The 72,089-nt window shown below is 35.7% G+C and overlaps 1 protein-coding gene and 1 long non-coding RNA gene across 4 annotated transcripts; one reads left to right on the top strand and one right to left on the bottom strand.

The window, feature by feature from the left end:
• The first annotated feature begins 30,292 nt into the window (after positions 1–30,292).
• On the top strand, positions 30,293–38,755 carry LOC114276508 (WD repeat-containing protein 55). Of its 3 annotated transcripts, none has more exons than XR_014341890.1 (12): positions 30,293–30,414; positions 30,507–30,630; positions 30,747–30,779; positions 30,920–30,984; positions 31,393–31,480; positions 31,675–31,747; positions 32,610–32,716; positions 36,200–36,438; positions 36,525–36,571; positions 36,725–36,798; positions 38,218–38,274; positions 38,369–38,755. XR_014341890.1 is itself a non-coding variant. In XM_028218280.2 (12 exons), coding segments are annotated over exons 1-12 (792 nt in total). In that variant the 5' UTR covers positions 30,293–30,413; the 3' UTR covers positions 38,443–38,755. The 3 variants fall into 3 exon arrangements, 2 of the variants coding, with proteins under 2 accessions (XP_028074081.1, XP_082747345.1); XM_028218280.2 differs by having other exon boundaries at positions 36,390–36,438; XM_082891219.1 differs by having other exon boundaries at positions 30,327–30,414; positions 30,486–30,630; positions 36,390–36,438.
• A 14,268-nt stretch (positions 38,756–53,023) lies between these two features.
• LOC114289331 (uncharacterized) lies at positions 53,024–54,901 on the bottom strand. The gene is made up of 3 exons (XR_003638559.2): positions 54,793–54,901; positions 54,384–54,424; positions 53,024–54,268 (listed from the first exon to the last, which is right to left on the bottom strand). It is a non-coding gene; the product is annotated as an uncharacterized LOC114289331 (long non-coding RNA).
• Between the last annotated feature and the right edge of the window lie 17,188 nt (positions 54,902–72,089).

Raw genomic sequence — 72,089 nt, 5'->3', positions numbered from 1 at the left:
TTTAGTAATTTGATAAATAAGAAATTTACTCAATACACATCACAATTTTTCACCTTTATCCTTACTCACACATCTCACCCCGCAATCTTCTATCTTTACCTTTATTCACTCACACACTGCACCCACAATCTTCAATCTTCCATATTCTATACCTCCATTATCTGTTTTATCAAAGACGCTTATGGTGATCGTTGTTTATCATCACAGTTGAAAACAACTCTACATTGGAGATATAATAGGTGCGAATTCTCATTTGGCTTAGATTTTAGGGATTTACGTACGTTTTTTCATTGTCCTGAGTATTGTATTTGAAAATTTCATTTTGTGAATCAGTCGACACACTAGTCTTTCAAAGGTATGTGGACTATGGTTGACCCTATGAAATCGAACAATTAGAACTTGTTTAGTTGTAGATAGTCGAATATGAGTATATTGTTCAAATCTAGATATCCAAACAAATACAAATGGTTTACTATTCAGCTAGTACACGATAACAAAAAAAAATAAAAAATTAACTTTTTCCTTACTCCATTGTTCTAAACCAATATTGCCAGATGCATCCATCATTCAGTTCTATCAAAATCTTCAATAATATGTATATTTTTTGTTATTTATTTAAGAGTTTTTTATTTTGCTTAAGGATTTTTTTGTTCTTGAGAGAGAAGATATGTAAATAACGTTTCAGAAGAGAGGTGTGTATATTCATTATTATTTTTTTATGGTAATTTTACTTAAGGTGTATATCATAACTCTTTATCCTTTGTAGTCATTTTATATTAAGTTAATATTGTAATAAAAAATAAATTAATTAATGATTTGTCTAGAGATGAAATGTAATGTGTAAATAGGAACACTTAATAATAATGTTATAGACCTTAAAAATTTTACTAAATTTTTTATCAAATATTTCACATGAATATAAAACATATAGTCTATAAATCTTATATGAAATTCATATCGATATAAAATATTTAATAATTTTTTTTGCTCAAAATATAATCCAAGCTTGACAATAAATGCTAGGAGGAGGAGGAGGAGTAAATGAGATAAATCCAGATGTCCAAGGTTTGGTAGGAGGGACACGTGTGATGTTCGGGAAGGAGCCAGCCAAAAGCCATTGTCCAGCGCCAATCCAACCGTATCCAGCTGGCACTGCTCCCTCATCATCCTGTCTCACTCCTAGCACTCTGATCTGCATGCTCTGTCCACAGCTCTCACGCCGCTCCATAACCGTTTTAGATATTCTCTTTGCCTTTTTGGGATTTGTGTTAGCAACGAGTAATTATTCAGACGTTTTAGACCATTTCCAACATTAATCGCTGAAGTTAGGTTAGGTTTTTAACTTTTTAATTTTTTGACATTTTAATTTAGGTGAAAAAGTTTGTTTAAATTGATTTTTTTAATTTTTATAAAAAAATAAAATAATTATGATTTAAATATAATATAATATTTTATTTTATTTTATTTCTTTTTTTTAACTCATTTTATTTTTTCATGACTAAAAAAAGTCACCAACTTCAAAAAAATTAAGATCTCGTTTGGGAATAGATTTTTTAGTAATTTTTTAGTTTTTTAATTAAAATATAATGTAAAAAAAATTGATATATTTGGGATGACTTTTTGATTTTTTACAAAAAGACATGTAAAAGGTAGAGAGAAAAGATAATCTTTGACTTTTTGGTATAAATTATTGATTTTTTGATTTTTTTAGTAACTTTTTGACTAAAATCACTACTTACCAAACGATGCCTAAATGCCGAACGAGAGCTACGTTTCATCAAATTTAATTTAATGAAAAACGTAAAAATTATCAATTTTAACGTTGTCATTAAACTGATATCAGATTAAAACGTTTATCGTTTATCAATTTTGTAGGTGACTGTTAGGTCATGCATCCTCTCGCATGTCTTTACGAACAACTGAGCTTTCTTTATCTAAACCTAATTTTTGCCCATGTTTAGATGTCCTCTCGGATAATTGGACATTTGATGAAAATTTTGAATTTAATATTAGAGTGCACGACATTAAATCAAACTTTTTACAAAATTTTTACTTAAATTCAAAATGTGATGTAACGTTTGAAATGCTCTTACAAGTTGGGAAATGTTATTTATATGCAATTTATGTAATTTATGGATTTGATTATTATAAATGACAGAACTCAACATTATGAAAGTCATGGGAAATTTTACTATATACCTCCCCTGAAAGGAGTGTCGCATTTGCACCTCTAATTATGTAATTTTATTTTTAGTTATAACTAATTTTCTTCTTTAGTAATGATAATATTTTAGTTATCACTCATGAAATTTTCTATTATATTTTTTGTAATGTTTGGTTGTTACTTTTTATTTTTTATTTTTATTGTTATAATTCATAAAATATGGGGTTAGGTTATTATTTTTATCTAATTATAAGGTGCATATTGTATACATCTTTTAAAGGATATGCGTCTTTCCCATGGAAGTCATAATTAAAAAAAAAATTACATAACATCAAAATATAAATCATAACTAACAATATATAAGTCATAATTAAATACACAAAAATTATAATGAGTACATAGAATTTCCCTTAGAAGTTTTACATCGACTATAATCCATAGTAGGAAATTAGATATTGTTGACCGAACATAGGGGTGTGATGTTCCTGATTTACTAAGGTAGTGTTTGGTACCGTTTATGTTTTTAATTTATGTTTATAAAAATTTTACAAATTAATTTTTATTTATTTTTGAAAAAACATAAACTACAAACGTGTTTAGTTTGAAAAAAATGTTTGAAAAATTTTAAAAACATAAATTAAAAAATATGTCTATTCAGGCCTAAAATATTTATATTTATCTTTTATAATTTATAACAATGGGATCATACACGTTATAATTGAAAAAAAAATTAATTGAAAAAAAAGTATTTGAAAAAAAAATTAATTGAAAAAAATTTTTGTTAGTCAAGTTTTTAAATTTCTGTTTAAAAATCAACAAAAACTCATTTTTTGAGTTTATTTTTTTTCCTCAAATTTACAAACTAAGACAACTATTTATAAACCAAAAAAATTATCAAACAAGTTTTTATGACAATTTTTAAAATTTTTGTAAATATAAACTGAAAATTAAAAATGAAATGGTTACCAAATAGGTCCTAAATAATTTATACAGTATTTAGCTATAATTAAGGTCTAATATTGACCCAAAACAAAAAACAAAAAAACTTACTAATAGATGGAAGTTTAATATGAATGTGGATCTCTTTACAATTATATTGAGAGATAATTAGTTTAAGGTCTTTCTCTCATTTTTAGTAATGAAAGAGATCAACAATATTATTTTATGATATCTATGATCCCTCAACCTTACACCTATATATCACAAAGAATTTTGACTATCTCAAATCAAACCTCATTTCTCTCTCTCTCTCTCTCTTTCTCTCTCTCTCTCTCTCTCTCTCCTCTTTGTCATTGTAAAAATGGCAGATTTCGTATCCCTACCCGACAATCCTCCGATGATTTCCCCCCCATCGTCATCCGGAGCTACCGTTGTTGATCATGACGATGATTTCGAAGACGCATATAGCATCTATCTCAAGCCTTTCAACTCCCAAGATCCTCTCACTGTATGTTTTTAATTTTTATATTTAAAAGAGTCGAATGTTAAATTTGTGATTTTAGGTTGAATTGAATTGAATTGAGATTTGAAGCTTCGAACTTGAACAACTCGAGATAGGTCTTTGAACTAGTTGGAATGAGTTTATTTGTGAAATAAAATAGCTTAATTTTTGCTCTCACTTTCGAAATCTTGTCACTGATTATAGTCGTTTGGTTTGTATATGTTTCAAAATTCTCTGCGAATAAAGTCAGAGAAATTTTAATTTTTTTTTAACAAAGTTAGAGAAATTTGTGAACAAAACTAGAGAAATTTCATTTTTCTCTAGTTTGAACCCATAATAATTTTATGCACGTAATGAGGCAAATTTCTCTAGTTTGTAGAGAATTTCTCTGTAGAAAAATTTTCTGGATCGATTTGAGGGACCTTAAACATTAAGAAAATATTGAATATCCTTTATATTATAAAATCTCAATATCAGGATCCCTAAAAAAAATCTCCATTATTTAATATCAAAATTTTATTAAATTTTTTTTTTTGTAAATTATTTTATAATTCATTATAGTTTCGTTTGGGATGTGGATTGGTTTTTCTACTTTTTGACTTTATGGTTATTTTAGCCTAAGGTTAAAAAGTCTCGTTTGAGATAGACTTTTTGGCTTTTTAAACTTTTATGAGAGAAAAAATGAAATGATTATAATTTGGATGTGACATTTTATCTTATTGGATTAAAAAATTAATTTTGTCTTTTTGTAATTAAAATAACCAAAAAATTAAAAAGTTGGACATGCCAAATGAATGCTATATATTCTTAGCATTGTTATCTATGCGGTGTTTGGGAAGTTTGGGACTTGGGTTTTGTAGACGTCCCCGAACGCCCCGGGAGGATGAGTCCCGTTCTGTTCATCTTGGGGTTCACTACAGTTCGGACTCAAATCGTCACGATTCTTAATCTGAACCAAAGAGTCCAAATCCGGCAAATCGTTTTGAGAAGACAAATTTTTTGAAAGAAGTGCCAAACATGGACTGCTTTGCCAGATACAGAGTCGCCACCTAAATGTTTTATTTTGGAAAAATTTAGGAAACCCTGGCTCGTTGCCTAAGGCCATGTGTCCGTCATCACCAAAATTGCCTCGGCTCGGGAACTTGGGTACGATTGGAGAAGGTCACTTCGTGAGCACCCCCGCTTGCCCGATCAAAGATCGGCCTTTACTAACCATGATATCTAGTTTTGAAAACTTTATGCGTTCTTATTCCGGTTATTAGCCTAGATTTACTATGTGATGCGCACAGCATACAAGTATAGACTGGATCGTTTGAATTGGAACAAAACATTTCATGTTTATTTTTTAAAGTGGTTTGATGGTGCTACTCGCAAGTAGGCTAAGATGTGGATTTGCCACCCTCGAGTGGGCTTAGAAAAACATGATTTTGCCACTTATCTAGTGGGCTTAAAACTCACAGTCAATGCATTTATTCCAATTCAAATAATCCAACCTTCACCCACAGGCATTCAGGCAGTTATATCACATAAGCATATAGCCTCATGGTAAGCATGCTATCATGGCAGTCACTCACACACATGCAAGGATGCTAAAGCATAAACACTTACTGAGTACTCCAAGCCAAAACAAAAGCTATGTTAGAAATCCATGCATGATCCTAACTATACAGAAATGCCTAATGCAACACATGCAAAATGCAACTAAAATAGGCTCGGCTACTCTAAAGATGGCATATGAAATGCTACAACTAACATGTATTCAACTTGGAATTGAGATACAAATGCAGTTAGTATGATGCGCCGAGCCCGGTGCATGCAAGACAGATGAATGAATGCAAACATGCTATCATACTGTATGCTAATTGAAACATGTCCTAATCTAACCATCATAAGCTGATAAATAAAAGGGAGAAAGACGTGGGGTTGGAAGACATACATCACACACACGCACACTTATTACAACATTGCCCTCGCGCAGAGGGTCCGAATAAATAATACAGTCCCAAATGAATAAATAATACAGTCCCGAATAAATACAGAATCCTAATTAATTAACAAATTAATCTAGGAAAGTAGTAAATTGGCACGTAAATCCATGGAACGCCTCAGCTCTGTTCCAAATGATAAATGATGCATGCTCGGGTTACCTTGTGCGGAGAATCCCTTGCGATGTCCCGGTTTGCCTCTGTTTACAATTATTCTTGGGATGCGTGCCAGGCTCAGGAAGGTTGCTGATTTCTGATTTGCTGCAACAGAGAGCAACAAAGGGGCATGGCAAAGTATTTTCACATGTGTATGCATGTCTACTCTTCAGGGAGTGTAGTCCTCGATCCTCGTGCCACCAATCACGCATCTCGATTCATGATGACCGAGAAGTCGAATTGCATGACTCAATATGAAATGAATGCACATATGGACACAACAAGGCCTAGACTCCATCATGGATAATCCGGAGTGTCGGCGACCGGGAATTGAGACACGTTCCGTCATTCGGAGTACAAAACGTCCCTCGTTTCCTGTGCTTGGGCTAACTCCTATCCCAAGCACAATGCAATATGTATGACATGCATGAATGCAATCTTAACATGCAACCTAGCATACGCAATGCTATGAAATGGCACACACAATGCACGATGTAACGAGGTATACACAATGCTCTAACATACAACCTTGCATACGCAATGCTATGAAATGAAATGGCATACACAATGCATAATGGACTTACACTAACATGAGTGGACCTCAGCCACACTCACATCAGTAGCCATTAGGTGAAAATGAGACTCTCGAAATGCGTGCACGCATGCACGCAAACCGAGAACCGAACCTAAGGCATAACATGTAACTCTAACAAGGCATGGCAAGGGATGCAAGATGGCATGCAAACTCATAAATTCCAGCACTGAAATATGATGCTAAACAGCCCCGAAACATGGAAAAATGCCACCCGATGCATGAGATGAAACCCGAAACTCGAAGCTAGGTACATGGAATGACTTATAGCTATACAAAGCATGCATTATTTGATCATGAAGCATGAAGACAGAGCCAAGGCAGTCCCAAAACATGAACATTTCCAGTTCAAAGCATGGCCAAAAGATGCTAGCATGGTGGAGAAAATAGAATGCAATCTTGACTAGCAATCATGGTTTACATGGCAAGTATATGAAGAAAATGTAATCTCACCAAACTAGAAAAAATCAGTGAATAAATCATGTGAAAATAGGCCCAAATAACCACTGATATGCAACCATGGTATGCAAAAATAATAAGTTACTTTGGAGGGCCATGCAAGGAGTTATTAAGCACATGCAAGGTAGACATTTAGCATGGCATAAACAACTATGAAAATCAAATATGGTAGTCCTAAAACTCACCAAAGTGACCCTGGAAAGTGACTTCGAAGCATGCAAGGTAGGGTCTCTTTGGAAGGCCAAAAAGGCCATCAAACAAGAGAAGGAGGGAGGGGGTCACCCCCCTCTAATCTTGGCTCTCAAAACAGTGTTCTAGCCATTGAAAATCCATTGGATTTCAGTGGCTAGAAGGCCAAACAAAGCGTGCAATTGGGGCTTAGGTGTAAGGCTCAAAACAAGGGACAATCAAGCATACAAGGAAGCATGTGACCTCAAATAAAATAATGCCTTAATAAAACATTAAGATGATGTCAAAACAAGCTTTTTTCCAGTTTATAATAAGTCTCAAAAATGAACATAAATAGGGTTAATCTATCATGCAAAAATGGCCCTAAAAGAGAGAATAGAGACAAGGGACAGCAGCTGGCCCCAAACAGTGAAGATCCCTTTAACAAAGTTGAAGAGAGGCTCAAAATCAAGTACTTTACAGTTTATATCAACTCTTGAAAATGAACAAAAGTGAGGCTAAATCAGCATGCAAGAAAAAAGCCTAAAAGAGGGCTAAAGAGGCAAGTGGTAGCAGCTGACCTCAAACAGAGGAGAGCCCTACAACAAAGTTTAAGAGGGGCTCAAAAAAAGACATTTCACAGTTTATGACCAAGTCCAAAACAGCTCACAAATAAGCCTAAAATACCATGCAAAAATAGGCCTAAAAGAGGGATTAAGCACAAAGGGTGAGGAGAAGACCTCAAACAGCAAAAAGTCCTTGATCAAACATGAAGAGGAGCTCAAAATATGACTATTTACGGTTCAGGTTGGAGCTCAAAAATGTAAGAAAAAGGGGCTAAGATATAAAACAAAATAAGGCAAGAAAGAGGAAGAAGAGGACTCACCCTTGTAGTACAAGTCTTCAGCAGCTTTTGGACCAAGGAAAGGTGCTCCTAACCTCTGAAAAACAGCCTCAAGTTTCTAGAATGGAGTGTGGAGGTTGTAGGCCTGGAGGTGGTGTGTAAAGGTCAAGAACAATGGGTGTTTGGAGCTTGAAAATGGAGAGCAATGGAGGAGGGAAGGGTGTATGCTCCAGCTGGTTTTTCTAACCCTTCAAAATGGTGGTAGAGTGCTGGTTTTAAAGAGGGAGAGAGGCTAAGGAAAGGGGGGGAAAAACAAATTCAAATTTCCCCCCAAAAGGCAGCCCCTCGGATATAGGATCTGGGGAGAAACAGCTGGCACAGCTGGAATGTACTTGGAGAGAGGATCATGGCCAGCGAGATTCAAAAGGTAGCCACCCCCCATGGCCGGCCGTCCAGGGGTCAAAAGTGTCAATGAAGATTGCTGGCCGGCCACCCCAAAAAGGTGGCCTCCCATGTGTGCACAACACAAATATGTGGTCAAAACCCAGAAAATATGAACCAGGAGAGAGAAAAGCCAACTTTTTAGAGGGGTTCAAAAGGGTCAGAGACAATTACTAGCCGGCCTATTCATATTGGTGGCCTCCCAGGTGTGTACAACACAAATATGGGGTTTAGGGCTAAAGAAAGTGGCCCGGGAGTGGTCAACATTAACTTTCTAGTGAGGAAAACGGGTGACGGAGAGCGATGAAGAAATAAAACTGGCTTTTCAGAAAAATTGCTGGCCTCCCACCCTCCTACAAGCTTTCTAACAATGAAAATAAGGTCTCCACCAAAAATGAACCAAAACGGATGCAAAACGGAGGTTCGGGGACCGAAACGCGCGGCCCGAGGCCCCGAAAATGGGCTGTTAAGCACCGGGCATTCGACCACGAAGTTGGTCTCTCGGGCCACAGTGTTCCTCAAAAGGGAGGAAATAAGGTGCATACCAAAAACCGGAGCAAACGGAGGTGGTTAGGCGGTCCCGAACCGAGGCACACGGCCGACGGCTCCGAAAAATCGGAAACCGGGCTCCAAACGGGAAAAATGGCCTACGACCAAGAAACGTAGCCTACGGCCACTGAGAGATGATCTACAAGACCTCTCCCTCCCTTCGAGAAGAGAAAACAGAGAAAACAGAGCCTGGTTCGCAAACCGAGGCAAGGCACGAAAGAGTCCGGAAGTCCGGAAACAAGGCTTGCAGTCGGGACTCTGAAACTTCTGAACGAGCACAATATGCAATATCGCCGAGCGCTCAATCAGTGACGTCTGAGTCTTAAGGTCGGTCAAAAATGGGGTGTCTATAGTTTTTTTTTGATTTTTTTCACAAAAAGACAAATTTTTTACAAAATCAAAAAAAAAATACATCCAAACAAAATATCACATCTAACCCCATAATCATTTTACTTTTTCTTTCACAAACATCACATCCAACCACAAAAAAACCCAACTATCTTCCCAACCACAAAAAAAAATTCTCCAATAATATTCTACAACTAAAAAAATACATAAAAACCTACTTTCCAAACACGCACAATAGGATGTGTTGCGCTTTAGGGGCTTTGAAGACCATCTTCATAATCTAAATTGATCAACGTATTATTTATGCAAAAAATGATATCAAATATTTTTAATTATATTATTTTGAAATATTGACAATAAAAGTAATTTTACGGATAAATAGTGCATTTCATTAATTTATTTTTTAGTTATGAATATTCTTCTTAGGTGGTCTTCTAAAATAAACGATTCAAATTATGAATGCGCATTTGGAGTAAACCCCCAAGACACAACGACTTTGTTAGGTTTGTATTTTGAGATATTATTTCAAAAATAATTTTCTTAAGAGAGTTTAGAAAATTTGTTTAGTTATATATTTTGAAAATAATTGTGGAGTTTTGGAATTTGTGATAATTTGATAGTTTTTGTAGTTGAATAAATGAGTGAGAGAAAAAAAAATGATTGATGCATAATATATAGAAAAGTGATTTTGATATTTTTTTTTTTTAAAAAAAAAAATTTCAACCAAACATATTTTTAAAATTTTTTCTTCAAAAATATATTTTGAGAGACAAACTAAAAACGCCCAACATTGCACAAGAAAGACCTCAAGTCTTTATTCTTTTCATGCTGCTACTGGGTGTGGGTGTTGATTTTCGACCACATAACCAAACGGAAAAACTCAGCTGGAAAGCATCAGCAGAACACATTAAGCTTGAACAATCTGTCACGGAAAGATAAGAATTCGGCGGTGGTTCATCCACCCAAGAGCACTCCAACGCTCAAGTTAGTAATCAAATATCTCTCAAAGATAGCTAATTATGCTTAACTCATAAGAAAGACCTTATTGCTCACAGTCTATCACACATACCTCAGACCCACGGGGGTGTCCTGCCTTTATAGTCAACACTGACCTGATCCTTGTAGAAGTATCATTTCAGTGGACTCAGGCTCAATGCTCATCCTGAACTCTTAACTAGATAGGGATAAACTCCCCAAGAGCTTTATCTTTATCCAGATTGAGGTCCTCCCCTATTCTAGAACTCTTGTCCCTTATCTGCTCATCTCAGATTCTGGCATCTTCGCAGATAGTCTCAGCCTAGCCGAGATTACCTTGGCGTCAGGACCAGGTCACGTGGCACCTCAGCTGACACTCCGGCGTCATCTCGGCCACGTGCTGTCATTCACAAAATATGTCTCCACAATTGCCCCCTAGGTTCTATTGCCTCAGCAACCTGAGGTGATGGAACCTGCATCGTCTATTTGCATGCTTATGTCGGTTAAAATTCATTCTTCTCTTCGACCGAGATCATGACTCATCGGTTTCAAATGCCTAGGACTCAACTGTCAATCTTTATCAATGACCAAGAACCAAAAACCAAGTTCTTTGAGTTCCTTAACTGAGATCGTTCCTCCAGTCGAGGTTTTCGCTTCATTAAATCAAGAACTCCAAGAGTTTTTTATGTTCATGAGCTGTTACGCACAGTTTTTTTCAACTGTTTCCGCCACGCGTCCTTTTTTTATTAGTTCGTACCTAACACGCGCTATTAAGTCGCGTCGCTTCTGCGCACGTCGCCTGACAAGCACATCATCCAAGGCATTTCATTATGGTTTCCTTATTTTTTGAGTTTTTAACAAAACTCTTTCTTCTCCCTTCGTCTTTTCACTTTCGCGAATTCAATTTGCCTCGTCTCTCTCTCTTAGACTCTCTCTCTCTCTCTCTCTCTAACATTTCTCTTCTAAATCGCCATTTTTCAAGCTTTCAAGATCTGCAACTGTAACACCCGCCTTTTTCCTTAGCTGTTACTTTTATGATTAATCTGAATTATGCATTTATTTGTGCCTTATATGTCTATTTTTATGCGTTGTGTCTGTTAACAGATATGTTCCTTTATGAAAAGACCTATCTGATTCGTTAAATCGTAAGAGTTATAAAATTGGTTAATGGATTAAGTGAGTGGGGTTGATTCACCTTAAATTAAGATAGGTGGTAATGTAATTAATTAAGTAATTTAACTAAAGTGACTCCCATTTAGTTAATCTAAGTTAAAGAATTGGGATATTATATATATTGAACTCAAATAGGAGGGAAATAGAGATATTACCTGTGAAAGAGAAAGTGTGAGTGTTAGAACTTGAGAGAAGGCTAGAGAAGAAGAGGAAAGAAGAGAAAGAGAAGAGAACTTGAAACAACTACACTAAATCAAGTCATTAAGGTAAGAATTCTTCCTAGTTATGTGCATGTGACTCCCTAATTCATGGAATTTAAAGAAGGAATGAGGAATTGGGTAGAGTAGGTTGTGTTATAAACCCTAATAGGAGGAACTCCCTACATCTTAGCATGAATAGTATAATTTAAGCTTGATTTTTTGATCTTCCATGCTTTTAACTTAGATATCCAAAATTTTGTTGAAATATAGGATTATTATATGCATAGGATTTTGTTTTCTTTAACCATGAAGTTGTGTATGAGTTTGGGGAAACTTGAGTTGAATTTGAAGATCTATGACCTTGGAAATTGTTTGTACACTGTGTGAGTGATTTTCTGATCACACTGCCCGCCTAGTATTCAGCTGGAAAAGCACTGGCAGAATAGATGACCTCTAGCTAACCTGTAACAGAAAGAAAAGTCTCCGGCGGTGGTTCAACCACCCGGGGGCACTCCGACGATCAAGTCAGTATATCTCTCAAAGATAAATCAAGTGCTAAACTTATTGCTCAAAGCATAAATTGCATACCTTAGACCCACAGGGGTGCCTCTCTTTTATAGCCAACTCAATCCTAATCCCACTAGAAGCCTGACTTCTATGGACTCCCATTCAGTGCTTACTTTGGATTTCACAAGAGATAAAGATAAACTCCCCAAGAGCTTTATCCTCAACTTTAACTAAGTCTCCTCTTTATCCTAGGACTCTTGTCCCTTATCCGTTTATCTCGGATTTCGATATCTTCGGAGATAACCTCGGTGCTGCCAAGATCACCTCAGCGTAATAACCAGGACATGTGGCACCTCGGCTGACACATCGGCGTCACCTTGCTACGTGTTGGTATTTAGAAAATACATCCTCACAACTGCCCCCTAGGTTCTATTACCTCGGCATTCTGAGGTGATGGAACCTATATCTGTATTTTGTTCCAGTAAATCGGCTTAAAATTTGACAGCCGAGATCATTAATTTCAGGCCGACATGCTTTCCCTAAAAAGTCAAGATTTTTAAGGACCTTCTCACGCGCATGAGCTGTCATGCACTTCAACCCAACCATTTTAGCCACGTGTTTCCTTCTTACTGGTCCGTACACGTAACGCGCCTGTTAGCCGCCTCTTTCTTCATGTGTGCCGTCTGACGCCCTCGTTCTTCTAGGCGTATTGATTGCTTTTGCCACCGTTTCTGTTTAATCAAAAACTTTTTCCCTTTTTTCCGTCTCTTCACTTTTTCATTTGAATCTCCTGCTATCTCTCTCTAGCTTTCGAAACCCTCCATTACTCAAGCTTCCAAAGCTCTGCAACCTTCTCCGTTCACCCCTTCCAGCGAGATTTCCACCGGTCTTCTGCTCCTGCAACCGTCATAAGACATCAGCAAATCCCTTTCCGGCTTCCCTTTTTCTGGTAAGCTACTGTTCTTTTCGTTTTTAATTCCCTGATGTTTCTTTTCTTTTTTTTTGCTGTCGCCATTACTGTACTGTTTCAAGCTTTTTTAATTCATAAATCGTACATCTGAATGCATTCATCCATGATTTTGCCTTTGTCCACATTTTGAACACACGCACTGTTTCGCCACTTCTTTGCACTTTTGCCACTGTTCTTGGCCATATACTCTTGTATTCTTCATGTTCTTGATAGCCCATCTCAGTTCTTGTTTTTTAAACTTCATTTTTGTTTTCTGTTTTTTGCATCTTTTCCAGATTCTTGCTTTCAATCCATGTTTCCATAGATTTAGGTCTGGGATTTGTCTGTAGAACCCATAACTTAGGAAAAAACCTGCACCTACCTTATTGTTTGCCAGGGTCCCAATAACCTTTCAAAAACATCTTCTGAGACCCACCTTCTAAGATTAAGTTGATATCATGGTGTAGACACCCCATTTTTGACCGTCCTCAAGACTTGGACGTCACTGTTTGAACACACGGTAATCTTCCATGTTTGTGTTCGTTTGGAGTTCCCGGAGGTCTCGGCTCGCGCGCCTTGCCTCAGGATCCCCGAACTCGACTGTTTAGTGTCTGGTTTTGCACCAAACACTTTTGTTTTGCCTTAGAGGGGCAGGGAATGCCTTGTGAGACATCCCCATACACCACCGGCAGTGGCTGGAGGCCACCGGCTGGTCTTTTTCTTCCATCGGCACTTTTGTTTGCCAGTCGGCACATTTTATTGCCGGTCGGCATAATTTGTTGCCGGTCGGCACTGTTTTTTGCCGAAATAGCTTTTTTGGGCAGCCGACCACTGTTCCTCCACTTTATGGAGATATTTTGTGCCAGCTGTGATAGCTGGCACTAACTCCTTTCCCCTCCATACACGTGTATGGAGGGATTTCCCTCTAGCCAAGCTTGTTGAATAAGCTTTGCAAGAGGGAGTCCTATAAGAGAGAGGCTTTCCTCTTGGTTCTAGGTTAGAAAAACAGAAGCAAAAATCAGCCTTAGAGATATAGATACATATTATCTCTATACCTCTCTCCCTCTCCCTTCTTGTGTGTGTTTCTTGGCCCAAAAGGTGTGTTTTACCTTACTTTTGCACCATTACACACACCATTACACCTTAGTCCGAGATTGAGGGACTTGGGGGAGTTGTTTCTTGAGTTTTGGACTGGTTTTGATCCAAAGAAGGAGGTTAGACCATTTTTTCTTCAAGGGTTCTTCAAGGGTGAGCATCTTCCCTTTTATTCCCCAAACTTGCATTGGTTTTCTACCTATTTTGTTTATTGTTTTGGCTCTTGTGTATAACATAAAAAAGGCTCATATTTTCCTTCTCTAACACTTTCATTAAGGTCACTTTGTGGTTAGATTGCAAACTCACCCTCATAGGCCTTGTTTAGCCTATTTTGGTGCCCTTTTGATAAGGTTTTGTTCACTTCAGCATTTTGATCTTTTCATCACCAAAAATCAGTGTATTTTAGTGTCAAAAAGGTTGGTTTGAAGTCTTGCATAGGGGAGGGACACCCCTCTCCCTTTATGGTTTTGTTTCTTTGCTTTTTGGGCTCAAGAGGGTAGCATGTGTGCTTGATGTTTCTTGGCTTCATTCCAGCATTTTTTTAGGCATCTTAGGTCATATATAATCTCTGTTTTTGGTCAAACTTGTGCCTCCTTGCATGCTTGTAATACTTGTTTTGTATTGTTCTACTTTGCTTAAAAGTGCACATCATGGTTAGGCCATGATTCTTGTGAGAGTTGGCTTAGTTCCATGAAGTTCTTGGTGATGTTTTTCCATGCTTAAGGTTTATTGGTTATCCATTTAGCCATGCTTGACATGTTTGTTAGGGTTGCTTTGTATTTTAGCTTAAAAGCTTTGAGCATGATGGCCTCTAGCATATATGTTTGTGATTACCCTCTTGGTTTAATATCATCTAAGGACTTTCTTTTTAGTCCAAGAATCATGCCTACATGTGTGCATGCATGGTCTTTTTCATATCCTGAGGGTGTGTCTTCCTATGCCTAAGAATGAGCCTTGGTGTATTTGTTTCATGGGGTTTATTTTAGTTGCCATATTAGGAGTTTTTGGGGTCCTATCTTGCATGCATAAATTCTGTTTTTACTTGTTTTAATCATGCCATGAATGGCCATGTTGGTGGGGGTAAGTTGTCTCCTTTAGTGCCTTAGCTTTGGGACCATAAGTTTGCTTGTTAACATGAGTTGATTGTCTATCATTTTAAGCACTTTTGGCCACTGTTTTGAGAAGGGTAAGGGCCTGCCCCTTTGCCACTTCAAGCCCTCTTGCATGCTTGCTCCATGTTTGTTGCATATTTGTTCCATTAAGCTTTGTAGCACATCAATTCCATGGTCAATTTGCCCCATGTTTGCATCATGTTTGTATCTTGTGTGCTTGGTATCATACATTTTGTCATGATAGTTGCATATTGCTTGTTGTGTTTTGCATCTTGGTGGCATGACACATTTGAGGCTTGTGAGCATTACATGCATTGCATTTACTTGGTTTGGGGTGTCAAACCAAGTGCGGGGGTCAAGGACCATTCATACTTCAAGTGATGTAATGTGCCTTGATCCCCGGTCATCGGGACCTTTGACTCCACCTTGATAAGGCCCCGGTTTTCATGTTATTTGTTGCATACATTTTCATATCAAATGGCAAATTCGATCCTTTGACTCACCATGTACCATTGATGGTTCAAGGATCGAAAGTCATGCTTCTTTGAGTTCAAAATATGATAAGAAGTAGGACCATGCTTACATGTGTCCAAAAACTCCATGCTATGCACTGTCTGTTCTCTGTTTGCTGTCAGATTGTCTTCTGCAGGAAGTTTCTGCCGACCGGCAGAATTTAGTGCCGACCGGCACTATCTGGAATGCCGATGAATCCAATAAAGTGCCGATGATAATTTTGAAGTGCCGGTGGCAATTCTGTCTGGCCGGTGGTGCTCTGCAGGATGCAAGGAGCTTGTTCCAGTACTTTGGCAATTTTCAGAAGGACAAGGCAGTACAAACAGAGGCGACAAGAGTATAGTACGGGTTTTTCGGGCAGGACGGACTCGAGCATGCATCATCCGCGCACCCCGAGGCAAAGGCTGTGGCTACCCTCTTCTTTCCTTTTGCTCCCTTTTTTTAATTAATTAGAGAAATTTTGTAATAATTTTATTTGTTCATTATTTTGGGACTGTAATATTAATTCGAACCCTCTGAGTGAGGGTAAACATGTAATAAGTGTGGGTGAGTGTGTGTATGTCTTCCACTCCCCATTTCTTTCTTCCCTTTTATTTATCTGCTTATAATGGTAGATTAGGGCATTTTTGAGATTAGCACACCTTATGATATGTACGCGTGCATTCATGCATCTGTTGGCATGCATCGGGCTCGGTACATCATACTAACCGCATTCGTATTTTCAAATTCCAAAATTGAATACATGGAACAGTTGGTTGCATATCATATGCCATATTTAGGTTAACCGAGCCTAACTAAAATTGCATCTTGTATGTGTTGCATTAGGCAAAATAACATGAACTAGGACACGCATATTTGCTAACTAGTTTATTGTTTTGGCACGGAGTACAATGTAAGTGGTTATGCTTTAGCATCCAACATGCGTGTGAATGTTGCCATAAAAGTATGCTTGCCATGTGGCTAAGTGTTTACATGAGATAAATTGCTTGAATGCCTGTGGGTGGAGGTCAAACTGCTTAAATTGGGATAATGCGTTAAAACTATATTTGTTTTAAGCCCACTAGATAGTGGCAAAACCGTCTTTTCTAAAAAAACCCCACTTGAGGGTGGCAAAACCTGCATTTTAGCCTACTTACGAGTAGCAAACCATTTTCAAAATGAACATAGAATGTTTTGTTCCAATTTGGGCAATTTGGTCTATACTTGTTTGCTGCGCGCATAACATAGTAATCTTAGGCTAATAATTGGAATAAGAATACATAAACGTTTTCAAAACTGGATATCACGGTTAGTAGAGGCCGGTCTTTCGGACCGGGCGAAAGGGGGTGCTCATAGCTGACCTTCCCCAATCGTACCCAAGTTCCCGAGCCGAGGCAACTTTGGTGATGACGGACACGTGGCCTTTGGCACCGAGTCAGGGTTTCCTAAATTTCCCATTAAAAAACATTTAGGTGGCGACTTTGTATCTGGCAAAGCAGTCCATGTTTGGCACTACTTTTTCAAAATCTGTTTCTCAAAACGATTTGCCAGATTTGGACTCTTTGGTTCAGATTAAGAACCGTGACACAAATCGAGTCCGAACTGTAGCACGAGGTCCCACGCGGGCGCTGTTACACATGGGTATGTGGGAACATAGGGTAAACACCCCCTCCAAACTAGAATACTTTAGACAGGAGTTTGAGATCCCAGCCGATGTCCATTTGAGGTTGGCTGGGGATGATGACTCCATCATGCCCACTGCCGACTCCATGCCTTTCCCCGTAGTTGCCTTTATCGAGTGTGGACTTCGGCTTCCATTAAACATTCTGTTTCGTGAGGTTCTCCATTACTATAAGTTGAACCCTATGCAACTGGCCATCAATTCTTACTAAGTGATCAATGGTATTATAGCCCTAGCTAAACAGGAAAACGCTAGGATCACCCTTGCCGATATCCAATATTGCTATACCATGTGTGGCCTTAACTTGAAAGAAAAAGGTTACATTTATTACCTTAAGCCGAGGTCCATAGAATTCAAAATTGTAGCCGACCTCCCAGACTCCAACAAGGGAGTTGGTGACGATTATTTCATTACTTCGGGGAACTGGGAGTTCGCCCCAGATGAAGACTTCCATCTCTTCCCTCTCCCACGATCAATCTTTATAGAGGGTAATGGTAAGAGCCCTGCATTTTTACTTTTAAAGTCTTGTATACTTTATCTGTTTCCTAATGTCTGCTTTTTCTTTGCTTTTGCAGTTCTTCCTCAACCGCCAAAAATTTTTCGCCAATCCTTTGTTCCCAGCAAGGATTTAAAGAAATTACTGGACCTGCCGGTTCAGAAGCGAAAGGCACCCCTGCTTCTCAACTTCATCCCAACATACAAATCAGCTCTCCCTGACGTCCCCAGGAAAAAGAAGAAGAAGAGCTTATCTCCTCCTTCTACTACAACTCTTCCAGCTGCATCAACATCGCGAACAGACCAAGGATCAATCTCTGATCCAGCAGAACAGCCATCGACCTTGGCTCCATACCTCATTCCACCATCCCAAAGAAAGCGTTGCCGACGTCTTGTTCTTACAGCCGAGATGGGTCGCGCAAAGCCAGTTGCTAAAGACCTTCTAGCCAACATTCCATCGTCCATTGACGAAAAACCAACACAAACCCAACCTCCAGCAAAACCAAAAAGAATTAAGAAAGCTCAACCGAAGGCGAAAGTGACTCAGGTTGAAACTGAGGACACTTTGTCAGCCCCAAAACTGGCTCCAAGTCAAAAACTGCCTCTGTTCCTTCGAAGAGGTCTGCCAAAGTACCTCATTCCGAATCCTCTAAATCAAAAAGGCTGAGGTCATCTGCAACGACTTCGGGGTTAAAGAAACCAGATGCCCCTTTGGGCCTCTGAAATCACCCTAGAGGATAAGCCCGTAATGGCAAGTGACAGCGCCGACGATATCAATGTCGGCGTTGCACTCAGTACCGCACTACTTCTCCCAGGTGACCTGGCACGGAACGCCCAGTATAGCGAGTATGAGAACTATGCCTTAATGTTACAGCACTCTGTTCAGGTAAACGTTTTCTACTTGGTAAATTTTTCTCTCTCTTTATTTCATACTTTGAATATTCTTTAATACCTCTGTTTTCTTTTAGGCCATCTAGCATGCCCACTCTTTCTCAATGCAGTCTTTTGAGAATAGGGAGAGGCTTGCCGAGATGAAGAGGGAGGTCTTCAGCCTCCAAAAGACCAACAAAGGCTTCCAGTCAAAAATGAAGAAGCTAGAAGACCAAGCTGAGGAAGCCATTAAGGCTTAGACCGAAGCCGAAGAAAAGGCTGAGGCTGCTGAGGCCATTAGGAAATCGCAAAGGAGAGAGGTCGAGGAAAAAATGGCCCAAGCTGAAAAAGAACTTCAGGAGGCCCTGGCCACCAAAGAAGCTGAAATCAAAGACACTGATGAAAAGGTGTACTCACAGGGTATGGCCGACGTTACTGAGGCCTATGAAAAACAAGTGAAGGAGGCATGCAACAAGGGTTTCACCCTTGGTTGGATGTCCCTTCTAAGAAAGCTTAATGTTCCTAATGACTCTCCATTGCGGAAGGCCGACGCCATTCCCTTGCCATTTCCTCCAGCCCCAACTCCAAGTGAAGATGTCGGCGAATCTGATGCTGAGGATGAGGTCGAGGAGGAAGAGGACGAGGCTTTGATTAGAAAATTAAAAGATGTTGATGGGGCCAAGTCCCCTCTTCAGAATAAGCAAGTCCTAGACTTGACTTATAATGAAGAAGGCGATGAGGTTGTCCAAGAAGCTGTTCCTGACATCGCACCAGCCGACATCCCTTCTGAGGTCAAGACTGTTGAAGAAACTCTCCAAGAAATTGACGCCGAGATAGCGGCAGAGAAGGAGGCCGATGTGGTATCTGATTTTCAAATTCAACAATCTGGAGGGGAGGAGCCTTAGCTCTAAGTCTTTTTTTTTTTTTTTTGGCTGTTCTGGGGCTATTCTATACTTAGAATATTCTGCACATCTTTTACATATTCTTCCCACTTTGTAAAATCTTCTCCGGGTGACATACCTCGGATACATAAACTTCTCGGTTTTAATCTTAACAAGTGCTGAATATCATGCTGGTTTAACTCGACTTGTAAATTGTCCACAAATTTCAACAAGTGTTAAACAATGATCTCGTCTTAACTTAACTTGTAAATTGTCCACAAATTTCAACAAGTGTTAAGCAATACTTTTCGGTTTAACTAACTTGTAAATTGTCCACAAATTTCAACAAGTGTTAAACAATGATCTCAGCTTAACTTAACTTGTAAATTGTCCACAAATTTCAACAAGTGTTAAGCTATACTTTTCGGTTTAACCAACTTGTAAATTATCCACAAATTTCAACAAGCGTTAAACAATGATCTCGGCTTAACTTAACTTGTAAATTGTTCACAAATTTCAACAAGTGTTAAGCAATACTTTTCGGTTTAATCAACTTGTAAATTGTCCACAAATTTTAACAAGCGTTAAACAATGATCTAGGCTTAACTTAACTTGTAAATTGTCCACAAATTTCAACAAGTGTTAAGCAATACTTTTCGGTTTAACCAACTTGTAAATTGTCCACAAATTTCAACAAGTGTTAAACAATGATCTCGGCTTAATTTTAACTTGTAAATTGTCCACAAATTTCAACAAGTGTTAAGCAATACTTTTCGATTTAACCAACTTGTAAATTGTCCACAAATTTCAACAAGTGGTAAACATCATATCAGTTTAACCAACTTGTAAATTGCTACAAATTTCAACAAGTGGTAAACATCATCTCGGTTTAACCAACTTGTAAATTGCTACAAATTTCAACAAGCGTTAAACAATGATCTCAGCTTAACTTAACTTGTAAATTGTCCACAAATTTCAACAAGTGTTAAGCAATACTTTTCGGTTTAACCAACTTGTAAATTGTCCACAAATTTCAACAAGCGTTAAACAATGATCTCGGCTTAATTTAACTTGTAAATTGTCCACAAATTTCAACAAGTGTTAAGCAATACTTTTCGGTTTAACCAACTTGTAAATTGTCCACAAATTTCAACAAGTGTTAAACAATGATCTCGGCTTAACTTTAACTTATAAATTGTCCACAAATTTCAACAAGTGTTAAGCAATACTTTTCGATTTAACCAACTTGTAAATTGTCCACAAATTTCAACAAGTGGTAAACATCATATCAGTTTAACCAACTTGTAAATTGCTACAAATTTCAACAAGTGGTAAACATCAACTCGGTTTAACCAACTTGTAAATTGTTACAAATTTCAACAAGTGGTAAACATCATCTCGGTTTAACTTAACTTGTAAATTGTCCACAAATTTCAACAAGTGTTAAACAATACTTTTCTCTTCCCTCTGCCCCCTAATGTGAGCCTGAGTTTCACTTGGGTTCGCATTATACATGTATTCCAGAGACGATGTCAAGTATCTTGAAAACAGAACTGAATCTTTATTTATTTATTTCGGCAAATGGCTAAGGAATAAAGGAATTCTAATGATAGAAAAATTTCAAATTACAAGTGTTCCAAGATCTTGGCAATTCTTTGCCCTCTTTATCTTCAAGCTGGTATGCCACATTTCCCAGTATCGAGATGATCTTGTAGGGTCCTTCCCAATTTGGGCCAAGCTTGCCCTCTCTGGGATCCTTTTTGTTGTCGACAACTTTTCTTAGGATGAGGTCACCACTCTGAAATTCTCTTGGATTGACCTTCTTGTTGTATGCTCTGGTATGCTGTTGTTGGTATGCTGCAAGTTGAACTGCAGCTTTCTCTCTTCGTTCTTCTAGAAGATCGAGCTCTCAGGCTAAGAGAACATCATTAGTTCTGTTTTCTACCCCTTGGGTTTTGATTCCAGGGATACCGATCTCCAGTGGAATGACTGCTTCTGTGCCATAAGCCATGGCAAAGGGGTTTCCCCAGTTGATCTTCTCGGCGTAGTCCGATATGCCCAAAGTATGTTGGGCAGTTCGTCTACCCATTTTCCTTTTGCTGCCTGCAGCTTCTTCTTTATTCCATCCAAGATTACTTTGTTGGATGCCTCTGCTTGCTCATTGCTTTGGAAAAAACTTGGTGTTGAGAAGTAGTTCTTGATTTTGAATTTTGCACAAAAGTTCTTCATCCCCATCCTGGACGAGGAGTTTTTTTAGTGCTTCTTCGCCATTCTCGGCTAGCTCCTTGTCGACGTCTTCTACGACTTCCACGTCCTCTTCTTCGATTTCTTCCTTCTCTAGCTCTTGAGCGCTGCAAGTAAACTTCATTGCTGCCATGGAGCAACTTTTTGCCTGTAGTTGATCACCCCTGACTTCTTCTATTCCATGCTCTGTTGGGAATCGCAACAGTTGATGCAATGTTGAGGGAACTGGCCCCATCGCATGCAACCATGGTCTTTCCAAGATGATGTTGTAAGGGGAGGATGTGTCGATGACAGTGAATTCTGTCTTGATTTTCCTGGTGCCAACCTGCACCTCCAAGCTTACTGCTCCCAGTGGCCATGTCGGCGTTCCATTGAACCCGACCATTGGGCCATTGGATCGTTCCATGTCATATGGGTGAAGGCCGAGCTCCTTGTAACATCGGATGTACATGATGTCACAAGAGCTTCCTTGGTCAATCAGGATGCGTTTCACTTGGTACTCCCCAACCTGGAGGGATACTATCAAGGCATCATTATGCGGGTGCTGGACCATCTCTAGGTCGGCTTCAATGAAGGTTATTATCGGTCCCTGGTACTGTTCTGCCCGATGTCTTTTCTCTCCGACTTGATAGACATGTTGTAGGTGTTTTACCTTCTGGGTTTCTTTTCGAATTTCGTTTTTGTTGACCTTTGAGTGGATTATGTTGATTACCCGAGGTCCTCCTGCCTGTGGCTGTTGTGCTGGGGGAGGTGGGGCTGCTGGTGCTTGAGGCAATCTCGCCCGTTCTTCCCTTGTTCTGGTTTCATCAACAAGGTCTCTCAGATGTCCTTGTCTTACCAGGTCTTCCAAATATGTTTTTGGGGTTCTGCAACCCTGAGTCGTATGTCCATCTGCATTGTGGTAGGCACAATGCCTACCAATGTTTCTTCCCATAAACTTTACTAGAGTCCTTTCTGGCGTTCTGAAATAGGGCTGGTTTCGAATTTGATCCAGGACTTTGGGAATTGGGATCCGGAACACGGTTGTTACTGCTTGTGTGGCCCTTAGTTCTGCCTCTTGCCTGCTCGTTCCATTGTTACCTCGGCCTCGCTTTGGCGAGCCGTTCCCTTTCTCCTATTTTATCTCCTTATTCGCCGATGTGTCTTCTTCGGCTCTGGCATACTTCTCGATTCTTGCCATGAGCTCTTCCATGCTTTTTGGCAAAGTGTTTGCCAAAGATTTCCGTAGCGGACAATTGTCTTTTAGGCCATTCTTGAATGATACGACCGCTACTTCTTAATTACATTCTGGTATTCGGTTGAATACCTCATAATATCTTTTTGCGTAGGCCCTAAGGCCTTCATCCTTGGTGATTTTTAAAGCCATCAGTGTGTCGACTCTCAAGGGCTGTAGTTTATTTGTCACAAACCTGGCCACGAACATCTCGGCCAGGCCTTCCCAAGTCTTTATGCTTCCCTTCGGTAGTTTATGGAACCAATCTGATGCAATTTCCACAAAGGATGAGGGGAATACTTTGCAGAGCAACGGCTCGTTCCCACTATATAACGCCATTGAATTCAGGTATAGTCCAACGTGAAAGTTGGGATCTGACTTACCATCATATATTTGGAACCTCGGCATACTGAATCTCTTTGGTGCCTCAAATTTGTCCAGTTTCACCGAGAATGGTGTCTTCAGCTTAACTGGGGAAGTTACCTCGGCTTCAGTATTCTGTTGTTTCCTCTTGAGGTAATCTCTCAAGTCTTCTTTACTCTTCCCTAGAGCTCGGCTATCTTTGGACTTCAATCTTTTCGGCACACTACTTTCAGTCTCGTGGTGGGCTCGTTTTGATCTCTTTCCATGTGTTGTGTCAAAGCAGAGCGCCTGCCCTTGAACATGCTGATATTCTTTGGGATCTGGGTCCTTCGTGTGATACGTTCTTCGGGACTCCTCTCGTCTCGGCTCCTCTCGTTCGACTTCCCTGGAAGGTCGGTGAGAGTACCTTCCGCTCCTGGTGTGCTAAGGGACTTCGGGGATTGTTCTTCTTCCTCTCTTCTGGGTATTAATTGCTGGCATCGGCGTATCCTGCAGCGGGTATGTGGCTGCATGACATTGTTTTGCATCATGAAGTTGACGACCGACTGTAGGTTTGCCAACTTATTTGTCAATTCTTTTACTTCCTCATCCCGCCGTAGGCACCTATCCCTCCATACCTGAAGGTTATCTTCGTTATAGTACTTGCCTTGGTCTGTTCTCTTTGAAGTGTCGCCCTCCTGGCCGACGTCTTTCTCTCCATGGCCCTGGTCATGAGTTTCTGCATTGTGGTTGTCTCCTTTAATGTCAATGTCAATTGGTCTGCCACTCTTAGCAGGAGTGTCGCCCTCAATGTTTTCCTTCTGTCCGTTACTGGCCATCTATTCTTCTAAGTTCCCACAGACGGCGCCAAATTGTGTGAGAAATTTTCCGACCACACTGCCAACTCAGTAATTCAGTTGGAGAGCACTGGCAGAATAGATGGCACCTGACTGACCTGCAACAGAAATATAAGAATCCCGTGGTGGTTCGTCCACCCGGGGGCACTCCGACGATCAAGCCAGTATATCTCTCAAAGATAATCAATTATTCAACTCACAAACTTGAGCCTAAAAAACATACCTTAGACCCATGGGGGTACCTCTCTTTTATAGCCAACATAAACCTAGTCCCAATAGAAGCCTAACTTCTATGGACTCAGGATTACTGCTAATCTTGGACTCCCAGTAAGATTAGGATAAACTCTCTAAGAGTCTTATCTTAATACAAACTGAAGTATTCTCTCATTCTAGGACTCTTGTCCCCCATCCAGGTTGAGTTCCCTTTTCATTCTAGGACTCTTGTCCCTTATCCACTTATCTCGGATTCCGATATCTTCGGAGATAACCTCGGCCTTGCCGAGATCACCTCGGCGTCACGACTAGGACACGTGGCACCCCGGCTGACACGTCGGCGTCACCTTGCCACGTGTTGGTACTCAGAAAATATATCCCCACATACACCATGTTTGCTAATTTTTTACTTTTAATTTGATTGATTTTGGGTTTGATTTTGAGGAATTTAGAACCCCAAAAACAGAGCAAAAATTCGGTTCTGGAACACCCAGAACTGCACGTGCGGTTAGGGAGCTCGTACGTGCGTGAGGCACTGGCGCACGTACGGAAAACAGGGGGAGAGAAAGATGCAATTCTGAAATAAAAACACTTGGAGGCGCACGTGCGGAGGGAGTCCCGCACGTGCGGCTGTTTGACAGCCTCAATTTCACTTTTCTGCTTCATTTACCCCGCTCCCGGGCCTCCGTTAACATGTTTTGCAACCGTAATTGCCATCCATTTGTATTGCATGAGCATTAATGACATGAAAAGCATTTAGGTCAATCAATTCCAAAGCTAATCAAACTAATAAGTTGATTGTATGGCAAATAAGTATTCTACGTTTATGTTTGTCTATGCAGGTCATACGTCATGTTCTAGTCACCTGCACCACGGAACCGACTGTGAGTAACACCGTTGTAAACATAAGAGTAATTAAATTACCGTTTCTCTACTTCAAGGTTGTGCATTGCTCTGATATGTTTCTTACATTGATGAATGATGATTCTATCTCTGTTCGCGTTGTTCATTGTGGCAACCCTAGCACTCGTTCATATGATTACAAAGCATCTCTGTTTTATAGTGTTGGTTATCATATATGATCTTCAGTCTTCGCGACCGCCTGTTCGGTCTTCACGACTGCTTTAAGAGTGGTTCTTGTATTTGCCAAAAAAAACTCATGAAAGTACCCTATTACTTTTTAAAACATAAATACCATATCAATTTAGATCATTATTACAGGAACACCGAATAAATTCTCCTTAAGTTAGGTGTATTTGTTGGATGAAGCTTCTATCATGTGGGGAGGTCACGTGCACTGTATGAGCCGTCTCTCTACTCCCTCTCGCCTCAGTCCTGATTATTGTCAGTGACAGAGAGAGAGAGGGACCACGCTATGCCATTGTCGTCGTTTTATTTATTTATTTATTTTTAAGTTATGTGGGGTATTCTAGACCAGTTATCGTGTCCTAGATTAAGTTCTTATAATCTGAACAAACTTTTTGAAACAGGGCTTACGTCTTGTGATCCGTGGCCCCAAAATATACATTTGTTGATTAAGGGATTTGAACATGAGACCTGAAAAAGCCAAATCTCTAGGCTCCAATAGTCATCCACTATACCAACCACCTGCGATTTGCCACTAGGGGAGTGTACGGTACGGGTCGGTGCGGTTTAGGAGAAAATTAAAAATTGTACGGCGGGTGGTAGATTGATAAAAGTGTCATTAGAAATTGTCATTTTTCTTACCAAAAATCTGCGGTTCAGTTGGCAAATAATGGCGGATTTGCCTTAACGGTTCGGACGGATTGGCGGTTTATAAAAAAATATAGTTCAAATTACAAAACTTGAATCAAAGAGTAAAAAAAATCTATTTTATAAATTAACTAAAATAGTCAAAATTAAAATATCCATCTAATATAATGTTAAACATTAAACAAAATAAAAAAATTACAATGATGATGAGAGTAACATAAAAAATTTATAATGATGATGAGAAGGGATTGTGTTTTTGCTCTTTAAGTAGTTGATTTAATTATTTGTCTAACAATAACTGAGATGAGAGGAACATAAATTCTAAAGCTAATCTACATAAATTCATATAAATTTATGAGAGTAACATGTCTAGTTGTGAATCCCAAATAAAAACTATCGATATGGGTTTGAAATAAAAAAAATTAAACAAAAAGGCACGGAGAGATGGAGAGCATTAAAGATATATTGTTTATTTAAGAGAGAGAGATAAAAAGCATATCGACATTTGCTGATTAACAAAGAGAGATAAAGGAGATTAGCACTGCAGAAGAGAGTGAGTGAGAGGGAGAGAGAGAGAGAGAGAGGGAAAACAAAAAGGCATGTATCGATCGGCGAGAAGAAAACAGCGACAGTAAGGAGAAAGCAACGGTGGTGAGCAGAGAGCATTGGCAGTGCGCGGAGAGTAGCGATGGTGAGTGAAGCGGTGGTGACAACAAGGCTATAGCAACGCCGATCGTAAGGTCGTAAGGTAAGGAATAAGAACAAGATAAGAGCCCTCAGACCAGCGACTATAATGGCCTCGTTTGGTGTAAAACAGCTTATAGATTATAGCTTAACAGATTATAGATTATGACTTTAATCAGAAGTTGTTAATCTGTTTGGTATAGCTGTTGGATTATAGATTTAAGTTGCTGAGTAGTGTTTGTTAAATAAGCTGTGAAATAGCTTTTTCAATTAATTTTTATTTTTTGTTTGTCTACATTTCTCATAAAAAATAATAATAATAATCTATAGTCCATTTGAGTCTTTTTCTCTTTTTAAAAAAATAAAAAATAAAAAAATTTAAGAGTATAATCATAAATTAACATGTCCACAGCAGAAGCTGATAATCAGAAGTAAGGGGTGAGCAGCTTCTCAGAATCAGCTTTTTTGAGTTAAAATAAGCTCTTAGAATCAGAAGCTGTTTGAAATAAGTTTAACCAAACAGTCCAAAATAACTTTTTCAAAACTAAAAGTCATAAGTTGGCTCTGAAAAGCTAAAACAAACACCCCCAATAAATGAGATGAGATATTCGGTTGTCAATTAGGTTTAATTGAGAAAATATTGTGTGTGTGAGTATATTTACATTTGGTATGATAGATGTAATCTAATGGTTGAGATGTAACTTGCTGGATCATGTGTATATAGCAGAATTTGTATAAATTATGTAAGGGCATGTCGGGTTGGGTCGGTTACATGGGCGGGTTGCCATTTTCCAACCGCTACCCGTGCCGACTCGATATTGTTGGGGCTCTCACGTCCCCAACCCGTCCGCCAAAGTTAGAAAAATGCGCGATTCAAAACAATTCGATGCGATTTTGACGATTTTAATGGTATTATGCACCGCCCTATGTACCACGGTCATTTGTTCCCGCTTGATTACAGTCCACTCCATTTCCCCAATCAAAACTATATGCTTATTTGTTCTTTTGCTTTTAGAAAATGCCTTAGACCACTAATTAGTGGTAGCTCTAATGATGTGACAGTGGGTCCCACCCACTATCACAGTGTATTTATGCCTTTATTTTTTTATCTTTTTTTTATTTTTTTTCAATTTCCACCTCACTAGTGATGGGGTTAGTGATGACAAATTAGTGGTCTATAGCATTACTATTTGTTTTTTGTGGAGTTTGTGTGTGGGCCTGTGGGTTTGTGCCATCTGTATATAAGCTTGCTGAGATTGGCCCAAAGGAAACTCACATTGAAGTCATTTTTAAATGGAAAACATACCGGCCGATTCTATTAAGTTCTACTCTCTCTCTTTTTTTCTTTTTCTTTTTTCTTTTTTTTTCTTTTTATAAAAATTATCAATATGTTTAAAAAATGTTGAGGCAAAATAATAAATATTTTTAAATTTATTAATGCATTAAAAAAAAATCACACTTTATTATAAATAATTAAGTCCATCACATTGGACTATCCGGAATTTAGACTTTTGAAATTGTTGTGGTTGGGCAGTCCATATTTAGCTCGAAGCCTATGACAAAATGGGGAGTTAATTTTGCATGAGAAACTATTTTTTTTTTTAAATAAAAATAAAAATTATTATTTTTAAATGTTCAAAAATATTTTAGCTCTAAAGGAGAAAATCATATGAAAATGATTAGTGTTATTTTAATTCTTTTAATAAATGATTTATATTTTTATTTATTTTTAAATAAAATTTAAAATTTAAAAACTTAAAGTCTTTTTTTTTTAAATGTTCAAAAATATTTTAGCTCTAAAGGAGAAACTCATATGAAAATGATTAGTGTTATTTTAATTCTTTTAATAAATGATTTATATTTTTATTTATTTTTGAATAAAATTTAAAATTTAAAAACTTAACCAAACATTATGATTATATTTTATAGTCCTTTAAAAACTTAACCAAACATTATGATTATATTTTATAGTCCTTATCCATTTGAGGCAAGTATCCTTATCCATTTGAGGCAAGTATATGGAATAGTGAAAGTTTATGTGCGGATCACAAAGTTAAAATTAATTTATCACGAAATTTCGCAACATTAATTATAAAATAAGTAATCTCATCACAAATTAGTATAATAAAAAATATTGTAAGTAACTCATAAATTTTTGTAATATCAATTACAAAATTTTAAATATTTTATTATGTTAATTTGTAGCAAGATTATGTATTTTTTTTTTATCAGAACACCAGTCGGCTGGGTGGATGTCTGGTTAGTCGACCGGCCAATGTGATTTTTCATAAATTTTTGCCTTGAGGTGGTCATCGGTGGTAAAAATCCAATAGTTATGAATAGTGATTTGATAAAAGGCACCTTCATCATCAATTTGATAAAAGATTTGAGAAATTTTGAATTTGATGAAAAATTTGGTGCTGGGTTGGAGTAGTAAAAAATGAGTTTTTTCATCAAATTTAAATTTGATGAACCATTAGAGATGGTCTTAGTGAATGCACATAGGCTTTCCTTGAAAAATAATGATTGAATAATGATACACATCCTTCAAAAGGTGTGTACTATATGCATCTTATAATTAAAAAGATATAAATTGGTATAATTTTATTTTTCTAAATCATAACTAAAAAAAAGAAAAAACATAACAACTAAACAAACACATGAGATATAATTACAATATTCATGAGTAATAATTTTAAAAAATAATTATAATTAAAAAAAACACATAATAAAAAGTGCATATAGTATAATTTTTTAAGGAAAATTTATTAGAAAATTATTTTTCAACTGTTTGCATCTCAATTAATTTATAAGATATTTTTGTATTTCAATAAGTCTTATTATTTGAATTTTTGATCTACCAAATCTTTATTCTCATATTTAAAGTATTTTATAGACATTTCTACCCTTACAAATATTTTTTGAATGGTTAGCAATTTGGTAATGTGAACATTCATGTTTTACAATGTGAATATTGACATTGATGTGTGAATTTTACATCAATAGTGTGAACATTCACATTAATGGTACAAACATTCACATTATGGAACATTCACACTGTAAATATAAATATTATTAGGAATATTTTGATAACTATGTCACTCATAGAACTTATTAAAATATAAAAAAATAATATGAATTAGATAGAATATAAATAAATAAAAAGAAATTTATGAAAAAGTGTTTTTTTTAATTTTTTTTTATATATATATTTTTTAAAAGCGGTATATTAAGGCCAAGTTTGGCATGTCTTGAAAAGGACAAAAAGTCAAAAAGTCACTATCCTATTTAAGTCACATCTTCTTATTTAAGTCACGTCACCTCTCTAACACATCAACCCAAACCCAACACATATTTTATAAAATGTCAAAAAGTACACTTATTTAGATCATCCCAAACAACCCCTAAAATTTGCATTCAATAATAGATTAATACATAGATGAATAAAAAATAACAAAAACCGCGCACACATGACTAAAAACCGCGATTTTTAGGGGGTATTATGGCATTGCTTGGTGTTTAAGCTGCTCTCCGCTTTCAGCAGCCCGAAGTAAGCAAGCGCTCGCACATATTTATATATATATATATATATATTAAATTGTTTTTTTGATCGATTCTTAGTTATTTCGTATTCCATTGAAGTGGACAATCACAGCAGTAGTGTTGTTCAAATGGAGATTGATATGGGGAAGCTTCCATTCGATATCGATTTTCATCCTTCGAACCCTCTCGTCACTGCTGGCCTAATCACCGGTCACCTTCTTCTGTAAGTTAACTTCTTCCTATAATTTTCCATCATCCCTATTATTAAAAAAAATAAAAATAAAAATGAAAATAAAAAAAATAAAAATTCTCTAATCAATTCGATTTTATGCGTTTTAGATACCAATACGCCGCCGATTCACCACCACAGAGGTACATAATGATATATCTAAATTTATCTTGGTTTGTGTTATTCTAATTCAGCTATATACATGCAAACCCTAGAAATAGAATCACTAGTTGTGAGAAAGTTGTGCTTAAGTTATGTTCGATTACGACCACTGTAACTGTAGGCTTTTGGAAGCCCATGCCCATAGCGAATCTTGCAGAGCTGTTCGATTCATCAACGAGGGTCGTGGTAATGCATTTTTTAGCTACTTACTTTTGTTTAGTGCAAAATTATGCTGATCTCCCCTGAGATTTACAGAAAATACAACAAACCCAACCCCACTGTTTTGACATAATTTACACCACTTTTCCTTCTAATTGAGTGGAACTAATGTAGATTGTGTGAAGACACACAGATAAACATAGTAAAATTTACATTTCAATTTAAATCCGTATGACTAACAAGTTTTTGATGAAAAGGGGTTACGGTAAGGTAAGGGACCCAATGTAATTATGCCAAACTTGTGGGACTTTCTGTATTATCTTTAAACCTCAGGGGGCAGCGTGTTTTGCCCTTTTGTTTTTTTAATTGATGAAAAGTGTCTTGAGTTGTTTTTTTTTTTTTTTTTTTGGTTGGTAAACACGGACGGGTGCTTAGGAATTGTCACGGGTTCACCGGATTGCTCCATTCTTGCCACGGATGTTGAGACAGGATCTGCAATTGCTCGCCTTGAAAACTCTCATGGGTGGGTTTTTAAATGCTAAATTATGCTACTTTTGTGTTTTTTTTTCTCAGGGATTATTTGGGTTCATCACTGTCGAAAACTGTAGTAGTTTTCGCTTTGGCAACTAGTTATTTAAAAAATGAGAAAAAAAAATAAATTTGCGTTTGGTTTTGTGGTACTTGGAAAAATTGACAAGTGATGGTGTTCATGTGCAGGGCTGCTGTCAATCGAATAACTAACTTGACAGAGTCAACCATTGCATCTGGTGACGGTGAAGGGTGCATTAAGGTATCCTTTCTTATATACATATACATACTTGTACTTTTTTTTTGGGTTAAATTTCTCTCTTTGACTGTAAACATTTCAGCTGTAGAAAGACTACGCTGTAAGCATAACTTCACCTGTTAGTGTGCTATTATCACAATCCATGTAAATTCTTCCGAAGAGAATATTATCACAGTCCATGTTATTATGGTTGAAGGTTTAGAGCAGGATTCAAATGTGCATTCCTAGTGATGAAAGTGTAGTAATCTACTTTCACAGTATCCCAAACTTTGGATCCATTGGCAACTTGCTTGTTGGTGAACAAGCAAGTAATATGGCTTCTATAGTGTTCAGTTTTACATAGTCAATGTGAATGATAATATATTTAGTGTTTCTGGTACTCCCAAACTACAATACCATTGAAAAGCAGTTTTGTAACTGTCAATTCTCCCTTTGAAAATAAAAATTCTCTCATGATGGAATTTTATACCAGCCTAAGTCATATTTTAGTTTAAATATGCATCCCATGTTAAGCAACATTTTGATGGTGTAGTCATTTTATACCAGGGTTTTATTTTTTATGTTTCTCATTATTTTGTAATTTCATGTCAACTTCAGCATAAAGTTAAATTAATGAGCTTAATGCTTCTACAATTATGAGAATGAAAATGACACCATTTTTTTTCCCTTGAGGGTGTTCCATGATTGTACTTGAAATGTTTACAATAATGTTTCTACAATTTTTGAAGAACCAGAGAAGCTTAAATCTGAATTTTAATAGCAGCTCCAGTCTCATGTGACCCCAAGGTCAGACCAAGGGAACTTCTTTTGGCAGTATGATGAGTTTGCATTATTCTTCTATTCATTATTTCTCACTTTAATGCAGGTTTGGGATACCAGACAGCGTACTTGCAGCAACTCTTTCAATGCTCATGAAGAATACATTTCTGATATGACTTTTGCATTCGATTCCATGAGACTATTGGGAACAAGGTACTTAATACACGTTCTTACCAAAACGAAAAATTTAGTAATTCCAAATTATTTCCTATATATTTCATTAAAAATTTTCTATAGGAGGGAAAAAAATCAAATATAATGAACTAAAATCTAGGGAATGGATTTTTGAATGACAACATATAAAACAAAGGCCATAATGTTTCTAGAATTGTATTTTTACATAATTAATTTATAACTATATTTTATTGGATGTATAACTATTAAATTATAATTGCCATCATATTTAGTAGTCTCTTAAATTCTAGTAGCTTGATCTTTACAACCCTGCCCCTAGCGTACTACATTTAGAGCATGTGGCATTCCCATGTTTTTGTTCCTATTTTTCATATCGGAATGATTTACGTTCCAGGTGAAATAGATCAGAAGGATATGGAATGTCAAATAAAGTTGGCATATCTTCTTTCTTCCTGTGCTGGATGCTACCATTTTGGAGTGTCCACTAATAGATAGATGTGTATGTCACATATTCCACACAATTCCCTTACCATGGTTGTGTTATATTGTTTCTTAGACAGATAGTGCTTATATAGGAGTGCTCGTAAAGAAGCTTCAATTTTTTTTGTTTGTTTTTTTGATGGATTTTGCTACAATATACTAATATAGTGAGTGTTTGGAAAGTAACTATTTTTTAGGCTTTTTTACTATTTTAGTAGGCTATTTTAATTTTTGTGTTTGGAAAGATAGGATAGATTTTTATTTGAGTTGTTGTATTGAAAAATGTGTTTGAAATGATGTTTGAGGCTGAAATGACAAATTTGTCCCTAACTTCACTTATTCCAAAATTGGTCTAAAGGGACAAAATTGTCATTTCCGCCTGTGGGACTAAGCTGTCACGCCCCACTGCCGGCTGCTTTTTTTATTTTTATTTTTATTTTTTAAAATATAAATCATTGGTTTAGGAAAAAATATGAGTCTATTTAGTTTTTTTAGTGTTTGAGGCTATTTTAACATCAAACTTGGGTTCCCAAACACCCCCATAGTATATACTTGTGTAAAAAGTGTTGATTTTGCAACGCAGACATCCAGTCGTTGACAAGTCTTATTGACAAGATCTCTCTATCCCCCGCTCTTTCTGTTTCTCCCATTGAGAAATTCCATGTCATTGTGCTCTGGCTATATGTGAGGACTTGATCATGAAATTTGTCATAGGATAATATTTGTAGACCTTTATACTGTGTTTGGTTGGGAGATTTGAGGAGGGATTTGGAAAGGAAAATGGAAAAGGTAGGTGAAATGAGAATGAAATATACCTAAATTTCACATAGTTTCACACACCTTTTCCCTTTCCCTTTCTAAATCCCTCCCCAAGTCCTCCAACCAAATGCAGCATTAATTTGCTAGCAGTGATGGAGCCAAGAGTTAATCCAGGGAGAGAAACTATTAACCACAACCTCAAAAACTATATTATTAATCACCCGTTTTACTTAGAAACAAAATCTTTTGTTCATTTATTTACTTTTCTTTCTTGATGAAAGACTTCATCATATTTATTTTATTCAACAATGTTGTTCTTATTTTCTGTGACATTGCTAAGTGGAGATGGGTCTCTATCTGGTTTAGGAATGGCAACGGGCCGGGGCGGGGCCGGAGACTACACTTCCCCGTTCCCGATCCCCAAAGGCTCAAAAATCTCCGTCCAATCCCTGGCGGGGAAACCCATCAACTCTCCGTCCCCGTCCCCTAAAAATTCCCGAGCTTTTTTTTGAATTTTGTTCAACACAACAACAAATCAATATATATCACTATGTTTTGTCATCATCAACAAATCAATATGTACACAATAACACAAATCAGACCACAAACAGATTTAAATTAAAAAAAAATTAATTTGAAAAAAAAAATCAGTTTCTAACAACAATATGTTTCATCATCATCAATAAATCAATATGTGTACACAGATCAGATCACACACAGATTTATATTTTTAAAAAAAAATTATTCTGGAAAAAAAAATTTGATTTCAACAACAATACCAGAGAGACAGATTTGAGGACACATATCAGATCACACACACACACACACATACACACAGAGAGAGAGAGAGAGAGAGAGAGATAACAGATCTGAGTTCAGATCTAACAGATTTGAGCGATGCCAGTGACCAGGCGCGAGATCTACGGTGGCTGGTTGTGGCGGTGGGTTCGGTGGTGGTGGCGGTGGCGGTGGCCATGAGGAATAGAGAGAGACGAAGTGGAGAGAGAGAGAGGGGGGGTCAGGGCTAGCGGTGGTGGTGGTGTCACCATGTCGGTGACTGTGAGAGAGAGAGTTGACAGAGAGAGAAGAGAGAGTGAGGGAGAGAAGAACGAGAGACACAGAGAGTTGAGAGAGTGAGATGAGAGTCAGAGAATGAAAGAGTGAGATGAGAGAGAAATATATAATTATAATACAACTAATAGGTAGTATATAATATACGCGGGGAAGCTTCGGGAAAATTTCTGGGCGGGGCCGGGGCCGGGAAATTAATCTTCGTTCCCGGCCCGAAAATCATCGGGGATGTATTTTTTAATACCAGCCCCGGCCTTACGGGGAATAATTTTGGGGAAAAAATCTATTTATTGGGACGGGGCGGTCGGGTCCCTGTCGGGCCGGGTTAATATTGGCATCCCTAATCTGTTTGCAACCTTCGGAGCAATAAGGTATATTCATTGGAATGCTCTACTGCTTTATTTGTGTGACCCAAGATATATTGTGCTTCTTGACATTTTCTGTCAATTAATTCTTGCTTCATTAGTTGATTCATCTTCTATACACTAATTTCAGCTTGCTCTGAATTTTCTGAAGATGAGCTGCTTTCTGTCATAATCATGAAGGTAGAATTTATCTATGTATGAAATGCATTCCTTTTATATTATCTTTCTTAATGTCCCCATTGCATTAAAATGTATGTTTTGTGCACATCACTGGCACATGCATTGCACATGATGTTTAAGCAGACAGTTTGCTGTGAACATTATTGCACATGTAATATGCCTACAAACATTAGGACTAAGTTTGGCATGATTGAAAAAAGACAAAAAGTCAAAAAGTCACTATCCTATTTAAGTCACATCATCTTATTTAAGTCACATCACCTCTCTAACAAATCACTTCAAACCCAACCAAAACCCAATCCATATTTCATAAAAAGTCAAAAAGTGCACTTATTTAGTCTTCCCAAACTAGGCCTAGATGTGGTATCAAGGCAGTGTGCCATCTTCACAGTTTTTCTTTTCCTGGTGCTAAACCTGCTGAGTGTTGTGACTGTTAATCCTTGCTTTTATTCCATTCCTACTGAACATGTTCTGGTGCAAAACATGTTCTCAGCAAATATAGATTAATTTTTGCATTTTAGAAGCCTGATTTGTCTGCTGGGGACAGTTCTATATGAATTACTATTTCTTTTGCTTTAATTTCTCCTATTTTTCTATTTCATGTGTTTGAGTTTTGCAATGCTGACTATTACTTTCTTGTGATCAGAACGGTCGAAAAGTTATATGTGGGACACAAACTGGAACTCTACTATTGTATTTGTGGGGATTTTTCAAGGACTGTTCCTTTTTGTTTTTATGTCCACAGTAAGGGAACATTTGATTCAGTAGGAATTTTACGCTTTCAATGTCTCAAGTCTTAATTTTCTTGCTGTGGAATGTTCCTTTTTGTTTTTCAGTGATCGCTATGTCGATCTATCCCCAAATTCTGTAGATGCCTTGTTGAAAGTTAGTGTCTTAACCTTATTGGCTTTTTCAAATTAGTTGGTATTTCATTCCAACTGAAAACTAAAGGCTTGCTTTTCTTGTGTTAGCTTGATGAAGACAGAGTTATTAGCGGATCTGAGAATGGACTCATCAGGCAAGAGACTTTCTCTAGAGGGATAAATTGTATTTGTTCATTGAATCTATCATACCCCTCTTTCGCTCTGTTTTTTTTATTTTTTGGGTAGTTCCTAATATCTGTGTTCCCCCCCCCCCCCCCCCCCCCCCCCCCCCCCCCCCGCGTATTTAGCCTTGTAGGCATATTACCCAACAGAATAATCCAGCCAATTGCAGAACATTCAGAATATCCTGTTGAGCGTCTTGGTATGACTTTCTAGCAAGTTACTTGTAAACATCTTTCTTTATTTTTGAACAGTTACTCTGCCTACAAATGTCACTTGGACTTGCAGAAAAGTAAATATATGTGGTTTTGTAGTCTCATCCATAAATTGTATTCCTAAATGAACTTGGTGTAGTCACCGGTTTGTATCATCTGCCATGGTCCCTTATTTCACGAAATTATTAGCTATGGTTTATGGGTGCACGAATGTTTATTGTGGACGGTGGAGGTACTTGAGATGGATTTGGAAAGGTGATAGGCAATGAGCTGGCAAGGTACCCTCAGAGATGGAGGAGGAGAGACAAGGCAGTCTTGCACAGAGAGGGTGGCAGTGGAGCATTCTTTTGAGCTTGCCAAAGGACAGTTGAAGCTTGCTAGTGCTTGCATGCATGGGGATGATCCCCATTATAGGAGAACAAAAACATGAAGGACAATTCACCTATAGACACGTGGCACAACTCTCTTGGTTTGACAATCTGAAGTTCCCCAACTTCCCAATGCACCATAGTTAGGTCTTGGAAGATGAATCATTGAGGTTGCAGTGGGTTGGTATGATGAGCATTGGAAATTGTATCCCAAGTCTGCAGGAGTAGATATGATATGTTGTCTGAGATATCACGTCTTGGTCATAGAGCACCTCTCTTAAGACTAGTTAAGGTGGAGCCTTCACAAAGGGGTGGGTCGATCAACCCTGATGATCCCTTGACTCTAGCCTCCAAGCCACAAGTTCTCCATTGGTCCTAAGTGGATGTCTGAGTCCATGCTCTTAGCCTAGGTTAACACTTTGAATCAAGTGTAAGTTGGAGACCTGCTCGCAGTATATATTGTTTGTCAATCATTCACTCGGTTGGTGAATACTGAGTATAGTAGCTTAACGGTTGCTTAACCAATTGATGACAGTTGAATGGGGGTTGTTCGATTGTTTATCAATTGAGGAGGCCGAGTGGTTGTCATGGTGACCAATTGGTATGGAACAATCGGGGAAACAAGTGGAGACTGATTGGAGACTGATTGGTGTAGACTAGTTGAGGATGCTGAGTGGTAACTTAGGAGGCCATTTGGTGGACTGATTGGGGTGACTGAGTGGTTGTTGGTGATCAGGCACCATGTGCAATTGCCCTTGGCCTGTTGGCTCATTTGGAGGTGCTCATGTGGCAGTGTGTCATTGGACTGTGCGTTGGCTCATGAGGTCAGCATGTGGTGCCTCCTGCCCGCCAATGTGGAGATGATGTGGCGTAGCCACTTGGTGGAGATTGACCCTTGTACCTACAGTTCTAGATACATATGCCATCTCATTGGCAAATATATAAATATATATATATTTTCGCCACATTGTTATTTGATGCTGCTGTCCCTTCTGAAGTTGGACCATTTCTTATTCAGTTGTTCGATTGGTTTTGCAGCATTTTCTCATGGCAAAAAGCTTCTGGGCAGTATTTCACATGGATCATACATTGAAGGTATGTAGATCTTTCTCTCCCTTCTGTAGTGGCTGTAGGGTTTTTTCCATGACTGATAGAATTCTCTCAACTATTTATATCCTTTCTCCTGTAGCTATGGGATATGGACAATTTACTGCTAAGTTCTTGAAGTACTATAAAGAGTCATTCGGCTGTGGCAGACAGTGATAGTGACGAGATGGATGAGATGGATATGGATATGGATATGCCCTCATTATCATCATAATTATTAGAATTTTTTTTAAAATTTTTTTTCTTTTTTTTGGGTGGGGGGTGACGAGTAGCTTATTAGATTGTGAGTTGTTTTGGAAAGTTGGTAAAAAGTTGACTTTTGACTTTTTACTTTTTACTTTTTACGAAGCTTTTTGGCTTTTTTGGAAGTGATTTGGAAAGTTGGTAAAAAGCTGGCTTTTTGCTTTTTACTTTAATATTTATTTATGGTGTCAAATCAAATTAAAATGACCAAAATACCCTTACCCAACATAAGAGATTTATTTTTTTATTTTTTTTTCATAGGCCTTAATTTGTAATTTTAAGGCTGCGTTTTTGGCATTTCTCAAAGGGATTTTGTTGCATTTTTGGCAGCCACGGTTTTGGACATTTTGTCTAAAAACGTGGCTTTTTACTATGCTCCCAACGTGATGAGTATTGCAAACATGACCTGCTGCTCCGGAGGCTTTCCAAAAAGTATTGTGGCTTTCAGGTATTAGCTTTCCCTGTGGCCGAATGGTGTTTTCTCATTGTTTCTTGGATTATATTTTAGACTACTCATCTTTTTCATATATGTTTTGGAAAGGAGAAATAAGGAAGTTACTTACATTCTTGAATGACTGTTACTTGGGGTGCATCGTCGTACTATGAAGTAGATTTTGATTTCTTTACCGTACAAATGAAACAAAAGAAACTGTTTGGCCCTTCTCGTGTCCTATACATCAATGTTACCAAAATCAAATTTGTAACAAAACATAGAAAACGTTTTTTGCAGAGCTTGTTTTTTGAAAATGTTTTCCTCCGAAAGTGTTTTCACCTAAAAAAAATACAAAACCCCCCTTTTTTTTTTTATTTCTCAAGCTGTCCTTTTTGAACCACAGAGCCAACACTGAACTCGCCTTCAAAAGCAAGCCCAGGTTGGATGTAATATACACATCCAACCTTTAAGAGCTCAATTAAACTTTGTAACAAAGGTACCGTGGTCAAAACATGAATTGCCAAGACTCTAAAATAAAGACAATGTAATTAGAAAAAAAAAATATATATATATATATATATATATATATATGTATTTACTTATTGAGTTGTGGGCGAGTGCAGTTAATATTAAACTTTATTTTTTTAACTCTGTAAATTTAAGAGTAAATTTTACTTTATGATTTTATACTGTTATTCATATACGGATTATCTCATTTTCATTTGAAAATAACTATTGTGGTTTGTATAATTAAACATTCCGTTTAACTTGAAATACGTGTCAAACATAAAGGGTTAAATTATAGATAGAATAAAACAGAAGAGTTTAAAATGTGTTTTGTTTTCTAAACAAATGGCAAAATAGTTGTAGTTCAGACATTTAAATTATTTATATATAGGGGTATTTAAGTCTTTTTATTAAATCGTTAACAAGGTTAAAGGTGCACTTTAGTTCATAAATTACATGATGATTATTTCCAAATACGATAGGATAATCTGCACATAGACTGAATTACAAGAAGCAAAGTGAAATTTGCCCTAAAATCAAAATTATTCTCAGCCATCCCAACCCAAACCCTTTCTCTAGGGGTGTAATTTTGGCCCGGCCCGGCCCGGCCCATTCGGGCTCGGTCCGGGCCCATATCAGGTCTTGCAGACTATCGTCAAAAAATCAGGCCGGGTTAGGCCACGGACCAGAAAACTAGGTCCAGCCCCAGGGGTATTCAGCCTTTGGGTGAGCCTAAACAAATTTATTTATTTATTTATTTATTTTTTTCACCAAAATTTGATTATTTTTCATTAAAAATAATACTGGGCATTAGGTGGGCCGGACATCAAAACGATAGCCTAGGCCCTGGCCCAAGGCCTCGGGCTGGGCTTGGGCTCGGGCCTAAACGGGTTGGGCCCATCTCAGACCGCGAGCAGGCTTCGGGCCGCCCGCGGGCCACGGGCCAAAATTGCACCCTACCTTTCTCTATCCCATGCACCCTTTCCAACCATTATCTCCCACTCCTTCACCACCATGACACCCTGCACCTAGGGGTATAAAAAAAGCTTGATCTGGCTCGTATGTGCTCGGGTTGGCCTAACCCAGGCCTAGTCGGGCTCCTTTCATTTTTCGAGCAGGTCCATTTGTCGGAAATCACGGCCTAGGGGTAATCTGTCCTAGGATCTTGGGCTTGGGCTTGGGCTTGGGCTTGGGTTAGGTTGAATTTTTTTTAATTTTTTTAAATTTTTTTCACAAAAATATGTTGGAAAGATGATGTTGCGTATCGGGTGGGTCAAGCCTCAAGCAGGACTCAGATCGGGCTCGAGTTGGGTAAGGCTAGAACATGTATGGCCTGCCTTAGCCCCTAGCTTGAGGGTCTCGGGTTGGGCTTAAGTAGGTCAGGCCTCGGGCCAGTAGTTCATTTTTACACTCCTACCAGCACCTAAGAGTGTGCGTGGTGCGGTTCAAACAGTTTGAGAGAAAAATTATAAACGAATGGCAGATTGGCAAATTGCGGTTTGAGCGGTTTTGAATGGATTGGCAGATTGAAAAATATTCTACGCAATTATCAAGCCTGTGCATAATATATTACACTAATTTACATAATATTTTTCATATATATAATACAAACTAAATTTACATAATATATATATATATATATATCTATATAATAAAGTAGGATGATTTTTGAATTTGTCCTACACACATTTGTCTTATTAGGACATTTGGACGGCTTAGATCTATTCAAATTATAAAATAACGGTTGAGATATATTTTTTAAAAAATATCCTACATTTATATTTTTAATTTTCCCGCTTCTCTCTCTTAGTTTTTCCTTTTCTTGTCATTCTATGATCCCACATTCCTCCCCCTCTCTCTCTTTCTCTCTTTTATATTTAATTTTCTTCAATTTTTATTTTTCTCTCATTTGTTTATTTTTTTTTTTACTTTTATCTTTTTGTTCACTTATTTATATTCATATTATATGGAAAAATCTATGATCCCAGAATTAGAAGTCAGGTTTTACTGTGTGTAGTGGAGATTATATTAATGAGTTTTTTAGTCCACAAATAAAATAAATTTGAACAATTAATTTTTATTTTTAAATATATTGAATACCTGATATGAATCTTCAACATCTGTATAATAAAGCAGGATGATTTTTGAATTTCACCTATACACATTTGTCCTAATAGGACATTTGAACGGCTCTGATCTATTCAAATTATAAAACAATGGCTAAGATACATTTTTCAAAAAATATCCTACATTTACATTTTCTTTCTTATTTTTTTTCTTTTCCCACACATCCTTCTATGATCCCATGATCCCACCTTCCTCTTTTTTTTTTTCTTTTTTTTTTCTTTTCTATTTATTTATTTTCTCTTTCTTGTTATTTTTATTCATATTATATGGAAAAAGTCTGCGATCCCAGAATTAAGAGCCAGATTTTACTGTGTGCAGTGGAGATTATATTAATAAATTTTTTAGTCCGCAAATTAAATAAATTTGAACAATTAATTATTATTTTTAAATATATTAAATACTTGATAGATTTCGTAAATTTAGACTGCATATGAATTTTCAACATCTATATAATAAAGGAGGATGATTTTTGAATTTGTCCTGCACACATTTGTCCTATTAGGACATTTGGACGATTCAAATCTATTCAAATTATGAAACAACGGTTATGATATATTTTTTTAAAAATATCCTATATGTACATTTTTTACATGTACATTTTTCAAGGAGTTTTTTTAAAAATATCCTACATGTACATTTTCTATTTTCCAGCTTCTCTCTCTTACTTTTTCCTTTTCTCACCCATCTTTCTATGATCCCATGATCCCACCTTCCTCTCTCTTTTATTTTTATTTTTTATTTTCTCCCATTTTTATTTTTCTCTCTATTTGTTTATTTTTTTTTATTTTCTTCTTTTTGTTAACTTATTTTTATTCATATTATATGAAAAAATCTGTGATCCCAGAATTAGGAGTCAGATTTTACTCTGTGTAGTGGAGATTATATTAATGAATTTTTTAGTCTACAAATTAAATAAATATGAACAATTAATTATTTTTTTAAAATTTATTGAATACCTGATAGATTTTGTAAATTTAAACCTCATATGACTCTTCAACATATTTTAATAAAGCAGGAACATATTTTTGTCCTATTAGGACATTTGGATGGTTCAGATCTATTCAAATTATAAAACATTGGCTGAGATATATTTTTCAAAAAATGTTCTACATTTACATTTCAACTTTCTTGCTTCTCTCTCTATCTTACTTTTTCCATTTCTCACACCCCTCCTTCCATGATCCCATGATCCTGCCTTCTTATCTCTTTTCTTTTTATTTTTTTTCTCCCGTTTTTATTTTTCTCTCTATTTGTTTATTTTTTTTTATTTTCTCCTTTTTGTTCAATATATTTTACACATATTTCCGTAAAATGTATGTATGCCCGTTATACACTAGGACATTACGGACATACATACAATTTCCGTATAATTATATAAGCAAAAGTAGTATTGTATGTATGTCTGTGGAAATTGTATGTATGCTAGGCACATCAATCTATTTAGTTATATATTATATAAGTAAAAACGAGTTTTTGTCAAGAGTTTTGTGAGAATTCCAAAATTTTATAATAAATTTGTGATTTAATCAAATTAAAAAATAAATTTAAATATTGTTGGGATTATAATTATATTCTAATCCTAATATTATTTATACTGTGCCTTCAGGCACGGGCATACGCTAGTATATATATATATATATATAACTACTAATCTATAATAAATTTAACATATTAAATCTCTTTTACTCATTTTTACTTTAATATTTCATTATAAATTAAAAAATATATATGTATTAATTATAATGGAGTGGTTTCGAAGACGGATTATAAATTTTAAAGTTTAAACCGCGATTAGTGGATAAAGCGGTGCGTGTTGATCGGATCGATACGATTTTAACGAATTGGACAATATTTTACACAATTGTACCTGTACCATTTTCTACCATTGTGACCTTTTTTTCTTTTTTTTTTTCTCACGTGACTCTTCCTATCTTTCTTTGTCACACTCAAGAGTTGCTGGAGAGAGGTGAGAGTAGTGAAGAAGGGTTTTAGAATGGCATGGAGGGACTGAGGTTTGGCGAGAGGGACGCGCATGGGTTGGGGTGGAAGTAAGGTTTGAGTTAGCATTTGCAATGTTAGTGTGTTAGCTTTATGTTAGTGGTTTAGACTTTATGTATAGTGTAATGTTAGTGCTTTAGCTTTATGTTAGTGGTTTAGACTTTATGTATAATGCAATATTAGTGCTTTAGATTTTCATCATTACAATTTGTAAATCGTCTCCTATATAAGGAGCCCCTAACCATATGAATAAATACAATCTATTCTACCTCTCTATACATTATTCTAACATGGTATCAGAGCTAGGTTAAGAACTTAATATTTTTCACTTCACCGGCGGGCGGCAACCTCGCCTTGGCCGCCCGCCGGACCTCAACCTATTCCGCTTATTTTCTACACATAACTTTGAGTTCTTCGCCATCAACGGCGGCAACATACTCCCTGAAAGAGAGACAAACAGGACGATCTTGAGCCATGGCACCACATTCTCTTCACAGACAGGTGCCGACACGGCAATACACCCACCGAAGCAACTTGTTCCTGACACGCCTTGCAACTCGATCCACTCGCCTCTCTCTCTCTCTCTCTTTGTTTCTCTCTTTTCGACGTTGAATCTTCATCTGGATCTGCCCCTTGCGCTCCATCAGCGAGCTCGCACGGCCTGCGCACCTCATGTCTGTCATCGGAAGCCTCGCCACTGCTTCCAGCCGTGACTGATCACTGTCTCTCTCCATGACCCAACTTCTTAATATCATATCACCCACTCCCTTCTTTGTCAATCACTCTCACATATGGGTGAGAACAACACTGCTACCAAGAACCAGAATCATCTTAACCACCATGCTATGGACATCTCTGCCGGCGGCTCTAAATGCTTCGATGACGATGGCCGCCTCAAACGGACAGGGACTCGGAGTTGCCATTGGGTACACCATTGCATCTTCCATAAGCATGATGGCAATCAAGAGGTCTAATTGCTTCCATGCAAATCCATGCCAGATATGCAAATCCATGCCAGATATCAAGCACTCCATATATGTTCATTTTTGGTGTTGATGAAATCATTTTCTCTCAAATTCCGGATTTCGATCAGATTTCTTGGCTTTCAATTGTTGCCGCGGTCATGTTGCGCATCCAGAAGAGTACTCGGACGAAAGGGGAGCCGACGCCTCCTGAGTTAACTCGTCAATTGATCTCTACCCAAGGACACCATCCAAAACATCTTCACTCAGCCTCAACAAAAGTAGACTCCAAACCCACTCACCGACTCCCCCAAAACAAAATAGAATCATCATCTAACTTTGCCACCCCTCTGATAATTATCCAACTAATCCACTCTACCATAGGTCCCTGACTCTTTTCTTTTAAAACTCATCCTTTTTTTTTTAAAAACAACTCCTCCTCCCCCAAAGACATAATCATCATTCTGACCATACACCATCCTCTACAATAATAATTCTTCATACACTCACAATTTGACCCATTCTTTTTATTATTATTATTATTTTTATATTTTTTTTTTCATCCCACCGTTTCAGACCCCATTAACAGTCTGTTCCCACTACCCCCACTTCCCCTTTACTTTAACCATCATTTCTTTCACACTTTTCATCACCTTTCTTTTGTTCTCTTCCTGACCCATCATCCATCGCCCAACCTTTATTTTCCTTATTAAACAGCTTCGTTGGTCTACCTTCTCAATTTTTTTTTTCTTTTATCCCACCCATCCACCGCCCACACTTTCTTTTTTATTATACAGCTTCCTTGGTACTCTCGATTCGCCCTGTTCCCCACTCCCCCCTTTATTATTTTTATTCATCATTCTATATTCATCTTCCCCAGGCTCATTTTCACGAAAGAACAAAAAAAAAAAAAAAAACAAACAAACAAACAAAAATTTTGCACCACAACCCATATTTTCTTCATCTCAGGGATCCACCCCAATCACAATTTTACACAAAAAAAAAAAAAAAACAACAACCAAACCAAAACAAAACAAACACAACCCACACAACCCCACCACCCAGAAACAACCACACCCACAGCGGGATTTTTCTTCTCTACTCTGCTACGGGTCTCTTCTTCTTGCTTTTCTCTTGGGTGTCCCTTACCGGTGCTGCCTCCGTGTTTCCCACGCCGCCGAGCACGTTCACTCCCCCCTGCTCCTCCACTGCAGCATATGGCGGACCTCCAAATCGGAACATCACGGTGGCCTTCCGCTTCAGCTCCTTATTTTCCGCCTTTAGCACACTTATCTCTGCTCGCGCATCCTTATACATGCGTTGGAGCAGAGCCAGTTGGGCGTTTAACTGCTGCACCTCATTTGTCCTGCTCTGCAGCTGGTGCGACAAGTTTGTGACCGCCGTCATGCTCTCCACACATGACTTCAAAGTATACTGATTGGCCTCAATATCAGTTTGCACCGCCATTTTTTGCTCCACAGACCGCATAGGAAAGTTCAACGGAGCAAACCCAGAGGCGCTTGGTTGAGGTTTAGGGGCCACCGCACCAGTTATCTCTCTTGTTGAATCGTTGAGGTCGGGAAAGAGAGTGAGCAGACCACGGGAAGACGAAGCCATTTTCTGGGCACCAGCGTGTTACAGAGTATCTCTCTGAGACAAGGAAGAGTTTTTCAGAGGATTTTTTCAGAAGTTTTTTGTCTGCCTCAGCCTCAGCCTCCGCATTGGTTTATATCGACACTGACGACGCGGCCGACACGCTGCTCTGTCGCCCACGTGCCTTGCCGCGTCTCCGGCTCACCTTTTGATGGCTCGACGCTTTCTGTCGGGCACGCCTTTTGATGAAGTGGGCGCGCCTTTTGAGGGCGCGACTTTTGAGGGCTCGATGCATATATACATGTATATCTTTTGGGCAGCCTATCTACACACTCATACAGTGTCTTCTACCACGGTCAACTTTCTCACTCCCTTTGTTTCAACCTCAAATAGGTTTCTATCTTCACATCTATTTGAGTTTGAGGGGGGGGTTATACATATATCATGTATCATGGTGAGCATGGTTACACACCATGGGAACCAACCAAGCCACCCCATGGCGCACTCCCTAAGTCGCCCCCTTGGTGCACCACCACAAGCTTCTACAACGGTCCGACATGACCCCATAAACTGTCCCGACATTGATTCCGGTCAGCTTCTACAACGGTCCGACATGACCCCATAAACTGTCCCGACATTGATTCCGGTCAGCTTCTACAACGGTCCGACATGACCCCATAAACTGTCTTCTACAACAACGGTCTGACACGACCACACAGTGTCTGCTACATCGGTCCGGCATGACCTCGTAAACTGTCCTACTACAACGGTCCGACACGACCATACCGTGTCTTCAACAACGGTTCGACACAACTATACAGTGTCTCCTATCCTATTTTATTTTGTTTGTAGTTTATTTTCCCGTTTTATTACTCTCTCCAAACTCAAGTTGGTTAGTTCCTATCCTCCTTGAGTTTGAGGGGGGCTGTTAGTGTGTTAGCTTTATGTTAGTGGTTTAGACTTTATGTATAGTGTAATGTTAGTGCTTTAGCTTTATGTTAGTGGTTTAGACTTTATGTATAATGCAATATTAGTGCTTTAGATTTTCATCATTACAATTTGTAAATCGTCTCCTATATAAGGAGCCCCTAACCATATGAATAAATACAATCTATTCTACCTCTCTATACATTATTCTAACATGCAAGATTAGGAATGGAGGTAGGGTTTGAATTTTATGATAGGATAGAATTGTAATAAAAAAAAAGTTTTATGAAGTTCAAAAGAAAAAAAAGAAAAGAAGGAGAAGGTACAATTAACAAATATTAATTGTGAATTTATCACTTTAAAATTTAAAATCTATAAACAAGTAATTTATTTACAAAAACAGCACTATAATATCATATCAGTTTAATTCCAAAAGGACATGAGTTTTCAATAGTCAATATTAAAGAGACACCTATTTATTTTTTAGTAATTCTATGGTCCAAGAAATGGAAAAAAAAGAAAAAAAAAGAAAAACCAATCTATGGTTGATATTTAAAGTTGGTGTCGTGTGTCTATCTTAAGTAAATCTAAATCATTGATATAAAATTCTAAATATTTTCTGAGTTTTTACGTTTAATTCTTTATTTTTTCTTCTTGTTTAGATAAGAAAACTTCTCATAGATTAAGTTTTTCAATTAATTTAAAATAGGGTTTAATAAGGGGGACGGGGGAGTCCATTGTTGTGTGGACTCAAAACAGTCATTATATATAGAGAAACCAAATTCTGAATAAGATATAACATAATACAACTCAAATTCTGAATAAGATACAACATAATACAACTCAAATTCTGAATAAGATACAACATAATACAACTCAGCTCCACTCAACGCTCCTTTCACAATCCCTCCAAGCAGATAAGCTTGATCAAAAAACAACGAAATGAAACAAGATGAAGGTTTTGATAGTGTTCACGAATACTGGTCGCATCGATTGGAAACCAACCCTATTATGTGCCGCATTAATTTTGAGCTTTACAATTATTGCGTTGTCGGGCCTATCGCAACAAATGTCCCCAATTTCAAACCATCCAATGAATTTTGATGTTAAAAATTGTTAGAGATTCAAAAAATTCTATAAAATGTCTTATATGGGTGTAAAATTCACATGGGACCCACATCATGTGGATCCCACACCTATGTGAGACATTTAGTAGAATTTTTTAGTCTTTAACATTACTCTTTTGGTATTACACAACAAATTACACCTCTGTTTGGAGTATTTCTTTTTTCTTTTTTTAAAAAAAGGAAGAAAATAAACATCATTATAAAAATCAAACTCAAAATGCCTTCAGTTGGTTTGCATTTATTTTTATTTTTATTTTTTTATATTGAATATTATATATATATATATATATATATTTTATTTATAAGTTGTTATGAAGATTAGTATATCAATTATGGTATTAGGAAGTCTCTCTTTAAGTATTATTTTTATTTTATTTATTTGAATAAATCGTCGATCAATAAAAAAATATAGTAGAATATTTTGAATTAATTTTTATCAGGTCATGAAAGTCGATTCTCCTTGTGTTAACTTTTATTCCTGTTTCTTTTACTTTTATTTTGTTTGTATCAATTTATGAGTGTAACTCAGCCAGGGCTTGACAACTTGATTTCACTTTAATTTTTTAAGAATTTGGATAACATATTTTTGAATTTGGTGTGAGTTTGAGAAGAAATTGAGAAACACTAATTAAATTAGGATGAGTTTGAGCAAAATAACAAACAACATGAGTAATCTGGAATTCGAATTATATATAAAAATATTAAATATGCATATAAATTATTAATTGTTGGATGATGTTAAAATAATTTTGATCATTAAATCATATTCACTATATATATATATATATACACGATACACAAGTAATAGAACACAAAATTGTATCATTTTCTTTTTTTTACTTATAAATTACAAAGACCATCGCATAGTTTACCAAAAAAATATCAGTATAGTATAATTTCATTAAATTAATTAATCTAGTTAAAAAAAAAGTTAAGAAAACGAAAGTTTTAAAAAATTGATTAAAATATTAAAAAGTTAAGTAAAAATAAAAAAATACAGATCAAAAATTTAAAAAATTATTTTTAAAAATTCAAAACTAAGCATAATTTTGTTTTGGAGTTTGGATTTTGATTTTAGCTAAGGAATGATTGGGTTGTATGAGGCTTTGTCCCATAAGTATTCTTTTGTATTGTTGCTAGGGCTGTTTTATTTTATTCTTTTTCTTTTGTTATAGTTGCTCTTTGAGTTGGAATCTCTTCAACCCCTCTTCATTTTGATTTGTACTCGCAAATGATTGGATTTACTTACTTATGTTAATTTATTTAAGTTTGTGTTAGTAAATGTTATACTTGCTCTCTTGTGCAAATATGATTGTGATGAGAGTCTTATTATGTTGATGTAGTTTTTGTTAGGGGTATAACTTGGGTGGGTTTAACCTGAGTAATTCGAACTTAGTTTGAATTTTTTTAGTGTTTGAATAAGATATTTTTAAGTTTGGTATAGGTTTAGACAAAAATTGAGAAGTCCGAATTAAATTTAGACAGGTTTGGACAAAGATATCAAATAATCCAATACCCAAATTATATATAAATGATTAACCATTACATGATATTAATATAATTTAGATTATTAAATCATATTGAATATATTTTATATATACCAGTAACATAAAATTTTACTTTTTTTATTTTCATTCATCAATTGCAAAGACTACTATAGCGGTATTTTCCTTACATTATATAAATTATTTGTTTTGATATTAATAATGATTTTTTTTAAAAAAGGCATAAATAAAGTCTAATTTTAATAATTTAATAATTTTGTTGAAAAAAAAAGAAATTTATTTACAATTCGGACAACTCGGATAATTCAGGTTTAACTCGGTTCGGATTTGGCCAGACAACCTCTTATTACAATTCGAGCTTAGTCAGACTTAGGCAGGTCTCAACACAACTTGAACTGGGCTTAGATAACCTACCAATCCGATCGAATCCGTCCGAGTTGCACCATAGTTTTTGCATTTTTATTTTTCTTTGTTGCTCTTGTACTTTAATCTTTATCAATAATATATATATATATATATATTACCAATAATTATTTTTTATGCTAAAGAAAAAAAATATATACTATACAGTGTAAGGACCAACATGCTGGCTCAATGCCCATGACCAAGGATGGTCGCTATCCCGTTAGGGTATCAATCCTTCCAAAAACTCGAGCAAAGAATAAAAATGGGACCTGATACAGAAAGGATGCTCAAGACTTTCACTTTTACTTGTTCTATTAAGTTAGCAATGCTCTGTTTGGCTTATGAATTTGGATGGATATTTAGAAACAAGAAGGGAAATGAAAAATATAGGTATAATATGATTGAAATATTTCACCTACGTTTCGCATACTAATTTTTATTTCACTTTTTAAATCTATATTCTAAACACAACTTATAATTGTTTTAAAAATTAAAGCAATTAGAAAATTTAATCTAATAATATATATATATATATATATATATATCAAGTTATTCAATGGCCTTGTTTGACAAGTTGGCTATTTAGTTTTTTTGTTTATTTTAACTTGACTAAAATAGTTGTGTTTAAAAAATTGGTTGGCTTTTTTTTTGTTTTGTTTTATTTTGTTTTTGTAGTTGATTTGATAGTTGTGAAAAAAAAGAAAGTAAAATGATTATGGATTAGATGTAACATTTTGCCTTATTAACTATTTTAGTCTATTTTATTTTTTAATAGCCTATTTTAATCCAATCATCTTTCCAAACACTCCCAATGTTGCGTTAGCCATTTTTTAGTTTCGTCTCACATGAGTTCTCAGTCTATTGGAAAATCTAGATATTACGAAAATTTTATGACCAATCAACTTACTTTCTCACTTTTTTTATTTTTTGTTTTTTAAGGGCAAATTATCAACACCTCTCGAGATTTGACTAAAATATAAATTTTCGTTTGAGGTTTGAGAAATTACATCCCGCTCCTAAGGTTTATATTTGTATAATAAATTGCCCACTTAGATTTATATTTACATAACAAATTGATTTGTTATGTAAATATAAATTTCAGGAGACAATTTGTAATTTTTCAAATCTCAGAAGAAAATTCGTATTTTAGTCAAATCTCGAAGGGGGTGTTGATAATTTGCCCCTTTTTTAAATAAAAAATGAAACAGACAAAATAAGAGATTTTTTTTCACCATTTTTCACTTAATTAAGTTAATTACATATAGAATAGTGACTTTTTGACTTTTTTCAAACATGCCAAATCAAGCCTTAGTTTCCTTGCATTTTCACTGTAATATAACTTTAGTCTTTTTATTTTGAATTGCGACACTCAAAAATCATTTGCACTTTAAGATAAGTTTCAAAATTATCCTTCCGTCTATCTATCATTAATGAGATTGATAAAAATTAAAAGCAAAGGAAATAAAATGAAATTTTGATAAAAATGTAGGTGTTTTAATGAGATAAAAAAATGTGAAGTTTAACTCATATGACGAATTCCGTAACCTTTTTAATAATGATAGGCAAATGAAATGATGATATTAAAATTTGACTTAAAATATAAGATATTAATTGTCACAATTAAAAATAAAAAAACTAAAATAAGATTACAATAAAAATACAAAGTCTTTACAAGTGTAAATAATTAACCCAAAACTTAATTTATAAACCTTCTAACTTCTAAGTCTTTCATTCCTTATCATTTGTCATCAAATCACAATCACCACATCTAAATTTAGACCGCTTTATGCATGATAAATTATAACATTGTCATCTGGCATTTTTATTCTAGTACTGACGGACAACATTATTTTTTTCACACTTATTATTTCATAACATTGGGGTTTACATGATAAATTTATAAAAAAAAAGAAAAAACTTTATTCGAGTAGTAGTGGACACGATTGTCATATTCTCTCTCCTCATCCATAGTTTTACTCAACAAGAGTGTCATATGAATAAATTGATATACTAATTAGTATACTAATATATGTCATAACATAGTAATTGATATCACATAATTTATTAATACATTAATTAATACATATAACTGTATTCTTTGCTCAAATGTAACCAAGTCGGTTAGGCATTTTCGAGAGTCATCACTGCCTCAAATATGGGAGAGGTGAAACTACCGGTTGAGACATATGACACACATCCGTTCCATTCATCGCGTTTGGTCAGGCCAGAATTGTACAATAGACCGCATATATGGTGCCAATGGCTTCGTTTGGAAAGTTGTTATTTTAGTAAGCTATTTTAATTTTTGGCTATTTTAGTAAGCTAAAATTTTTGTCGGTTTGATGTGATATTTTGTTTTATTAGCTATTTTAGCTTATTTTGTCTTTTTGTGAATTTTAGCCTAAACTAGGCTATTTTTTTTCTTGCCAAACACCCCCATGTTTGTCAAAGTGGTCAGCGTCCCGGATCTCTGTATACGCCTGCACATTAGATTTGTTTTTTTTTTTTTAAATTTATTTAATTTTTATTTTTTTTATAAACTATATTAAATTTGGGATGCAGTAGTGATTGTTGTGTAATTTGGAAATTCATTTTAAGTTTTATTTTGATAATTTAAATAGTTCAATTTTTAGAAAATATGAAGTAGAACATATCTGTAAAAAAATCAAATTGATCAGCTATATCGATGGCTGCATCATCATATTACATTTGTATTATGCTTTGATACTTAAATATTTATTTTTAATATATACAAATGTGATTTGATGGACATATTAATTATATTTGATCAATTTGATTTTTTATACATATGTTTTACTTGATATTTTCTAAAAAATGACTCGAAATTTCAAGTCGCAAGAGAGTCACTGCTGCACATTTGGTACAACAATGACCCCCACTCTTGTTTTATTAGCCTATTGATTTTAGTCCAATTCCTAAAAAGAGTTATCAAATTAAATGGTAACAAAAGGACTAAGTTGACAAATGGATATAATTGAGGGAGCCTAATACAATTATTCCAAAATTATTGGACTTCTTGTAATTTCTTCAAAGTTCAAAGGATTTTAGGGTAATTTATTCGCCCCCTCCTCTCCAAAAAAAAGATAAATTACACCTACCTTCCTTGAGACTTGTAAAAACTACGGTCAGCTTTGCACTTTTAATATAATTATATTGGCATTGTTTTTAGTAAAGTTATGAGTAGATACTAAAATAAACCAAAATAAATATACATTTTAGTAAAAAAAAGGTGACAATATAATTTTAACATTGATGCGACTAACGAATTATTGAAAGAAAATGGCATAACTATTATATGAATTAAAACTTGAAGAGAGACCAATATAAATGTCACAAGTACGTGACTAACTGTATTTTCTCCAAATCTCAATTAAAGTAATTGTAATTTATTCAAAAAAAATAAATAAATAAAAATAAATTAATGTCTGTATATATTATTGTGAATTAATCAATAGCATGCAATTCGAAGTTGGCCACTATGATTCTTCTAAAGGTTTAGGATTTAGTTTAAGGGGGAGATCATGGGTTCAATTTTTTCTAAAAAAAGTTCAATTGCAATAGGAATGAGACTAACTCTCATAATTGTTAATCTAATAACTAACGAGTGACTTTAGCTGATTAATAAAAAAAAATGACATGCAATTCCTTTTAAACACTAGCCGTGTTGTCCCAAGTTCTGTTCCATGGGTTGGACCAAGCTAGCATCCAGTCACAAGTATCGTCAGCTTGGTTCTTGCCGCGATACACAACAGCTGCAGTTGATCCTGTCGCAGTTCCAGTCGTTTTGACGTGTAGAAAAGCACCCCACTGCCCATTTGCAATCTCTACTGGTATGGAGCTGGTCCACAGTGGCCCCAATAATCGCAACTAGTAATAAATTTTACACGGTCCCCTGTAGCATTGTAAACCAGGCAAAGTGTGGAGACTCCTACACCCCATTGCGCCTTCAAGTTCTCTACATATTGGCGAGCATTCCGGTCCTTATTCTCTGCGTTTTTCATATTAAGGGCCACATGTGCCCTATCTGTGCGTGTGATTTTCTTGTCCGCATAGTCTGGCATTCCTTCTAAAGTTGCGTTGGTGATAGGGGTCCCAAACGCATTGTACGCCATGTCGATCTCGGGCTATAGATTCCTACAAATTGGAATTTAAAAATAAATAAATAAATAAATAAATCTAGGAGCCAAGGTGACTTGAGTGTACATGGGTATTTACAAAAATAATAATAACAATAAAAGAAATAACGAACCTTTTGTAGATAATGAAAAGATGATTCAATCAAAAGGATGCCTGTGACGAGAGAAAAATTGTATAGTGAAAAATATGCAAGGACTACAAAAGGAATAAAATTTAAAAAGATGTAGAAAAATAATTACACTCAATTTAGTCCTTATTTGGTAGAGGTCTAGGAGAAATAAATTGGTACAAATTTAACATTTGACATAATTTGCTCCAAGTGACCGTTTTCAACTTTGAACTCACAACCTTAAGATTAATAAGTTGAGTTTTAACTACTAAACAGTTGGCTCCCTATCATAAAATTGAAAAAGGAAGTGAAAAAGAAAAATGAAATAGGAAAACCAAAAAATCAAAGGGGTGTGAATTTGATAGAAGTTAGGGAGAAAATTGAAAAGAAAAGAAGAAACAGATGACAATACTGTAAATTCCGAGTAGGTGAGTGGCCCTCCCTCCTCTTGGGCAATCCTTGTTTGGAGTTCTACCCTTTTTCTTGGTGTTCTTCTCTCAAGCCTGCATGGTAGACTTCTTATATATGGAAAAGTCCATGGTATGCATTCATCAAAAGTGTACATCGACTGCGACATATATTATGTTCTAGGAAATGGTTTGTCTTTTTGTTTTTTTTTAATCTCTAAAAGTAAAAGTTTTGTTATAAAACCTTGGCCTAGTTTGATGGATGGAGATAAATAGTTGGATTGGAGATATTATCCATTGGGTTCCATATATCACTTGTGTGCAATTTCTTTTCAAATGGGATATGATATGCAGATGGATTGTATATCCTCCAAAACTACAGGATATATTATACCACACCCCCCAGTTATATAATAAGATATGAATTAAAAAGACATATATACTCCTTTCTCTAATAAATATATATGAATTAATGTTTGTTAGGAGGGTAAATTTGAAAATTACTTACTTATATACCACAATATTTTTTGCTAAACAAACATAACTATGATATATCCAATACTCATATCCTGAGTTAACAAACAAGAATGGTAGGATATGTTATTTACTACACATATCCTATCATTGCATATACTCATGTAAATCCCAAAGGAGATTATATGCTTCATTTTATCCCAGGACAATCAAATAGGGTCTAGGTGCTATCATCTCCTGCGAATTTTATCTGAGATTTTCTCGATCCACGTGGAGGGGACGCTTTGCATGGGTCTCGAGATTGATTAAGGTGCATGCAAGCTCGCTTGAATATTCGGTCATAAAAATAAAAAAATTTGTTATAAAAAAATATTAAGAGAGTAATTTTAGTTATTTTGTAAATCATCACGAAAAGTCTGATAAGAACAGTAAGCAAAATGACCTTAGCAACAAAAGTTTGAAAATGTCGCTAATAAATGTATCTTTTAATCACAAAATAATTTCGTGTCAAAAAATTACTTTTTTGAGGTGAAATTTTAGTCCCAATTATTTTAATATGTCATTACTAAATGTTGAATTTCATCACTAAAAATGCCACAATAATAATAACTAAAAATTTTATTCTTAATTTTTTATTCTAAATATTTAATTTGTTGTAGTGATTATGTATGCTGTGGTCTAAATTGTGTCTCTTCATTAAAAATAACCTACAAAATGAGTGATCAATGTGTGGTCCAAGTTTCATAGTTTGGGATTTATTTTTATGAATAATTACAGAAAATGGTATAAATTTAAATAATTGCAAAGGGACAAGATGAAGATTTAATTGCATAATTTAATCTATAAATTGCGTGTACTTTCATGACAAAGCAATTATTTTGTGTTAATATGCGTGTACTTTTATGACAAAGCAATTATTTTGTGTTAATATTATTTTTATGTAATTCTCCCTTATGTTTAATGTATTTGTGTTAGTTAATAACTTACAAAATCAACGATCAATGTGTGATTCAAGTTTTAAAGTTTGGGCTTTATCATTACTGTATTAGTGTTAGTTTTTACTATTCCTATGTCGGTAGTTATGGTGGTTGTATATGATTGTGTTGGATTTTCAAGTATCAAACATGTTTTTGACATGAATTATGTTTTAGAGATAAAAATTTAGCAATAAAATTATTTTTTAGAATTATTTTTGTAATCACAGTGTCATTATTTTATTTTTTTGGACGAAATTTGATATTTTGTGATAAATTATTGTCACTTTATAGCTTCTTTTTTTTTTGGTCTCAAAAAATTAATCTTTTTGGAGCTAAATTATTATTATTTTTCTCTAAAAATGCATTTATTAGGAATATTTTCAAAATTTGGTGGCTAAAAGTTTTTTTTTTTTTTTTTTCAGACAACTTTTTAACAACTATTATCAACAAATTTTTACTTTTTAAAATAAAAAAATTTGGTTCCTTAAACTTTTATTTATTATAGTTTTGGGATGTGATTATCTAATTATGATGCAATTTTACCACCATTGCTTGTTTTTGCGAAGGCGCCATCAGCATCATTATTTACCAATAATTTTTTTGGATGATCAAAAAAATAACAATAATAATCATAACATTCACAACTAACACAATCATAACAAAATTGTTACATCCACTACTGTATGTCATGACAAGCACCATAATAATTCATAAAAATACCACAATAATTCAAAAAAAATAAATTTACATCACAAATTATTATAACATTAAAATAGTAATATTTTTATTTGTGATTTACCTTAACGACTCATAACTTTTACCAAAACAATCATACTTACCATCATAATACCGTTACGTATCCACTAAACATCACTCTATTTGATTAGGAGTTTTTAAAAATATTTTTTTTGAATTTTGAATTCATATTTTTTTAGCAAAAATCTTTACTATTTTAATATTTTTTTTTAATTTTAGACTCATTTAATCTAGTACACTTAAAAATATATAATTTGTGTAAATTTTTAAAAAAATTCATCAAATACAAAAAAATATAAAAATTTAGTACATTTTCATATTTTATTGTATTCAATGATATTTTAAAAAAAAAAATATATATTTTGTGCAAATTTTGTATTTTTTTAATTGTATTTAGATTAAGTGGATTTAAAAATTAAAAAGTTTGATTAAATGTTCAAAAAATTCACTAAAAATAAAAAAATTTGAAATTGAAAACTCATGAAATTATTTTGGAGTCTTGCAAATGATCAAACCCTTAAGATCCAAGCACCGGATTAAATAATCGATTCAACTACTACAAGATCAAATAATTAGGGGTGAGCATGGTCCAGATTGGTTCGGATTTAGAGAAAATCAGGACCAATCCGTTATCTATGGTTCTTGAAAAATTAGAACCAATTCAATCCGTTTAAATCATAGAACCAATCCGAACCAATCCGTTAAATACGGGTTGGATCAGTTTAGGATCACGGATTCACATAATTAAATAACAATAAAAAATATAGAACATTTAAAGCAAACAACTTTCTTTGTGTGGGTCTATTTGTGTGTTACTGTTAAGAAATAACTGAACCACTATTCTAATGTTAGGAATTAATAAGGTCATGCATAATTCTTTGGCGATGTATTTATTTTCTACCAAATTAACTAATATTGCTGATAAATCAGTTTGCTACCAAATAAGGTAGATGGCTCAACAATGGATAGTTTTAGTGTCATGAATGCTTTTGTCAAATATAAAATACATATATACATAGTATATGGTTAACTTATTACAATATATTTATATTTATTTTTCTTAGGTTATTTCATGAATGAGCCTAGCTTTCAATCTTCATGGATGCACCTTAATTAGTAACATGCAGACTAAGTCTTCTGTCTTTTGTCTTACTTCCTTAACACAATGAATAACACTATATCAAAAATCAAAAAAAAACATACACTGTATATGGTATAAATATAGATTATTTTTAAACGGTCCGGATCGGTTTCAATCCAAAACCGTGGGGTTCAATCCGGAACTAATCCGTGACCTACGGATTTTGAAATTTCTAATTCGGAACCGAATCACGAATTCAAAAAATCAATCCAAACCTATTAGATTGAACTAAATCGGATCGAATTACAGATTTTACGAATTCCTTACTCAACCCTACAAATAATCAATCCAGCTACTACAAGACCTTTCTGGCTACCACTCCTCGTACGGCTGAAAATCATCTCAAACCAGCATTCATAAACCAATCATTTAACTTATTTTTGAAATACTTATTTATTGAATATATATTTTTATTTTCATTATTACTGAAAATAAATATAAATTTATTTAATTTTTTTATAATTAAAAATAATAAGCTATAAATGCTTTTTTTTTTTGTTCCAGGAAAATCCTCCCTACCCTCCCGCAGGTCCAAGGCAACGTCCCTTGCAAAGATCACCAAGGTGTCCTGTTAGCCGTTCCGAGCAAGGAGACTATAGCATGGGAACTTGCCCCGACTTCTCAAGACAAGCTCCGCTTAAGTCAGGACTCGCATAGCGGGGGAGTATTGAACCCACACCAGGTGCTGACTAGATAACTTGAAATCTAACCTCCTAACCAACAGTGCTTTACCGAGAAGATTAGCCCAATGGGAGAATTGAACTTGTGAACTTGGGCTACAAACCCCAAGGCCTAACCATAAGCTATAAATGTTACTAAGCAATCCCCTCCATTTTGCCAAATGAATCGCTTTTGAATGACCTCCAGCTAGAAAACTTTCGTTCTTATCTCTAGGACTGTCTGTCCATGCCGGTCCCCAATTTTGAATGACCTCCAGCTAGAAAACTTCAGCATAGGGAATAATTAAAAAAATAAAAAATTAAATTAAAACAGAATCATAAATATTATAAACAAAAATTGGACAAGTGAGACTTTTGAACGGAATTTTTTTAATTTTATTTGATTTGATTTTTTAAAAATTACTTTTAGGTGGGTTTTTATTTATTGTAGTTATTTTTTAAATATTTTAATCAAATTTTTTTATTTGTAGATAAAAAAAAAAAAAATTTACAAAATCACTAAAAGAAAATAAATATCTATTTAAAAATAAAACCAAAAGGAGTTTATAAATGGGTGACGGCATGCGGTGATGAGTGGAGGCAAATAGGAGTATCATGTTTGTTTTTTTCGGTTTTTTTTTTTCCTTTTTTCATTTAATTTGGTGGGGTTTTTCATTGAGCAACGCTATTTAGGATAAAAAAAAAAAAGAGGATTTTTTTTAAGATCCCTAGTAAGGCTTTATAATATAAGGGTAATCAATATTTTTATAATACCTAAGGTTCTTCAATATTGATCCAGAGAAAATTCAACCCAAAGAATTTCTCTGGCCTTTTCAGAATTTTTTTCTCCAAAGAAATTCTGGACCTCCCATAGATTTTCTCTCCAGAGAAATTCCCTCCAAAGAAATTCTGAATTTCTCTGGACTTCCTAGAGAATTTCTTTGTGTTTTAACTAATTTTCTCTGGTTTGCTCATAATTTTCTCTGTGTTTTTTTATCACACCAAACTGTAAGCCATTTAGACAACAACAAACCAAAGAAAATTGAATAACCATCATTTTGACCAATGTTCTCTGAGTATCAAAAAAATCCATAGAAAATTATGTAGAGAAAATTTGTGTGGCTTTGTGTTGCTCTATCCAAAGAAAATTGTGCTAGAGAAAATTTGTGTGGATTTGTGTGGCTCTATCTAGAGAAAATTGTGTAGAAAATTTTTTTGTGGCTTTGTGTGGCTCTATCTAGAGAAAATTATGCTAGAGAAAATTGTGTTAGCCAAAATTTGTGTGGTTCTATCCAGAGAAAATTGTGTTAGCAAAAATTTGTGAGGCTTTGTGTGGCTCTATCCAAAGAAAATTGTGTAGAGAAAATTTGTGTGACTCTATCTAGAGAAAATTGTGTTAGAGACCATTTGTGTGGCTTTGTGTGGCTGTATCTAGAGAAAATTGTGTAAAGAAAATTTGTGTAGCTTTATGTGGCTGGGAAAAATTGTATTAGAGAAAATTTGTATGGCTTTGTGTGGCTTTATCCAGAGAAAATTGTGTAGAGAAAATTTGTGTGGCTTTATGTGGCTCTATCCAGAGAAAATTGTGTTAGAGAAAATTTGTGTGGTTTTGTATAGCTTTATTCAAAGAAAATTGTGTAGAAAAAATTTGTGTTTTTGATCAAACTAGAGAAAATAGAACAAAAAATAGTAACATAACAAATGTAGGATGTTCAACGAATAAAAAAAATAGTAGGAATGGTCTTACCATAGCATTGCCCCATCGAAGCCGAACATTCAAATTTCTCTGGATTAACATTCAAATTTATCTGGACTAACATCAAATTTCTCTAGATCTCTGGACTAACATCAAAAACCCTTAAACTTTTCACAAATTTCTCTGGACTAACATTCAAATTTCTCTGGACTAATATCAAATTTTTCTGAATCTCTGGACTAACATCAAAAACCCTTAGAACCCTTCACAAATTTGCTGAAGAACAATCATAGATTCCTCTTAGCAAGTTTGATGCAGAACTCCATATCATCATTAATTCCTTCCAACAATGACAAGTTTAACTTAACTTGCAGTAAAGCAGTCACCGAACTTGTAAGGGTCTTCAACTTGAAAATCTGGATTCTTTTGCAATTTTTCCACATGCTAACAATTACAAACATGGATCCTTCTACTTTGTGTGGGCAAGTAATGCAAGGAATCTCCTCGAGTTTATCATAGCAAAAATCTGCAACTTCTCTTAGTACATTGAGAGTCTTCATAAAGAAGTCCTCTGTTGTATTTGCAAAATAGTGAGAAATGGGCCCCTGATACATGAACCACATAATTATTTCTCTACTTCTAGTTATAAAAGAAAGATATTATTTATGGATCTCCACTGGAAATCAGAGATTGATCCTTACTACCTTCTCCGCTACCACTCTCACCGGTCCAATACCGCCGCAGATTTGAATGATGATGACGATTAGATTGAAGAAGATGATAATTCGGATAGAAGTGGATCAGATTTTGTGATAGATCGATGTCATCATGATCATGCGATTGAGAGACAAAGATCTGAGTCGATCTACATTGGCGATAACTCCGACGGCGATGAAATCGACTCTGACGACGATGGTATTTACGGTAGTGGTGGCGGCAGTAGCTATTGAAGGGAGTGAAGTGAGGTTTGGATTTAGAGAGAGAGAGAGATAGAAAGAGAGATAAAGAAGGTAAAGAGAGAGAGAGAAATGAGGTTTGATGTGAGAGAGTCAAATTTCTTTGTGATATATGGGTGTGGGGTTGAGGGATCTTAGACATCATAAAATAATATTATGGATCTCTTCCATTATTAAAAATGGAGGAGAGACCTTAGACTAATTTTCCCTAAAAAAAATTATATTTAATTTTCAAATTTAATAATGTGGGACAATATTAAAATATTGGGTAAATTATTTATAAGTCCTATTTGGAAGATTAACACAAGATATGATCCTATGAAAAAACTTATAATCCAATAGGTCATGTGGTTTTCTTGTGGACACATCTACCCCCAACATTAATTAATTAATAACATGATTAATGATAATACAACGTATGAGAAATTTAATGTTAAAATAGATTGTGATCATATCTATATGGTTAGTAATTTGAAATTCAAAATAACCTAATTAATGAAAATACAATATATGTGAAATTCAATGTTGCCATAGATTGTGATCATATCTATATGGTTTGAAATTTGAAATTCAAAAAATAAATATAATATGTAACATCCCAAACCCAATGTGACATTTCAAAACCCAACATGACATTGAAATTCAAAATAACTTGATTAATGGCAATACCATATATAGGAAATCTAATGTTACTATAAATTATGATCATATCTGTATGGTTGGAAATTTGAAATTGAAAATATAAATATAAAATGTAACATCCCAAACCCAATGTGACATTCCCAAACCTAACGTGACATTCCAAATCCAACGTGACGTTCTCATATGCTTCTCATCCAAAATCCAACGTAAATGTAACATGCAACATCCCAAAGCTACCGCGACATTTCCATAAGCTTTCATCCCAAACCCAACATAAATGTAACATGTAACGTCCTAAAGCTACAGTGGCATTGCCATATGCTTCTCATCTGAAACCCAATGGGACATTCCAATGCACCACCGTTGAATTATGAATAATGTAACCTCCTAAATGTTGTAACATTCTAATCCAACCCATGTATTGAACCACTCTCATCCCTAACCCAGCGTAACTTTAACATCAAGCGATGTGATTCAACATTTATCCACATTCAATTACAAACCCAAATCCCAAATAATTTTGTGTAATGTATTGTGACATGTATGTAAACACTGATTATAACAAAGGTACGATACACATTCAAACATATATATAACCGAACAAACACACAAATGTTTGTTGGAACAATCTTCTGTATAAATAAAATAAATTGAAACTAATTCAAACAAAATAAATAAATAACATACCGAATTTATTTATCGAACCGAATTAAAATCAAAAGACCAAGTCGAGTGTGTGACACTCTGTCTTTAAGACAGATTCGCCCCGCTACGATGCTTACGGTTGAGTGGCGTCTATCTCCCAGGATACAATGATCTTAACCAATTTGTAATAGCACTCCAAAACAAATTGTTCGGTGAACCAAACCTGTGTTCTAACTCTCTGAATATTAATTCCTAAAATTATATATGAAGAATAATGCACTAAAAAGAAATGGACAACAAAAGGACAAAATTTCAGACTCAATTTTTTTCAGATCGCCTGGACTGCTGCAAATTGATTGTATATATAGGCAAAACAAAAGACCCGAACAGGTATGGACAATTTGAATGAACAGATGCACTATGAAAGAACAGGTGCAATAGTTAATTTCAAACTATTTTGACCATTGGTACAAGGACCCTTAAATTCAAACAAATTTGAAAAAGTTGTCCACGGAGGACCAAGTCAAAGAACTGTAGGTAATTCATTATTTAAACTATTTCAAATATATATATATATATATATTAAACTAATTGAATATATATATATATATATATATGTTAAACTATAGAAATAGTTAAATAAATAAATGAAGAGGCACAAATTTTAGGAAACTTCTTAGGAACCTAAAATTTGAATTTAGAATTAAATTAAATTCCCACAATTACAAATTTTAGGAAACCACTTAGGAACCCAAAATTTGAATTTAGAATTAAATTAAATTCCCACAATAATTTTTATTGAAAAAATTCAAATGAATTTTATCTAAAAAAAAAAATTAATGTTAAACCTGAAAACGACGTCAATTTCCCATTCACTCATAAATGGTTTTGACGTTTCGTCTTCACCGTGTGAGTTGCCACGCGACAAGGAACACGTCACCTCTACGGACCCACCAAAAAAGACGTTTGGGGCCCACTCAAATTTGGGCTAAAAAATATGCCTATTTTAAACCATTTTTCCAACAATCCCCCACATGAATGGAATTTGACGGAGAGAAAATGCAACAACATGACCTATCACAGAGAGTACAGAAATTGGAAATATTCTGCAAAGGATAGGTAGCTTTTGGCTTTGAACCTTCCCTTGCGAGACACTATCGGATTTACTAGCTAACCAGTGAACATGATGTCTTGAACTGTTTAGCCATTTGTGTAAACCAAGACAATAGAACTCACACAGTATATTCCCAGACACAGTTTAGTTCTCACTATTGTGTTCATTTTGGCCCTGAACAACCTGGTCTTTCATGGGTGCTCTAGAGAATTGTAGCCCTTCACAAATCTCATAGAATCGGCCCAGTTCACACTCACATAGGTGATTCTTATGAAGAGTATCCTGTTATACTCCACTAGGTTAACCTAGATATAAGAATCATTAAAAGTTTTACTTAACCTAAAACGCTATAGTCATCACTATTTCAGCATAGAAATGGGTAGGAGTTTAACTCCCCAGTGATCCTTCTAAATCATTCACAACTTGGTTGTCTCTTTGAACCTAGATCTTGGGATTTCCAGTCAACTAGGTTGGGTTGCTGTTGTGGTAACTCTTATTTAATAGGCTTAAGCCCCATTCCCCTCGATGAATTCTCAACTAGCTCTCTTGCTAACCTTTTGGTTAGTGGATCTGCTATGTTGTCTTTAGACTTAACATATTCTATGGAAATAATTCCATTAGAGAGTAGTTGTCTTACGGTGTTATGTCGACGACGAATGTGCCGTGACTTACCGTTATACATACGACTCTGTGCTCTACCTATAGCTGATTGACTATCGCAATGTATGCATATAGCAGGCACCAGTTTTAGCCATATTGGAATATCTTCAAGGAAGTGGCGAAGCCATTCTGCCTCTTCCTCTGCTTTGTCTAAAGCTATGAATTCTGATTCCATAGTAGACCTAGCAATGCAAGTTTGTTTGGAAGATTTTCAAGATACAGCCACCCCACCAAGAGTAAAGACATACCCACTGGTGGACTTTGAGTCTCTTGTATCCGATATCCAATTTGCATCACAGTATCCTTCAAGTACTGCTGGATATCTAGTATAATTCAGCCCAATATTACGAGTGAATCGGAGATATCTTAGAACCCTTATAATTTCTTTCTAATGTTCTACTCCCGGATTACTCATATATCTACTTAATTTACTTACTGCATAAGCTATATCTGGGCGAGTGCAGTTCATCAAGTACATTAATCTTTCAATAATTTGGGCATACTCTAATTGAGAAATACTTTCATGTACATTCTTAGAAAGATACAAATTAACATTTACAGGAGTTTTAGCAAGATGATCATCATCTTTGCTGAATTTGTCAAGTATTTTATCAATATAATGAGATTGTGACAAAGCATATCCTTCTGATATTTTGGTAATTTTCATACCAAGAATTACATCAACAGTGCCCATGTCTTTCATGTCAAAATGTTTATTCAACATTTTTTTGGTAGTTTTAATCATATCACTATTACTACCAATGATGAGCATATCATCTACATAAAGACATACAATGACATAACATTTATCTGTGTTTTTAATATAAACACATTTGTCACACTCATTAATTTTAAATCCATTTGACATCATTGCCTTGTCAAATTTCTCATGCCATTGCTTTGGAGCTTGTTTTAAACCATATAATGATTTAACCAATTTACACACTTTCTTTTCTTTCCCTGGAACAGAAAACCCTTCTGGTTGCTTCATGTAAATTTCTTCCTCTAACTCACCATTTAAGAAAGCGGTTTTAACATCCATTTGATGAATTTCTAGATTGTATAGAGATGCAATGGCAATTAGCATTCTAATGGATGTTATTCTAGTAACCGGTGAGTATGTGTCAAAGTAATCAAGACCTTCTTTTTGTCTAAAACCTTTTGTTAGGTTTTATTCTTGGCAACCCCGTTTGACAAAACTCCTTTCAATTGTATTTGTTTTTGAACCTTTTATTTCAGTGAGGGTATGAGTTTATTAGATGCGAATCCAACCCGAATCGTGCCTTTGTCAATTTCCATGGATCAAAACCGAGGTGGTAATAGGATCAAGTTTTCCAGATTTTCTAATTTTGGGCTTCCTGCTCGAGCAGGGAAAGTGACGCTCGAGCGGAGATTGCAAGCTCACAGCATCTCTGCTTTGCCTAAAAAAGTGTTGGATGGTGTGATTCGACGCTCGAGCGTGGGGACGTCCGCTCGAGGGTGAAGCCTATATGAATCACACAATTTTGAAGCCTCCGCTCGAGCGGGAATTCCCACGCTCGAGCGGACCACACGAACACAGATTCTTGGATTTCTATAAGGAATTGGTTTTCTTCCAAAACTAGGATTACTTTGGTTTTATATAAGTAGTTGGTTTTCTCCCAAAACTTTGACAAGTCCTCCAGATCTTCTTTTTGGATTCTAAGGTTTATATCTGGGGATTTTTTGCTAGTTTTCTTTGATGTTTTCATTGAGTATTCAACTCATGGTTTAAGAAACATACATCAAAGGTTCGTTTGTTTATTCTACTCAAAAGATAAAGTTGTTCTTCGGTGGATTCTGAAGAATTGGAGCCTGAAGTTTTGGTGGATTCCGGAGTGGCTCATCGTCAAGACAATTCCGAGGTGAAGACGGGGTTGGAAGAGGCACATAGAGGTTGGTTCAATTCGGGCGTGGATTCGCTAGGTAATTGAGAGTATACCTGTGTAATTCCTTTATATCTTCCTAGTGGATTGTTTTGTGGCTGTTGCTCGTGATTTTTTTATCACAATTGGAGGTGTCCAATTGTGATTTTTTCACGTAAAATCGTTGTGTCGATTTGTCTTGATTGTTTGATTGGGATTGTTATATATTGCTTAAAATTGATACATAATCACAAATCAATATCTGGGGGATTTCTAGATTTTTCAATTGGTATCAGAGTAGGTCGTTCTTTTTTTTTTTTTTTTAAATATTCTTTTAGAACGAGATCTTGTTTGATTTGTGATAATGGATTCAATTCGTGAGGGAAATTCTATGGTTCGACCACCCTTACTTGACGGATCCAATTATTCTTTTTGAAAAGCTCGGATGAGATTGTTCTTGAAATCTATAGATGAAAAAGTTTGGCAATCTGTCATGAATGGGTGGACCGAACCAAGAATTACCGTTGATGGAGTAACTTTCTCCAAACTAATTGAAAAGTGGGACACAATAGATTACCAAAATAGTAGCTGGAATAGTAAAGCTATCAATTCTTTTTTTTGCACTGTCACATCTGAAGAGTTTAGTCGTATTTGCAATTGTGAAGCCGCAAAAGAGGCTTGGGATATCTTACAAACTATTTATGAGGGCACTCCTTCGGTGAAACGCTCAAAACTTCAAAGGCTCACGTCTAGTTTCGAAAATCTTTCAATGAAAGATAGTGAGACATTTGATGAATTTTATGCGAAGTTAAGTGACATTGTAAATTCCAACTTCAATTTAGGTGAAAAAAATACTAGAATCCAAAGTTGTGGGAAAAATTTTGAGATCCTTGCCCGATCGGTTCCAACCAAAAGTTACGGCTATTGAGGAGGCTCAAGATGTTGACAACCTCAAGCTAGATCAGTTGGTTGGAAATCTTCAAACTTATGAGGCACATAGGAATTTCAAAAAGAAACAAAAAGATGTTGCTTTTAGTAGTGCTCATAGAGTTGGAGAGGATTTTGATGAGGATTGTGAGATAGATTCCAAGATTACGGCTGCTTTTGTTAAACAATTTAAAAAATATTTTTTGAAAAAGAATCCTAATCTTTTGGAATCTACCCACACTCATAAATCTATAGGCAAAGATAAACTCAAAATTAATTCTATAGCCAAGAAGGAGAAAGGAAAGATACAAGGGAACTCTGAAAGACTCCAATGCTATGAATGTCAAGGATTTGGCCACTTTGCTTCAAAATGCCCCACTCGTTTGAAGAAGAAGAAAGCCCTCGCCATCACTTGGGATGATGAATCAGAATCTGATGAAGATGAAAGTGACAATGAAGATCAAGGCGAAGAGGGACATAAACAATTCCTTGCTTTCATGGTGGCTTCTAAAACTGAAGGACGAACAGAGTATCCGAAGAGCCCAGTTGAGAATGCCACTGATGATGAATCCTCGGGAAGTGATGATAAAGAGCTTGAGCAAGCTTATGAAAAGTTGTATAAGGAATCTCTTAAGTTATCCAAATTGAATGACAAACTCACTATGAAACTCACAGCATGTGAAAGTGAGAATGTCAAACTAAAGGAGGAGATTTCTGAGGCTAGGATTGATGTCATCAAGATTTCTAATGATCGACAAGCTCTTTGTGCAAAACTCTTGACTTGTGAGACAGAGAGGAACGAGTTACAACAAATCTATGCAACATATGAAGAAAAAATTGAAACTCTCGAAATGTCTCAAGTTGCTTTGGAAGAACTAATGATCAAGAAAAACGAAGAACTCAAGTGTGCTATGGTTACCATTGGTCTTTGGAACAAAGAATCAAAGACTTTGGACAATATCATTGGGTCTCAACAAATCTGTTCTGACAAGAGTGGCATTGGCTTTGGTGGTAAGAAAGTGCAAAAACAGAGTTCTTTAACATCTCATGATACAAGAACTCAAAGAAAGGGAGAACAAAAAATTCAACATAAGGATGGACTTCTCAAACTTCCTAGAGTTGGTAAGGTAAAAGAAAAGAAGGTACACCCTGTTTTTATTTGTCATCATTGTGGTATGCATGGTCATATTCGCCCTTACTGTTATAAGTTGCATGAGAGAGTGTATTTGCCTAGACCTAAAAATTGGAAGTTGGAAGCCAAGTCGAGATGGGTTCCCATTGCAAGGGAAAGGAACCACAACGTCAAGACACCACCCAAGAACCGCAATTTTCATAACTTTGTTCGTACTAAAGCAATTTGGGTGAGAAAACTTGACTTGTGTTAATTTGTTTTGTCATTTTAGTTTTTGGGTTTCTGTGTGTTTTTTTTTTCTTACATGGGTGCTTGTTCATTTTTTTGTCTTGCTTTTTTTTAAAAAAAAAAAAAAAATCCCAAAAAGATTTTCGTAGTATGGTTTTGCAAGCTTGAAATTTTTGAGTGGTCCTTGGTGCATATTGGAATTGATGAGAATATCCATTACATGTTAATATATGTGTGTTCTGTGGTCATTACTCATTTTGGAGTGCGTGTTTTTTGATTAGTATGTCTCATTCTGCACACACTCTTGGATTAGCAAATTTTGGAGTCTTCCGCCTTAGTGATATTTTTTTTTATGGACTTCTGGCATTGTCTCTTTTGTTTTTCTAGAGGAATTGACCTATACTAGCATATCATGGGTGATGTTAAGTCTCTTAACCACATTCCATCTTTTTGCATCTCCACAGCTTTTCCCTCGATTCTTTGTAGTCCAGCCATGAGAAAAAGGCTACCTCCCAGTCACCAACCAGGCCATCCTTATTATATCTATGCTTCTCTGGTTCGGTTTCCATACTCTTGAGCGTATCAGCCGCCAATGAGTGTGCAAAAGAAAAAGAAAAAGAAAAAGAAAGAGAAAGAGAAAGAGAAGAAGAAAAAATATGCAAAAGAAAGAAAAAATGTGCAAAAGAAAGAAAAAAAAAGAAAAGATTCATTGATTGAGTGGGAGCCTCTGCCTTTACTCACCAAATACCACTTGATTCCTAGTGGTTTGACTTTCCCTTGTTGTGCTTAGATTCTCTTGACGGAGGTCCAACTTTCAGATCACTACTAGGATTGAATCTAGTGTTTGTCGAACTCCAAGAGTCACACACACACTTTATCATAGGATCTATGCTTTTAACATAATGCATCGCTTTCTTTCATGGGGAATCTTCTATAGACTGTGCACATTGTGTTTTCAAGTAATTGTGTTTCTTGGATAATCTTGTGTGTTCTAAGGCACAAATCTAAGATTTCTTGCTTGCTCCACCATATTATTTTTGTCATTTTCTTCTTGTTCACTGTTTTCAGTGTTTGTGATTGCTTTTAGTGAGACGGAGTTTGGTTCATCTTGATTTGGGTTGGTAAGGGAGTTTGTTTTTTCTTTGCAAGAGTTGTTTAGCATGAACACTTTGATATGTTTGGTAAGGGAGATTGGCTATAATATTTGCATGTTGCTATGCACTGTTTGCTTATTATTTCCTTCTTGCATGCTCCTGATATTTATATTGTCATATCATTGCTTGTGTGGTTTATGATCTTACTTTTGTTGTTTGAGAGTTATTTTTCATGAGTTTTAGTTTTCATCTATTCATGTTTTCCATCTCATGTTTCAAATTAATCGTGTCATATGTCTATTGCTTTTTCATATACTCTTGTGGGACTAATAGTTATTTTGGAGATTGCGGCACTAATAACTATTTTGCAGATCATGACCTTGAGAAAAAAGTTGGCTTTTGTTGGCTGTAATAGGTTGGGGTGTTTAGGATTTTATTTGTTAGGTGTGTTTTATCACGGCATTGCCAAAGGGGGAGATTGTTAGGTTTTATTCTTGGCAACCCCGTTTGACAAAACTCCTTTCAGTTGTATTTGTTTTCGCACCTTTTATTTCAGTGAGGGTATGAGTTTATTAGATGCGAATCCAACCCGAATCGTGCCTTTGTCAATTTCCATGGATCAAAACTGAGGTGGTAATAGGATCAAGTTTTCCAAATTTTCTAATTTTGGTCTTCCCACTCGAGCGGGGAAAGTGATGCTCGAGCGGGGATTGTAAGCTCACAGCATCTCTACTTCGCCTGAAAAAGTACTGGATGGTGTGATTCGACGCTCGAGCGTGGGGACGTCCGCTCGAGGGTGAAGCCTATATGAATCAAACAATTTTGAAGCCTTCGCTCGAGCGGGAATTCCCACGCTCGAGCGGACCGCACGAACACAGATTCTTGGATTTCTATAAGGAATCTGTTTTCTTTCAAAACTAGGATTACTTTGGTTTTCTATAAGTAGTTGGTTTTTTTCCAAAACTTGGACAAGTCCTCCAGATCTTCTTTTTGGATTCTAAGGTTTATATCTGGGAATTTTTTGCTAGTTTTCTTTGATGTTTTCATTGAGTATTCAACTCATGGTTTAAGAAGCATACATCAAAAGTTTGTTTGTTTATTCTACTCAAAAGAGAAAGTTGTTCTTCGGTGGATTCTGAAGAATTCGAGCCTGAAGTTTTGGTGGATTCCGGAGTGGCTCATCGTCAAGACAATTTTGAGGTGAAGACGGGGTTGGAAGAGGCACATAGAGGTTGGTTCAATTCGGGCGTGTATTCGCTAGGTAATTGAGAGTATACCTGTGTAATTCCTTTATATCTTCTTAGTAGATTGTTTTATGGCTGTTGCCCATGGTTTTTATCACAATTGGAGGTGTCCAATTGTGGTTTTTCCACGTAAAATTGTTGTGTCGATTTGTCTTGATTGTTTGATTGGGATTGCTATATATTGCTTAAAATTGATACATAATCACAAATCAACATCCAGGAGATTTCTAGATCTTTCATCTTTGACCACAAGTCTTGCCTTGTATTTGTCAATTGATCCATCTGCTTTTATTTTTCTTTTGAAAATCTATTTGTACCCAAGAGGTTTACAACCTGGTGGCAAGTCCACTAATTCCCAAGTGTGATTTTGCAAGATAGATTCAACTTCACTGTTGACAGCTTCTTTCCATAAAGGAGCTTCAGGACTGGACATAGCCTCTTTAAAGGTTAAATGCTCATTTTCTAACAAAAATGTTAGAAAATCTAGACCAAAAGATTTTGAGGTTCTAGCACATTTACTACGCCTAAGTTCCTCTTCCTCATTTTGATCTAACTCTTGTTTGATCATGTTCTTGATCCTGACTAGTAATAGCATTATGAGATCTTTTATTGTTACTAGTTTCTTTTCCAGTCTTATTTGGAAATACATGTTCAAAGAAAGATGCATTCCGAGATTCAATAATAGTATTTACATGCATTTTGGAATGTTCTGATTTATGAATCAAAAACTGATATGCACTACTATTCTTGGCATAACCAATGAAAATGCAATCAATGATCTTAGGACCTATCTTAGTCTTTTTAGGACTAGGAATAGCCACTTTAGCCAAACACCCCCACACTTTTAAGTATTTGTAGGATGGTACTCTTCCATGCCACAATTCATAAGGTGTTTGATTCACTTTCTTTGGGGGTACTTTATTAAGTATATAATTAGCAGAAAGTATTGTTTCCCTCCACAAGTTTTGAGGTAATTCAAAACTTATTAACATGGCATTCATCATTTATTTTAAAGTCTTATTTTTCCTTTTAGCAATTCCATTTTGCTGAGGTGAATAAGGAGCGGTGGTTTGA

This window comes from Camellia sinensis, chromosome 1 (genome assembly GCF_055761805.1).
Source record: "Camellia sinensis isolate YWXY chromosome 1, ASM5576180v1, whole genome shotgun sequence".
Lineage (NCBI taxonomy): Eukaryota > Viridiplantae > Streptophyta > Magnoliopsida > Ericales > Theaceae > Camellia > Camellia sinensis.
The sequence above is the reverse complement of the archived record's forward strand: the minus strand, read 5'-3'. Positions and strand labels throughout refer to the sequence as shown.

Excerpts from the sequence above, each read along its gene's own strand:
- LOC114276508 (XM_028218280.2), top strand. Across the intron at positions 30,631-30,746 it reads ATCACCGGTCACCTTCTTCT|ATACCAATACGCCGCCGATT; the intron begins GTAAGTTAACTT and ends TATGCGTTTTAG. Across the intron at positions 31,748-32,609 it reads ACGGTGAAGGGTGCATTAAG|GTTTGGGATACCAGACAGCG; the intron begins GTATCCTTTCTT and ends ACTTTAATGCAG.